General features: G+C 39.0%; 1 protein-coding gene across 1 annotated transcript; it reads left to right on the forward strand.

The window, feature by feature from the left end:
• The first annotated feature begins 46122 nt into the window (after positions 1–46122).
• On the forward strand, positions 46123–49960 carry LOC140819097 (uncharacterized). The gene is made up of 6 exons (XM_073179107.1): positions 46123–47091; positions 47208–47379; positions 47422–47561; positions 47747–48198; positions 48694–48919; positions 49112–49960. Exons 1-6 carry the CDS (start codon positions 46123–46125, stop codon positions 49958–49960), a joined length of 2808 nt encoding a protein of 935 aa, XP_073035208.1.
• Positions 49961–72089: the final 22129 nt, after the last annotated feature.

Raw genomic sequence — 72089 nt, forward strand, 5'->3', positions numbered from 1 at the left:
TGAATACTTCTTATATGCTTTCGTATATGCTTTTATATGACTGCATGTTTACATTGTTTATACTGGGATATTCATATCTCACCGGAGTTATCCGGCTGTTGTCTTGTTTTGTATGTGTGCATGACAACAGGTGGGGCTGGATCAGGGTCAAGAAGAGGATGAGAGAAGATTAGATAGCGTGGAGATCCGGGCTTCGAAGCAACATAGGATTCAGCACTGATATGTAGTTGGACCTAGTTGAACTCTTGTAGATAGCACAAGATTTGTATGTTTATGTTTAATATGTAATTTGAGTAAATTACATGACGCTTCCGCTTTGTATTTAAAAAAAAAATTTAGACCCTGTTTTTATAATTGATTAATTGTCCCAATGATGATTAAGAACATGATTAGCATCCGGGTCCCCACAGAAGGTCTAGATTTAGTTAAATAATAAGTTAATTAAAAAATTAAATAATTTTATTTAATATTAATTAATGTGTATGCATATATTATTTGTGTTTGAGTGGATGTATTAATAAATTTATATACTATATATGTAGATATAAAGATGTGTGTATAAAATATAAATATATCATGCACTATCAAAAGTTGATAAATATAGAATATAATAAAAATATGAGAGTTTTATTTAATGAAAATTAAGAGTCCTAATGAGATTACGATTAAGAATCCTAATGACATACAACTTGTATAATTTTAATAAATATATTATCAAATGTTGATAACACAGAAGAGACATTAAAAGCACAACAAAAGTTCCTTCTCATTCCCCAACAAGTATTGGCCATAACAATTTTTTTTTTAAATAATTCCCTTGACACCAGCTTCCTAGCGCCATGCCCCGTTGCTGTCGCACTGACTCCGGATTTTTTAAATTCGGTGTCCTAGTTTCAATGCACAAATTGTTTGTTATTACTGGTAGAATCCAAACAAGGAACATAGCCTCCGATCGTGAACTTGATTTGACTATCAAATGTGGGGAGATCTGTTCGAAAGGAGATACATGAAGCCATCTCCGCTAATCCCAGACTGGTTTGGAGTCCAGCTTAATTAATATATGCGAATGTAAAAACATCTTCTCTGGTGATCCTGTTGCACATGGTTTGATCAATGAAGTTTATCTGCCTAGAGTGATTTGCATGTTATTATGTTAGTTCATTATTTTACCCAGTTTAGATCGAAAAATAGCACAATTAAATATATATATATATATATATATATATATATATATATATATATTTATATATATATATATATATGCACAATTATATATATATATATATACTCACCTTCGTTGGAGAATTAATGTTTTCCATAAATTCCTATATCTCATCATAACATGGGATATTATGTTTGACCATATGTGTCGCCTCACTTTTCAATCACTCTATATATTAATAATTCAAGATTTAATTTTTCACAAAAATGCCTATATTTCAACATATCATGTAGGGGTGGGTGTCGGGCCAGGTTCCTCGGATTCGGGTATTTCGGCTACCCCAAAAATTCGAGTAGCAAATTTATTACCGAACCAGAACTTAAATGTTACACTACCTGACATTTCGTGTACCTGAAAAATTCTGGGTCTCGTCGGGGTACCTGGAATTTAGCTTCAAAAATTATATCTTTTTTTTTAAATTTCCCTCAAACATTAAAAAAGACAATGTATTTTCATTTTATCTTACTGAACTCCAATATAAAAAATTTATTTTATTATATATTCAGTAAAACATCACAATGAAAAAATTATATTACATAATAATATGGTTAAAAAATATATAATTAAATAAATATTATGCACAAAATAGCATAACAATAATAAAAGTTGTTGGAAAACCATATATATGACACCATCACGTTTTATCCGACCGAGTCGGGTACCCAATGGCCGACTACAAAACGACCATCCCAACATGGGATTTTATGTGTATATATGCTTATACTAATTATGTAATGGCCAAGTTTTTGATTCTTTTAATCTGAGATTTTGATTATATTACTCTAAGATTATTGATTATGAACTGATGTGATTATAGCCGGGTCATTCCGAGACCAGATTGGGCAAAGCATGTGAATTGTAAAAGTTTTGGACAGAACTATTGGTGCCCGAGCGGTAGAAAGTGACCGCCCGAGCGCCAATGCTCAACAAAACATGCTTCGGACAGAAGATGTGGCGCCCGGGCGGCAGTTTATGACCGCCCGAGTGCCAATGATTAATCATGAGGTCAGAACACCCCGCGCCCGGGCGGTAAGTTTTAACCGCACGAGCGTCGAGCAAGCGCCCGGGCGGAAATTTATGACCGCCCGAGCGCCAACCGAGATGAATTAAAAATATGACACGTATATTACACATGCAAGCTGATATATATAAATGCATCCCTTCAGAAATTAAAAGGAGAAAGAAAGGAAAAAACGGAGAAAGGAACCGAGAAAGAGTGGAAGAAATCCTTACGCCTTTACACTTCGATCCGTCCGTCTGATTTTGAATCCGACTTCAGTACTGTGTTCCTGTCGATGCAGGCTTCAACTGGACATAAGTTTTATTGATTTTGCATATGTTTTGAAAATATGATGTGGTAGGAATTTGATATGATTCATGTATGGTGTTCTGGATATGTTAAACATCATAGAATCGAAGTCAGATTGAAATCAGACTGATTATGGGATTGTTATGATTTTCTGATTATATTGATTTGAAATCGGACAGATTTGGATTATGTATGAATTACAGATTGTATCGGATATGAGTAATGAATTGTAATTGATGTCTGTTGATTTGGTATTGACGGGGATACTTAGATTGTGCCGTGATACCGTTAATTTGAACTAAATCCAGATTAATCAGATTCAGTGTTGAATTGAGAATGAAATATTGATATTATGATTCTCGATATGTCATTTCAGATTTATAAAGACGGTCTTGAGTTCAGAACTGATATTGCTTCAGACCGAGACTACAAATGAAAGGTATAAGTCAATGTGGTATCGGGAAATCGACTCAAGTAGGATATACCTGAATTTCCCTAAATCACATACTTATTGTTGTTATATACATTGATTTGATTTTATATGCTGTTATATGGATTTATAGGAAGCATGTATTAGACGAGTATTAGACGAGGAATCTTGTGACAGACGTGCTTGATAATGGTGGGATCGCCACGAGCACATGGCACAATGTCACAAGATAGTGTATTGGCGATAGTGCCACAGTCTGTGACGGATAGGTGAAGACACTGGATGTTTGGTTATATCGGCGTGGATAGAATCGGAGTTTCTTCTATTACTGTTGGTCGATATAGGAATACCAACAACTGGAAACCGGGATCCCTAGAATAGGATTGAGTCTAGTCTGAGTCGTGGAGCCACGAGTATGATTGATAGTTTGATATTAACTATGTTTCAGATTTTGATATATATCTGATATCTGCTTCATTCTTTAGATTGATTATATGATTGCATGTTCGTTGATTTATACTGGGATTATATTCTCACTGGAATTATCCGGCTGTTGTCGTGTTTGCATGTGTGCATGATAACAGGTGGGACAGGATCAGGGTCGAGGAGATGACGAGAGATCATGATTAGAGTGGAGACCACGGACTTTGATGTTGCTATAGATAGGGTTCGGACACGTGATACCTAGTTGTTAAACCCTAGTTTGAATGATTGTATATATAGTACCAGATTTGTACTTTTATATTGATATGTATATGAAGTTGACTCCATTACGTTCTGCTTTTAAAAAAAAAGACTTTGTTTATTATAATTGATTATTTAGTCCCAATGATGATTAAGAACATGATTAGCGTCCTGGTCCCCACAACAGGTCGTATCAGAGCGATAGATCTTTCAGATTGAGATAGGAGCTAGTGAGCGGGGTAGAATGTGTTTCTTTCCTGCTTTTGATTGCTAGCATGATTTATTGCTTTAATACATGTTTACCTGAATTATCTGATTTTGATATGGTAATGTGTATTATTGAGTATGGATCAGAACCGATTCTTGATCAGAGGTAAGATTATCACAAAGAGGCTGAGACATATTTATCATGTGATTGCTAACCTTTTGATATTCAGATATGCCTCCGAGAAGAGGACCAGAGCAGGGTAGCACCTCGAATCCTCCAATGGACGTTACAGCCACTCCAATGGAGACACTATTGAAAAGATTTCAGTCATTTCATCCACCAACTTTGAAAGGAACGGAGACTTCCATGGATTCTGAAAATTGGCTGGATGATATTGAAATGCTGTTTGAGTCCTTGGAATATAATGATGAGCGGAAAGTGAAACTTACAGGACACCAGTTACACGACGTTGCAAAGAACTGGTGGATTATGAAGAAGAAGGCATTGGAACACCGAGGTACGACCATTACCTGGAATGTGTTTAGAACTTAATTCTATCAGAGGTTCTTTCCAGTGTCGTACAGGAAGGACAAGGGAGCTGAGTTTGCAAACTTGAGACAGGACCAGTTACATATTGAGGAATATGTGGCCAAGTTCTCTTCACTGTTGCGATTTTCTCCACATGTGGCTGAACATGATGAGGCCGTCGCTGATCAGTTCATAAATGGCCTAAATCCGGAAATATTTACGTTGGTAAACACTGGGAGACCGAACAATTTTACCGACGCTTTGAACAGAGCCAAGGGAGCTGAAACCGGTCTGATGAGACAGAGAGGAGCTTCGTTTATGCTTCCAGTACCGGGACCATAGCAACCACCTCCTCGATTCGAAGGTGGCAGCAGCAGTGGCGAAAAGAAGGATTTCTTGAAAGCTAGAGGGAATCAATTCAAGAAGTCAGGGAGCAGTTCTTCTAGCTCTGGGAGACCTCGACAGAGACAGAGTTATATTGGACCTTATTGCAATACTTGTGGAGGGAAGCATTCCACTGAGCAGTGCCGAGGAGTGTTTGGCAGCTGCCGTATCTGCAAACAACAGGGACATTTTGCCCGAGTATGTCCACAGAGAGGTGCCCAGGGATCCCAGGCAGCTGAGTCATCTGGATCAGCGGCTCAGACAGGTAGACAACCATCAGCTGTTTATTATTTCCAGCCAGCACCGTCTACACAGTCACAACAGAGGCCAGGAGGAAGCCAGACACTGAGCCAGCCTCCTAGACAGCAGGCCCGAGTTTTTGCTTTGACCGAGGAGCAGGAACAGGATGCACCTGATGATGTTGTGGCAGGTAACTGTTTTATTTTTGGTTATCCTGCATATGTATTGATAGATACTGGTGCATCACATACATTTATTTCTGAGAGGTTTGCATTGAGTCATACATTACCTATTGAATCGTAGTCTGCGGTAGTGTCTGTCTATACTCCGTTAGGGACAAGTTTGTTATCGGTGAAGTCTGTGAAATCTTGTATACTGCAGTACGATGGGCATGAGATTGAGTTAGACTGTATTGTGCTTGGGATATCTGATTTTGATTGTATTATCGGTATTTATATGTTAACCAAGTACAGAGCCACAGTCGATTGTTACCACAATTCGAGCCCATCATTGGCGGACTTTCCAGTGGTGTGTGAGTTTGCTGATGTCTTTCCCGATGAGATTCCTGGATTACCTCCGATTCGAGAGATAGACTTCAGCATTGAGTTGATGCCAGGAACAGTTCAGATTTCGAGGGCTCCGTACAGGATGGCACCGATGGAGTTGAAAGAACAGTTGGAGGATCTACTGGCCAAGGGTTACATCAGACCGAGTGTATCTCCTTTGGATGCTCCAGTACTGTTTGTGAGGAAGATTTATGGGTCGATGAGACTTTGTATCGACTAACGGCAACTGAACAAGGAAACGGTAAAGAATAAATATCCATTGTCTCGTATTGATGATTTATTTGACCAGTTGCAGGGTTCTTCGGTGTATTCCAAGATCGATCTGAGATCTGGATACCATCAGCTGAGAGTCAGGGATTTTGATATCTCAAAGACAGCGTTTAGAACCAGGTGTGGACACTATGAATTTATTGTCATGCCATTTGGTTTGACAAATGCACCGGCTGTATTTATGGGGTTGATGAACTGTGTCTTTCAAAGATATCTTGATGAGTTTGTTATCATATTCATTGATGATATATTGATTTATTCAAAGAATATGATGGAACATGCAGAGCATTTAAGAACTGTGTTGAAAATATTGAGAGCTGAGAAATTGTATGCCAAACTCTCAAAATACGAGTTTTGGCTGAGACACGTGGTATTTCTGGGTCACATTATATCCGGAGATGGTATTTCTGTTGATCCCAGTAAGGTTGAAGCCGTGATTTCTTGGCCGAGACTGATTTTTGTGCCAGAGATTCGCAGTTTTATGGGTTTGGCAAGATACTACCATCGATTTATCAAAGATTTCTCTAGTATTGCCAAGCCAATTACATAATTGACTCAGAAAAATGCACCGTTTGTTTGGTCTGAAGAATGTGAGACCAGTTTTCTTGAATTGAAGAAAAGACTAACCAGTGCTTCGGTGTTGACTATCCCGTCAGGTACTGGTGGATTTGTTGTTTATTGTAATGCATCTCACATCGGATTGAGTTGTGTTTTGATGTAGCAAGGGCACGTGATTGCTTATGCCTCGAGAAAGTTGAAACCCCATGAATCTCGTTATCCAATTCATGATCTTGAATTGGCAGCCATCGTCTTTGCGTTAAAAATATGGCGACACTACCTCTATGGTGAGAAATTCGAAATATGTTCTGATCACAAAAGCTTGAAATATCTGTTTTCACAGTCCGAACTGAATATGAGACAGCGAAGATGGCTGGATTTATTAAAAGATTTTGATTGTGAGATCAAGTACTATCCAGGAAAATCGAATGCAGCAGCTGATGCACTGAGTCGAAAGGTATGTTCTTTGTCCTTATCGACTATGGGTGTTTCCAATTTGATTGAAGATTGCTGTTTGTCTGGATTAGCTTTTGAAACAGATTGTCAGCCTTTGAGATTATGTGCTATCCGGGCTTAACCAGAGCTGATTTTGAAAATTAAAGCGGCTCAGAAAGTTGATCAGAATGTTCAGAACTCGATTACGATGGTCAGAGCAGGACATCGATCAGAGTATCAGGTACATGACAGTGTACTGTATGTGAATAATCGTCTAGTTGTGCCGAATGTTTCGGATTTGAGACAGCGGATACTAGCAGAAGCGCACAACAGTCGTTTTAGCATTCATCCTGGTGGCAGGAAAATGTACAATGATCTGAAGACACAATATTGGTGGAAACAGATGAAAACTGATATTGCAAAATTTGTTTCCAAGTGTCTAAATTGACAACAGGTAAAGGCAGAAAGGAAGAAACCTGAAGGACTGTTACAGAGTCTGTCCATTCCTGAATGGAAATGGGATCACATTTCCATGGATTTTGTGACACAGTTACCAAGATCCTCCCAAGGTTGTGATGCGATTTGGGTTGTGATTGATCGATTGACCAAATCTGCATGTTTCATTCCATAAAAATGACGTACAGATATGATCAGATGGCCGATATCTATGTCAAGAAAGTGGTTAGATTGCACGGAGTGCCTTGTCTCAGACCGTGATCCACGGTTTACTTCGCACTTCTGGCAGAGCCTGCAGGAAGCTCTCGGTATGAAGTTACATTTGAGTACCGCATATCATCCACAGACTGGCGGACAGTCAGAGCGTACGATCCAGACATTAGAAGATATGCTGAGAGCTGTAGTGCTTGATTTTAGCACTAATTGGCAAGATGCATTGCCACTTTTCGAGTTTTCGTACAACATCTATCAAACGAGTATTGAGATGGCTCCATTCGAAGCATTGTACGGAAAGAAGTGTCGATCCCCTCTTTATTTGGAAGATATCTCTGAAGTTCCGGAAACTGGGCCTGATATGATCAGAGATATGACGGAGAAAGTAAAGTTGATTCAAAATAAAATGAAGGCAGCGCAGGATCGACAGGCCAAATATGCCAACATCAGACGACGATCGTTGGTATTTGAGATTGGAGAACGAGTATTTTTAAAGATTTAACCTTTCCGAGGAGTTGTCAGATTTGGCGAGAAATGGAAATTGTCTTCCCGATACGTTGGTCCATATGAGATTCTCGAGAAGATAGGAGACCGTGCTTATCGACTAGCCCTACCGCCTTCATTATCGGGAATACATGATGTTTTTCATGTATCAATTTTGCGGAAATATCTCCCTGATGATTCTCACGTTATTCAGCCAGACGAGGCAGAACTTGATGAAAGTCTGAGTTATATCAAGAAACCGATTCAGATTATTGATCGTAAAGAAAAGAAACTCAGAACAAAGACCATTCCACTTTTGAAAGTCCAGTGGACTTGTCATGGTATTGAAGAAGATACTTGGGAGACTAAATCATATATGAGACAGGAATTCCCAGCACTATGTAACTGATGTAAGTTTTCTATTCAGTATTCTATGATATACATTTCCTTTCGATATGATTTAATTACCTGGGATTTCGGGGACGAAATCATATCTTAGGGGGGGGGGGGGGAATGTAATGGCCAAGATTTTGATTCTGTTAATCTGAGATTTTGATTATATTACTCTAAGATTATTGATTAAGAACTGATGTGATTATAGCTGGGCCATTCCGAGACCAGATTGGGCAAAGCATGTGAATTGTACAAGTTTTGGACAGAAATATTGGTGCCCGAGCGGTAGAAAGTGACCGCCCGAGCGCCAATGCTCAATAAAACATGCTTCGGACAGAAGATGTGGCGCCCGGGCGGCAGTTTATGACCGCCCGAGTGCCAATGATTAATCGTGAGGGCAGAACACCCCGCGCCTGGGCGGTAAGTTTTAACCTCCCGAGCGCCGAGCAAGCGCCCGGGCGGAAATATATGACCGCCCGAGCGCCGAGCAAGCGCCCGAGCGGAAATTTATGACCGCCCGAGCGCCAATCGAGATGAATTAAAAATATGACACGTATCTTACACATGCAATCTGATATATATAAATGCATCTCTTCAGAAATTGAAAGGAGAAAGAAAGGAAAAAACGGAGAAAGGAACCGAGAAAGAGTGGAAGAAATCCTTACGCCTTTACACTTCGATCCGTCCGTCTGATTTTGAATCCGACTTCAGTACTGTGTTCCTGTCGACGCAGGCTTTAACTGGACGTAAGTTTTAGTGAGTTTGGATATGTTTTGAAAATATGATGTGGTAGGAATTCGATATGATTCATATATGGTGTTCTGGATATGTTAAACATCATAGAATCGAAGTCAGATTGAAAAACAGACTGATTATGGGATTGCTATGATTTTCTAATTATATTGATTTGAAATCGGACAGATTTGGATTATGAATGAATTACAGATTGTATCGGATATGAGTTATGAATTGTAATTTATTTATGTTGATTTGGTATTGACGGGAATACTGAGATTGTGCCGTTATACCGTTAATTTGAATTAAATCCAGATTAATCAGATTCAGTGTTGAATTGAGAATGGAATGTTGATATTATGATTCTCGATATGTCGTTTCAGATTTACAGAGACATTCTTGAGTTCAGAACTGACATTGCTTCAGACCAAGACTACAAACGAAAGGTATTAGTCAATGTGGTATCGGGAAATCGACTCAAGTAGGATATACTTGAGTTTCCCTAAATCACATACTTATTGTTGTTATATGCATTGATTTGATTGTATATGCTGTTCAATGGATTTATAGGAAGCATGTATTAGACGAGTATTAGACGAGTAATCTTGTGACAGAAGTGCCTGATAGTGGTGGGATCGCCACAGGCACATTGCACAATGTCATAAGATAGTGTATTGGTGATAGTGCCACAGTCTGTGACGGATAGGTCAAGACACTGGATGTTTGTTTATATCGACGTGGATAGAATCGGAGTTTCTTCTATTACTGCTGGTCGATATAGGAATACCAACATCTGGAAACCGGGATCCCTAGACTAGGATTGAGTTTAGTCTGAGTCGTGGAGTCACGAGTATGATTGATAGTTTGATATTAATTATGTTTCAGATTTTGTTATATATCTGATATCTGCTTCATGCTTTAGATTGATTATATGATTGCATGTTCGTTGATTTATACTGGGATTATATTCTCACCGGAATTATCCGGCTGTTGTCGTGTTTGTATGTGTGCATGACAACAGGTGGGATAGGATCAGGGTCGAGGAGATGACGAGAGATCATGCTTAGAGTGGAGACCACGGACTTTGATGTTGCTATAGATAGGGTTCGGACACGTGATATGTAGCGCCCCAAACCTCGCCACGTAATCATGCAACAGGTGACGTCATATGCATAAAAATTTTCTTTTCGACGACGTAATAATATAATGCATATACGACAAAATAGTGCAATCACCACACTATCTACGTCAGTGTAACAGAAACAGTATAATAAATACACACATACAACTCAAATAACACAATAAGCTATACTGTCTCTATCGACTATCAACTACAGGACTGTTTGACTAGACACACCTAGTCCTTCACCACTATCCTGTCTCACGCATAATCCTGTAACCTGCCCAACAGAAACAGCCCTCAAAGGGTGAGCATATACAACAATCATCATCGTAATACATAACAGTTATATTAACAACATAAAATATAACTGAAATCATAATAGAAATACTCCCTTTGCCGTTTCTGGACAATCAGCCAACAACAACTTCAACAACATCACAATGCAACAACATCAACGATACATCGCACCCCAACACCGGCGACAGCAATATCGTCGAACGAACAACAACATCGACGATACGTCGCACCCCAACACCGGCGACAGCAATATCGTTGAAAAAACAACATCAACGTGACAACATCAACGAGACGTCTCCCAACAACGATAGTCAACAATAACAACAATAATAACCAACAACAAATATAATATCAAATCACCCAAATCCAGTGATTTATCGTCGTTCAACACAATAGTAATCATCAATACTAAACAATAACAACATATGCTCGTACGTCAACACGTACCTGATAATCGAGTATATATATAGTCTGGCTATTTCTTTGATCCTGAGGCTTGTGATGTATATAAATAATTCAACGAAAATATCAGATCATTGTCACCGTATCAACACGATAATAACAGCCTCAACATATAACATCAAATAGCCCGGCAACAATTAATTCAACAAAATATAAAACTCGATTATAAATTATTATCGCTAAACAATTTAATATTCTTGTGTATTTAATTCACAATACTACCATCAAATACACCCTAAATAATTAACTTCAAATAATAGGCTATTTTACACATCCGTCAAATTACGAAAACTTTATATCAACGTGTAGCCTATACTTCGCAGACTCCGAATATATAATCAGAATTAATAACAACTGACAAAAAACTCTCCAATCTCAACCCAACGATTAAAAATCCCTAATTATAACAAATTAGGAATAATTCAAAATAACACCACTATAATATTATCTACTTCGTTAAAATCATACACTACTCAACAATCTTCAATTTCAATATGATTTAGTAATTTATCAGATTTATTCCAAAAATCGACGAATTTCAAACATCACCAAAACTACAAAATTTATACCTCAAATCGAAGACCTCGTGTCAACGATCCCAGAACTGAAGTCGGTTCGTCGATTAGATAAACCGATAAATCGCACGATCGAAAAGAAAATCTGAAAACCCTTAATCTTTTTCTCTCTCCTCTCGGCTCTTTGTTGAAGATGAATTTCTGTACGTAAGTTTCTAATTTATCATCTTTGTTTATTATTATTTTTTTATATTATATTATATTATATTAATAATATAATATTGTAAGGCCCGAGATGTTATCATTGTTGTGAGACCCCGAAAATAAAATCGTATTGATGGCATTTTCGTAATTATGGATGGCATTTTCGTAATTATGGGATGGCAATGGCATTTTCGTAATTATTGGATGGCAATGGCATTTTCGTAAATATTGGCAATGGCATTTTCGTAATTTTTGAGAAAATTGGATGAAAGTTGAGAGGAAGACACGTGGAATGGCATGCATGTGATATATATTAAAGTGTTAATTGCTACCAACATTTCAGATAAATTAGCCGAGAACCGAGAGTAGCTTTTCAAGTTTTCTTCGTGTGCTCAATTTGTGGTTTTGAAAGAATTGTATATCAGAAATTAAATCCGGACACAGTACCGTGATCCTCTCGTTGACAGCTACAACTGGACGTAAGTTTTATTGATTTCTGGTATCATTTGAAAATGTGATATTGTAGAAATTTGATGTAATTCATATATGATGTTCTGGACATGTTAGACATCATAGAAGCGAAGTCAGATCAGAAAACAGACTGATTATGGAATTGTTATGAATTGTTAGGGTATATTGAGTTATACCGGACATATTTAAATCATGATTGGATTACGAATTGTATTGGATATGGGTTATGGATTGTAACTGTTATCTGGTGATGTTGTATTGACGGGGATATTGAAATTGTACCGGTATACCGTTGATTTTGAATTAAATCCAGATTGATCAGATTGTTATGGAATTGACTAGTATATTGATATGAGATTATTGATATTGTCAGTACCAGACAGATTGTGAGTTCAGGACTTTGACTGAGCCAGAAACCGACGAAAGAAAGGTATAAGTCAATGTGGTATTGGGAGATGGACTTGAGTCGGTTTAGACTTGGGTTTCCCTAAATCACATACTTTACTTTATTGCATTGATATTTGCATTGATTGATTGATATACTTGTTTTCTTGAGTTATAGATTACAGGTATTAGAAGAGTAATCTTATGACAGAAGTGCCGTTAGTGGTGGGATCACCACGGGCACATTGCACAATGTCATAAGATTGTGTATTGGCGGATGTGCCAAAGACTGTCACTGGATGTTTGGCTATCGATGTGGATAGGATGGTGGCTTTTTCTATTACTGTTAATCAGTATTGTATCGATGTGGATAGATTAGTAGCTCTTCTATTACTGTTAATCGATGTCATATCGATGTGGATAGAATTAGAGTTGCTTCTATTACTGTTAATCGGTACTATATTGATGTGGATAGAATAATAGCTTCCTCTATTACTGGTAATCGATACCGTATCGATGTGAATAGAACTGGAGTCTTTTCTATTACTGTTGATCGATACCATATCGGCGTGGATAGAACAGGAGTCTTTTCTATTACTGCTAGTCGATATACGCATGCCAACTTCTGGAATCGGGATCCCTAGACTAGGATTGAGTCTAGTCTGAATGATGTAGCTACGAGTATTGTCGACAGTTTGATATTGATTATGTTTCAGACTTTGTTACATATATCTGTTACCTGATTACATGCTTTATATTGTTTGTATGATTGCATGTTTCGTTGATTTATACTGGGAGTATATTCTCACCGGTTTATCCGGCTGTTGTCTTGTCTGTATGTGTACTTGACAACAGGTGGGACAGGATCAGGGTCCAGGAGATGAAGAGAGAGATCGTGATTAGAGTGGTGGCACCGGACTTGGACTAGAGATAGGGTTGAACACTTGATAGTAGTTGTCAAACCCTAGTTTGAATAAATGTTTGTGATACAGGACTTGTATTTTATATACTGATATGTATGTATGGTTTGATTTCACTACGTTCCGCATTTTAAAAAAAAGAAAAATTTTTAGACCCTGTTTTATAATTGATTGATTAGTCCCAAAGATGATTAAGAACTTGATTAGCGTCCGGGTCTCCACAACAGGTGGTATCAGAGCGATAGATCCCTTAGACTGAGATAGAAGCTAGTGAGCGGGGTAGATTGATTTTCTTTCCTGCTTTTGATTGCTAGCATGATTCCTGTTTTAATATATGCTACCTGAATTATCTGATATTGTTATGGTATTGTATATTATTGGAATGGATCAGCTGTAAGATGAACCGAGGAGGATTGAAACTGGTAAGTGGTATTTGGAATTACTAACCTCTTCGATTATCAGATATGCCTCCGAGAAGGATACCAGAACAGGGAAGTACATCGAATCCTCCTATGGATGTGACCCCTACTCCAATGGAGAAATTGCTGAAAAGATTTCAGTCAATCCATCCACCGACTTTGAAAGGAACGGAGAATTCTGTGGAATGTGAAAGTTGGTTGGACGATATTGAATCGTTGTTCGAATCTTTGGAATATACTGAGGAAAAGAGGGTGAAACTGATCGGACACCAGATGCATGACGTTGCTAAACACTGGTGGAACACGACAAAACGGGCTTTGGAATTACGAGGTACGGCCATTACCTGGAATGTGTTTAAGACTGAATTTTATCTACGGTTCTTTCCAGTTTCATATAGGAAGGACAAGGGAGCCGAGTTTGCAAACTTGAGACAGGGCCAGTTAAACATTGAGGATTATGTGGCTAAGTTCTCCACTCTGCTCCGATTTGCCCCTCATGTGGCTGGAGTGATGAGGCCGTTGCAGACCAGTTTATAAATGGTCTAAATCCTGAAATCTTTACCCTGGTGAATATCGGAAGGCCAAACAATTTCACTGATGCCTTGAACCGAGCTAAGGGAGCCGAAGCCGGATTGATAAGACAGAAAGAGGCTTCGTTTGTGCCTTCAGTACCGAGTTCACAGATGCCTCCACCATTCCCTCGATTTGAAAGTGGTAGTGGAAGTGGGAAGAAAGACTTCCTGAAGGCTAAGGGGAAGAAATTCAAGAAAGCTGGGAGTAGCTCCTCTAGTTCGAGTGGCTCTAGACAGACTGGTCAGGGTCAGAGTTATACCGGACCCTACTGTAGCACTTGTGGAGGGAAGCATTCCACTGAACAGTGCAGAGGAGTGTTCGGCAACTGCCGCATCTGTAAACAGCATGGACACTTTGCTCGAGTGTGTCCACAGAGAGGTGCACAGGGATCACAGGCAGCTGAGTCATCTGGATCAGTTGCTCAGACAGGGAGACGACCCTCTGCCGTTCATTCCTTTCAGCCAGCACCGTCTACTCTGTCACAGCAGAGGCCAGGAGGGGGCCAGACAGCGAGCCAGCCTCCTAGACAGCAGGCCCGATTGTTTGCTTTGACTGAGGAGCAAGCTCAGGATGCACCTGATGATGTCGTGGCAGGTAACTGTTTTATTTCTGGTTATCCTGCATATGTACTGATTGACACTGGCGCATCACATACTTTTATTTCTGAGAGATTTGCATTGAGTCATGCGTTACCTATTGAGTCATTGTCTGCGGTAGTGTCTGTCTCTTCTCCGTTAGGGACAGGGTTGATGTCAGTGAAAACTGTTAAATCTTGTATACTGCAGTACGATGGGCATACGATTGAGTTAGACTGTATTGTGCTTGGAATATCTGACTTTGATTGTATTATGGGTATTGATACATTAACCAAGTACAGAGCTACAGTTGATTGTTTCCACAAGATTGTACGATTCAGACCTGAAATGGCGGAGGAGTGGAAGTTTTATGGCAAGGGTTCTCGTTCTAGAATTCCTTTGATATCTGCAATGAATATGACTCGATTATTGCAGAAAAGAGCGGATGGATTCCTGGTATATTCAGTTGATTTACTGAAATCGAGCCCATCATTGGCGGACTTGCCGGTGGTGCGTGAGTTTGCTGATGTCTTTCCAGATGAGATTCCTGGATTGCCTCCGATTCGAGAGATAGACTTCAGCATTGAGTTAATGCCAGGAACAGTTCCGATTTCGAGAGCTCCTTACAGGATGGCACCGATCGAGTTGAAAGAGTTGAAAGAACAGTTGGAGGATTTACTAGCCAAGGGATATATCAGACCGAGTGTATCTCCTTGGGGTGCTCCAATACTGTTCGTGAGAAAGAAGGACGGGTCGATGAGACTTTGTATCGACTACCGGCAACTGAATAAGGCAACGGTAAAGAATAAATATCCATTGCCTCGTATTGACGATTTGTTTGATCAATTGCAAGGTTCATCTGTGTATTCCAAGATTGATCTGAGATCTGGATACCATCAATTGAGAGTCAGGGATTCTGATATCTCAAAGACAGCATTCAGAACCAGCTATGGACACTATGAGTTTATTGCCATGCCTTTTGGTTTGACGAATGCACCGGCGGTATTTATGGGATTGATGAACCGCGTTTTTCAGAAATATTTGGATGATTTTGTTATCATATTCATTGACGATATATTGATTTATTCAAAGAATATGATTGAACATGCTAATCATCTGAGGATTGTGTTGCAAACTTTGAGGACGGAGAAACTGTATGCTAAACTGTCGAAATGCGAGTTCTGGTTGAAACAGGTGGTATTTTTGGGACATATTATATCCGGAGACGGGATATCAGTTGATCCCAGTAAGGTTGAGGCAGTGATTTCTTGGCCGAGACCGACATCTGTACCAGAAATACGCAGCTTTATGGGTTTGGCAGGATATTATCGCCGTTTTATTAAAGATTTCTCGAGCATTGCCAAACCGATTACACAGTTGACTCAGAAAAATGCTCCATTTGTTTGGTCTGAGGAATGTGAGACCAGTTTCCTCGAATTGAAAAAGAGATTGACCAGTGCGCCTGTGTTGACGATTCCTTCAGGCACTGGTGGATTTGTCGTCTATTGTGATGCATCTCACCGAGGATTAGGTTGTATTTTGATGCAGCGGGGGCATGTGATTGCTTATGCCTCGAGACAGCTGAAATCCCACGAATCTCGTTATCCAATTCATGATCTTGAATTGGCAGCCATAGTCTTTGCATTGAAGATATTGCGACATTATCTGTACGGTGAGAAATTTGAGATTTATTCTGATCACAAAAGCTTGAAATATCTGTTTTCACAATCAGAGTTGAATATGAGACAGCGGAGATGGCTAGATTTATTGAAAGACTTTGATTGTGAGATTAAATACTATCCGGGAAAGTCAAATGCAGCAGCTGATGCACTAAGTCGAAGGGTATATGCACTATCCTTGTCGACTATTGGTGTTTCGAATTTGATTGAAGACTGCTGTTTATCTGGATTAGTATTTGAGACAGATCGGAGACCAATAAGATTATATACTATTCAAGCTGAACCAGAGCTGATTTTGAGAATTAAAGCAGCTCAGAAAGGTTATCAGAATATACAGAAGTCGATTGCTATGGTCAGAGCTGGACATCAATCGGAATATCAGGTGAAAAATGACATTTTGTATGTGAATAATCGTCTGGTTGTGCCAAATGTTTCGGATTTGAGACAGCGAATACTGACAGAAGCGCACAACAGTCGTTTTAGCGTTCATCCTGGTGGCAGAAAATTGTACAATGATTTAAAGGCACAGTATTGGTGGAAACAAATGAAGTCTGATGTGACTAAATTTGTAGCCAAGTGTCTGAATTGCCAACAGGTGAAGGCTGAAAGAAAGAAACCAGGAGGATTGCTACAGAGTTTGTCCATTCCTGAATGGAAATGGGATCACATTTCCATGGATTTTGTGACACAGTTACCGAGATCCTCCCGAGGTTATGATGCGATTTGGGTCGTGATTGATCGATTGACCAAATCTGCATGTTTTATTCCATACAAGATGACATATAGATATGATCAGATGGCCGATATCTATGTCAAGGAAGTGGTTAGATTGCACGGAGTGCCGAAGTCGATTGTTTCAGATCGTGATCCTCGGTTTACTTCGCACTTCTGGCAGAGTTTGCAGCAAGCTCTCGGTACAAAATTGCATTTGAGTACCGCATATCATCCACAGACTGACGGACAGTTAGAACGGACGATTCAGACATTGGAAGATATGCTGAGAGCTGTGGTACTTGATTTTAGCACTGGATGGCAAGATGCATTGCCTCTTTGTGAATTCTCGTACAACAACAGCTATCAGACGAGTATTGAGATGGCCCCATTTGAGGCGTTGTACGGAAAGAAATGCAGATCCCCTCTGTATTGGGATGATATCTCTGAAGTTCCTGAGATTGGACCTGACATGATCAGAGATATGATTGAAAAGGTAAAGCTGATTCAGAAGAAAATGAAGGCAGCTCAGGACAGACAAGCCAAATATGCCAACCTCAGACGACGACCGTTGGTATTTGAGGCTGGAGACCGAGTATTTTTGAAAATTTCACCTTTCAGAGGAGTTGTTAGATTTGGCAAGAAAGGAAAATTGTCTCCACGATACGTTGGTCCGTATGAAATTCTTGAAAAGATAGGAGATCGTGTCTATCGATTAGCATTGCCGCCTTCATTGTCTGAGATACATGATGTTTTTCATGTATCGATGCTGCGGAAGTATCTCCCTGATGATTCTCACGTTATTCAGCCAGACGAGACTGAGCTGGATGAGACATTGAGTTATGTCGAGAAACCGATCCGGATTATCGATCGTAAAGAAAAACAGCTCAGAACGAAAACTATTCCATTAGTGAAAGTTCAATGGACTCGTCATGGTGTTGAAGAAGCCACTTGGGAGACTGAATCTGATATGAGACAGGAATTCCCAGCACTATTTCACTGATATAAATTTCTTATACAGTTTTGTATATACACTCCTTATGGATATGATTGATTACATGTGATTTCGAGGACGAAATCATGTCTTAGAGGGGGAGAATTGTAAGGCCCGAGATGTTATCATTGTTGTGAGACCCCGAAAATAAAATCGTATTGATGGCATTTTCGTAATTATGGATGGAATTTTCGTAATTATGGGATGGTAATGGCATTTTCGTAATTATTGGATGGCAATGGCATTTTCGTAAATATTGGCAATGGCATTTTCGTAATTTTTTAGAAAATTGGATGAAAGTTGAGAGGAAGACACGTGGAATGGCATGCATGTGATATATATTAAAGTGTTAATTGCTACCACCATTTCAGATAAATTAGCCGAGAACCGAGAGTAGCTTTTCAAGTTTTCTTCGTGTGCTCAATTTGTGGTTTTGAAAGAATTGTATATCAGAAATTAAATCCGGACACAGTACCGTGATCCTCTCGTTGACAGCTACAACTGGACGTAAGTTTTATTGATTTCTGGTATCATTTGAAAATGTGATGTTGTAGAAATTTGATGTAATTCATATATGATGTTCTGGACATGTTAGACATCATAGAAGCGAAGTCATATCAGAAAACGGACTGATTATGGAATTGTTATGAATTGTTAGGGTATATTGCGTTATACCGGACAGATTTAAATCATGATTGGATTACGAATTGTATTGGATATGGGTTATGGATTGTAACTGTTATCTGGTGATGTTGTATTGACGGGGATATTGAAATTGTACCGGTATACCGTTGATTTTGAATTAAATCCAGATTGATCAGATTGTTATGGAATTGACTAGTATATTGATATGAGATTATTGATATTGTCAGTACCAGACAGATTGTGAGTTCAGGACTTTGACTGAGCCAGAAACCGACGAAAGAAAGGTATAAGTCAATGTGGTATTGGGAGATGGACTTGAGTCGGTTTAGACTTGGGTTTCCCTAAATCACATACTTTACTTTATTGCATTGATATTTGCATTGATTGATTGATATACTTGTTTTCTTGAGTTATAGATTACAGGTATTAGAAGAGTAATCTTATGACAGAAGTGCCGTTAGTGGTGGGATCACCACGGGCACATTGCACGATGTCATAAGATTGTGTATTGGCGGATGTGCCAAAGACTGTCACTGGATGTTTGGATATCGATGTGGATAGGATGGTGGCTTTTTCTATTACTGTTAATCAGTATTGTATCGATGTGGATAGATTAGTAGCTCTTCTATTACTGTTAATCGATGTCATATCGATGTGGATAGAATTAGAGTTGCTTCTATTACTGTTAATCGGTACTATATTGATGTGGATAGAATAATAGCTTCCTCTATTACTGGTAATCGATACCGTATCGATGTGAATAGAACTGGAGTCTTTTCTATTACTGTTGATCGATACCATATCGGCGTGGATAGAACTGGAGTATTTTCTATTACTGCTAGTCGATATACGCATGCCAACTTCTGGAATCGGGATCCCTAGACTAGGATTGAGTCTAGTCTGAATGATGTAGCTACGAGTATTGTCGACAGTTTGATATTGATTATGTTTCAGACTTTGTTACATATATCTGTTACCTGATTACATGCTTTATATTGTTTGTATGATTGCATGTTTCGTTGATTTATACTGGGAGTATATTCTCACCGGTTTTTCCGACTGTTGTCTTGTCTGTATGTGTACTTGACAACAGGTGGGACAAGATCAGGGTCCAGGAGATGAAGAGAGAGATCGTGATTAGAGTGGTGGCACCGGACTTGGACTAGAGATAGGGTTGAACACTTGATAGTAGTTGTCAAACCCTAGTTTGAATAAATGTTTGTGATACAGGACTTGTATTTTATATACTGATATGTATGTATGGTTTGATTTCACTACGTTCCGCATTTTAAAAAAAAGAAAAATTTTTAGACCCTGTTTTATAATTGATTGATTAGTCCCAAAGATGATTAAGAACTTGATTAGCGTCCGGGTCCCCACAAATATAATATATAATATTTAACATTTTAACTCCGGTATATCCATTTGGACCAGCCAAACGATCAAATTGTCCAAAACCCAAAACATGGAACTTCTATATCTTTCAGTGTTCTACGTTATATCCAAATTTCAAATCATTTGGACTTCATATGACCAAGATATCTCATATTTCTATCGTTAAAAAATCATTAATTATTTAGTAATCTCACATTACTAAATCCATAACTTGTGATATTTACTTCAGGCATTACATGATACCTAGTTGTTAAACCCTAGTTTGAATGATTGTATATATAGTACCATATTTGTACTTTTATACTGATATGTATATGAAGTTGACTCCATTACGTTCCGCATTAAAAAAAAAAGATCATGTTTATTATAATTGATTAATTAGTCCCAATGATGATTAAGAACATGATTAGCGTCCGGGTCCCCACAAATTAATTGTAGAAATAATGTTTCCCATAAATGCATATATTCCATCATATCATGGGATTTTATGTTTGACCAAATGTGTGTCCTCACTTTCAACCACTCGATTTTAGGTACGACTCATTAATAGGGTTTCTTGGGTGTAAATTTTTTTTTATCGTTAACAGGTAAAATAACTTTATATACGTGTAATTAGTTAGGGAAACGATAAATATTATTTTGAATTAGAAAATTAATCTCTATGAACTTTCCTCTTAGAACCATTGTCCTCGTTAAAAAATAATTGGTAGCTAAAATAAATTAATAGAACCGAACAACCTAGATATGATTCGTATGGCGTCTTAAAACATGTCACGTAATCATACAATATATGACGTAATATGAATAAAAAAATTATTTCCATAACATGAGCAGGTAGATTTTGCTTGATCACTGAAGTTAACGACACTACAACAAAAAGGCATACGACGACGGATTTTATCCGTAGTCGTAGCCTTTTAAAACTGTTGTAACTGAGGGTATCGTTGAAATTCCCTTCAACAACAACGGTTTGTATCTGTTGTGGTAGGTAGAATTTGCGACGGTTTTTGAAAACGCCGCTAATTTTATTAGCGACAGTTTTGAATAAAAACGTCGCTACACTTAGCGACGGTTAAAAATCAAGACCGTCGCTACTTTTAGCGACGGTCTTTAATCAAGATTTCCGTCGCTAATTTGTTTCGAAAAATAAAAAATCGAAACTAAAATCGTGTAAGAGAGAAAAATTTAAGTGTTGTGAAGTAGTAAAATCGTGTAAGAGAGAAAAATTTTAAGTATTATGAAGTACTGAGAAAGTTTTTAAGTGTTGTGTGAAATGATAAATTTATGTAAGAGAGAAAAATTTGAAGTGTTATGAAGTAGTGAGAAAATTTTTAAGTGTTGTGTGAAGTGATAAAATCGTGCAAGAGAGAAAACATTTAAGTGTTGTGAATTAGTAAAATCGTGTAAGAGAAATTTTTTTTAAGTGTTATGAAGTAGTGAGAAATATTTTGAATGTTGTGTGAAGTGATAAAATCGTGCAAGAAAAAAAAATTAAGTGTTGTGAAGTAGTAAAAGCGTGTAAGAGAGAAAAATTTTAAGTGTTATGAAGTAGTAAGAAAAATTTTAAGTGTTGTGTGAAGTGATAAAATCGTGTAAGAGAGAAAAATTTTAAGTGTTGTAGAGGAAAATGGACCACAAATAGAACCAAGCTATAGATCCAATTTATAGACATTCAAATCTTTATAAAGAAATAATTAGTAAACATTAAAAAATCAATTGGTACGTAGGAGTTTTTATAATTAGTTTTTTTTTACTATTTTTTTATTATTAAATAAGCCTTTAGATAATATTTTAATCTTGGAATGTGGATCCAAGCATCATTGAATTAAATCAAATTAATATTTATGTTCTAAACTGAACCTTATTATTTGTTACCATGTCTGAAATTTTGAGATATAGACAAAAATCCTTAAATTTAACTAAAACTTTTTGTTTTTTTCTGTTGGTTTAATTAAAATATCGCCCTAGTTTTTAAGTATATATATATTTTGCGTGTTGTATTTGGTGTACTTAATTTGATAATATGTCAAATAATGAGATTCTTTTCTCGATTCTTTTAAAACAATCAATTTTTGGATAAAACGAGTCAATAATGGACAAATTCTCTATGAATTTGGTGTGTATTTTTTTTAAAGTAGGTCTCTCAATCATGTAACTATTTTGGATTTTTTGTGTAACAATTTCATCAATTTATTTATTTATTTTCAGCTATAACATTTATTATTGTTCATTTTAAGAAAAATGAATCATGTGACCCATTCTCATATAAATTGGAACCATAAAAATCATTGATTTAAAATGTAATTAGTTAAACTTATTGATAATATTTTAATCATGGAATGTTGATCCAAAGAATCATTAAAATAATTAAAATTTAAAGTTTAATTAAACTCTTCACTGAATGAGAGTTTTGAATATGTATTTAATATTTAAACAATTGTAGATTATTTATGCGTAACGTAATTTGATAATAAGTCGTCAAACGATAAGATCTTCAATTCTGTGAAACATCAATGATCACTAAGCGTTTTGGACTAAAAAATTCTTTCGATCTGTGATACCAAATTCTTAGAATTTTTGGATACTATTTTTGGCATAAAAGGATTAAAAAATCATCGTATTAATTCAATTTATTTTTGCGTCTACCTTACTATTAACTTAAGCTGACAATAGGATCAATTTAATCTAAATATGTAGAAATAATAGGGCTCTTAATGATAAAGCAGTTGCCTAGCGAGCAAACATGTAGTTTTGGTTTTAATGACTCTATTGTAAAAATAATTTTTATTATAATAATATTTTACGGTTTTATCCAAAGAATGAGTATAATTAGAGTAAGCCCAAATAAGAATAAATGTAATTTTGAATCACATGGAGATGTAAACGCACAACTAGTTGTATCCCTAAACTATTGAGAGTCGTACAAGTATCGATTTATATGTTCTCGTACGTTGAGATAGTCAAAGTTCAAGAAATTGAATTTGACGAATGTAGTTTGATAGAAATCAAACAGAATACTTATAAAGAAGTTTATAAGTTAATTTTATAAGATGTAAAAAAGGGAAGTTAGCTTAAATGTTAATTGAGGAAAAAGAGTATAGCTATTTGTTTTTCTGAAGGCGTATCAAAACATGCAGTTGTCGAATATGAAATGTGAAAATTTTGATATTCAAAATTTTATTTTTAATTATAGAACAAGATTTGTATCCTTGATACAATGGCGATGTCGGATCATCGATCGTAGTTATAATGAATTCACAATTATTTATTTAGTTAAATCGGAATTTATTAATTAAATATTAGTACTAGTAGTATTTGCTATTAATATGTACAAAATTCTCATAATAAATTATAGAAGGTCTAGATTTAGTTAAATAATAAGTTAATTAAAAAATTAAATAATTTTATTTAATATTAATTAATGTGTATGCATATATTATTTGTGTTTGAGTGGATGTATTAATAAATTTATATACTATATATGTAGATATAAAGATGTGTGTATAAAATATAAATATATCATGCACTATCAAAAGTTGATAAATATAGAATATAATAAAAATATGAGAGTTTTATTTAATGAAAATTAAGAGTCCTAATGAGATTACGATTAAGAATCCTAATGACATACAACTTGTATAACTTTAATAAATATATTATCAAATGTTGATAACACAGAAGAGACATTAAAAGCACAACAAAAGTTCCTTCTCTTTCCCCAACAAGTATTGGCAATAATAAATTTTTTTTAAAAAAAATTCCCTTGACACCAGCTTCCTAGCGCCACGCCCCGTTGCTGTCGTACTGACTCTGGATTTTTTAAATTCGGTGTCCTAGTTTCAATGAACAAATTGTTTGTGATTACTAGTATAATCCAAACAAGGAACATAGCCTCCGATCGTGGACTTGATTTGACTATCAAATGTGGGAGATCTGTTCGAAAAGAGATACACGAAGAGCCATATACAGTAATCCCAGACTGGTTTGGAGTCCAGCATAATTAATATATGCGAAGGTAAAAATTCAAAAACAGCCTACGAATGTTTTAATACATACGACACTCAAGGAAAATTTCGCGCATTGAAATTAAAATTTTTAAACTTACCCTGCACCTTGGGTGCAAGAAAATGGTTCCCCAACACTTAAAGGGTGTCCGAATCGGTGAAGTAAGTAAATATTCGTCAGTGGTCATTAGTTCTATCCACCGTACCAACATCTTCTCTGGTGATCCTGTTGCACATGGTTTGATCAATGAAGTTTATCTGACTAGAGTGATTTGCATGTTATTATGTTCTCACCTTCGTTGGAGAATTAATGTTTTCCATAAATTCCTATATTTCTTCATAACGTGGGATTTTATGTTTGACCATATGTGTCGCCTCACTTTTCAATCACTCTATATATTAATAATTCAAGATTTAATTTTTCCCAAAAATGCCTATATTTCAACATATCATGTAGGGGTGGTTGTCGGGCCGGGTTCCTCGGATTCGGGTATTTCGGCTACCCCAAAAATTCGAGTAGCAAATTTATAACCGAACCGGAACTTAAATGTTACACTACCTGACATTTCGTGTACCTGAAAAATTTTGGGTCTCGTCGGGGTACATGGAAATTAGCTTCAAAAATTGTGTCTTTTTTTTTTTAAATTTCCCTCAAACATTAAAAAAGACAATGTATTTTCCTTTTATCTTACCGAACTCCAATATAAAAAATTTATTTTATTATATATTCAGTAAAACATCTGTGGGGATCCGGATGCTAATCAAGTTCTTAATCATAAATGGGACTAATTAATCAATTAAAAACAGGGTCTAAAATTTTTTTAAAATGCGGAACGTAGTGACATACAACATATATACATATCAGTATATAAAATACAAATCCTGTATTTCAACATTTATTCAAGCTAGGGTTTAAAACTAAAGTCAAGTGTTTAACCCTACATCTAGTCCAAGTCTGGTGCCACCACTCTAATCACGATCTAGCTCTTCATCTCCTCGACCCTGGACCTGTCCCACCGTTGTCAAGTACACATACAGACAAGACAACAGCCGGATAACTCCGGTGAGAATAAATCCCAGTATAAATCAACGAAACATGCAATCATATAAACAAATATAAAGCATGTAATCAGGTAACAGAATATGTAACAAATCTGAAACATAATCAATATCATGCCGTCGACAATATTCGTAGATCTACAATTCAGACTAGACTCAATCCTAGTCTAGGGATCCCGGTTTCCAGATGTGGTATTCCTATATCGAATTCCGTAAAGGATGGAACCATAATATCTATTACTCGATATAACCAGTGCCCTGGTATTCCTATATCGAATTCCGTAATAGAAGAATTCCAATACCCTGTACTCGATATAACCAAATATGGTGTTCCTATATCGAATTCCGTAATAGATTCCATTACTCGATATAACCAAACATCCAGTGCCCTGACCTAACCGTCAAGGACTGTAGCTCTATCGCTACCATCCTATCTTGTGACATCGTGCAATGTGCCGTGGCGATACCACCACTATCCGGCACGGTGTGTCACAAGACAGTTCGACCAATACCTGTTGTCTAGATATCAAGAGAACAAGTATATTAATCAAATCAATGCAAATATCAATGCACTAAAGTAAAGTATGTGATTTAGGGAAACCCAAGTCCATACCGACTCAAGTCCATCTCCCAATACCACATTGACTTATACCTTTCTTTCCAGTCTCGGTTTCCTGCTCAGTCGAAGTCTTGAATTCACAGTCTGTCTGGTAATGACAATATCAATAATCTTATGTCAATATACCACTCGAATCACTAACAATCTGATAAATCTTGATTTAATTCAAAATCAACGGCATAACGGTACAATATCCATATTCCCGTCAATACCATATCACCAGATAACAGTTACAATCCATAACTCATATCCAATACAATCTATAATCAATCCATAATCCAAATCTGTCCGGTATCAACTGATTATAATCAGAAAATCATAACAATTCCATAATCAGTCTATTTCTTAATCTGACTTCGATTCTACGATGTCTAACATATCAAGAACACCATATATGAATTCCATTCAATTCTGACAATAGCATAATTTCAAAGCATGTCAAAACGTAGCAAAACTTACGTCAAGTTGTAGCCTACGTCGCTAGGAACTCAATACCGAAGTCGGAATCAAAATCAGATGGACGGATTGAAATATAAAGGCGTAAGGATTTCGCAAACCTCCCCTGAGCTTTCCTATTCTTTTCCTACTAATTTCGAAGGAAAGAACGGTTTATATATATCCTTGCATGCATGCTAAGAGGTGGCTCATTTTCCGCGCAACACGCAACACCGCGGGTGCGGTCGTTGCTGCGCCGTGGGTGCGGTCCTGCACCGCGGGTGCGGTCTTGGTTCGCACCAAAAATCCCTACTTTCATTTTAAATACTCTTCTCGGTATCCCGATTTGTCCATTCATAATCACATGACATTATAAATCAATCAATCATCAATTACAGTGATTAATTTCCGGGCATTACATTCCTCCCCCCCTAAGATACGATTTCGTCCTCGAAATCACGAGCAATCTATCATATCAATAAGGAGTATATACAGAAACTGTATAAGAAATTTACATTAATGGAACAATGCTGGGAATTCTTGTCTCATATCAGATTCAGTCTCCCAAGTGGCTTCTTCAACGCCATGACGAGTCCATTGAACTTTTACCAGGGGAATCATTTTCGTTCTGAGCTGTTTTTCTTTACGATCAATAATCCTGATCGGTTTCTCGACATAACTCAATGTCTTATCCAGCTCGGTCTCGTCTGGTTGAATCACGTGAGAATCATCCGGGAGATATTTCCGCAGCATTGATACATGAAAGACATCATGTATCCCAGACAATGAAGGCGGTAATGCAAGTCGATAGGCACGATCTCCTATCTTTTCAAGAATCTCATATGGACCTACATATCTTGGAGACAATTTCCCTTTCTTGCCAAATCTGACAACACCTCTGAAAGGAGAAATCTTCAAGAATACTCGGTCTCCAGCCTCAAATACCAACGGTCTACGTCGAAGGTTGGCATATTTGGCTTGTCTGTCCTGAGCTGCCTTCATTTTCTTCTGAATCAATTTAACTTTCTCGGTCATATCTCTGATCATATCCGGTCCAATCTCAGGAACTTCAGAGGTATCATCCCAATATAATGGGGATCTGCATTTATTTCCGTACAACGCTTCAAATGGTGCCATCTCAATACTCGTTTGATAGCTATTGTTGTACGAAAATTCACAAAGTGGCAATGCTTCTTGCCAATTAGTGCTAAAATCCAGCACTATAGCTCTCAGCATATCTTCCAATGTCTGGATCGTACGCTCTGACTGTCCGTCAGTCTGTGGATGATATGCAGTACTCAAATGTAATTTCGTACCAAGAGCTTGCTGCAAACTCTGCCAGAAGTGCGAAGTAAATCGAGGATCTCGGTCTGAAACAATCGACTTTGGCATTCCGTGCAGTCTCACCACTTCTCGGACATAAATATCCGCCATCTGGTCATATCTATTCGTCATTTTGTATGGAATAAAACATGCGGATTTGGTCAATCGATCAATCACCACCCAAATCGCCTCACAACCTCGGGAGGATCTCCGCAACTGTGTCACAAAATCCATGGAAATGTGATCCCATTTCCATTCAGGAATGGACAGACTCTGTAACAATCCTCCTGGTTTCTTTCTTTCAGCCTTCACCTGTTGGCAATTCAGACACTTGTCTACAAATTCAGTCACATCAGATTTCATTTGTTTCCACCAATACTGTGTCTTTAAATCATTATACATTTTCCTGCCACCAGGATGAATGCTAAAACGACTGTTGTGCGCTTCTGTCAGTATTCGCTGTCTCAATTCTGAAACATTTGGCACAACAATACGATTATTCACATACAAGACATTGTCACAAACCTGATATTCCGATTGATGTCCAGTTCTGACCATCGCAATCGAATTCTGTACATTCTGATCAACTTTCTGAGCTGTTTTAATTTTCAACAGTAGCTCTGGTTCAGCTCGAATCACACACAATCTCAAAGGCTGATAATCTGTTTCAAATATTAATCCAGACAAACAGCAGTCTTCAATCAAATTCGATACACCAATCGTCGATAAGGATAGTGCACATACCTTTCGACTCAGTGCATCTGCTGCTGCATTGGACTTCCCTGGATAATACTTGATTTCACAATCGAAGTCTTTCAATAAATCCAGCCACCTCCGCTGTCTCATATTCAACTCTGATTGTGAAAACAGATATTTCAAGCTTTTGTGATCAGAATATATTTCAAATTTTTCACCGTACAAGTAATGTCGGCATATTTTCAATGCAAAGACTATGGCTGCCAATTCAAGATCATGAATTGGGTAACGAGATTCATGGGGTTTCAGCTGTCCTGAGGCATAAGCAATCACATGCCCCCGCTGCATCAAAACACAACCCAATCCTCGGTGAGATGCATCACAATAGACCACAAATCCACCAGTGCCTGAAGGAATCGTCAACACAGGCGCACTGGTCAGTCTCTTTTTCAACTCAAGAAAACTGGATTCACAGTCTTCTGTCCACACAAATGGAGCATTCTTCTGGGTCAATTGTGTAATCGGTTTGGCAATACTCGAAAAATCTTTAATAAATCGGCGATAATATCCTGCCAAACCCATAAAGCTGCGTATCTCTGGTACAGATGTCGGTCTCGACCACGAAATCACTGCCTCAACCTTACTGGGATCAATTGATATCCCGTCTCCGGATATGATATGTCCCAGAAATACTACCTGTTTCAACCAGAACTCGCATTTCGACAATTTAGCATACAGTTTCTCTGCCCTCAAAATGCTCAACACAGTCCTCAAATGATTATCATGCTCAATCATATTCTTTGAATAAATCAATATATCATCAATGAATATGATCACAAAATCATCTAAGTATTTCTGAAAGACGCGGTTCATCAATCCCATAAATACCGCTGGTGCATTCGTCAAACCAAATGGCATGACAATAAACTCATAGTGTTCATATCTGGTTCTGAATGCTGTCTTTGAGATATCAGAGTCCCTGACTCTCAATTGATGGTATCCAGATCTCAAGTCAATCTTGGAATACACAGATGAACCTTGCAATTGATCAAACAAATCGTCAATCCGTGGCAACGGATATTTATTCTTTATTGTTGCTTTGTTCAATTGCCTGTAGTCGATACAAAATCTCATCGAACCATCCTTCTTTCTCACGAACAGTACTGGAGCACCCTAAGGAGATACACTCGGTCTGATATATCCCTTGGCCAGTAAATCCTCCAACTGTTCTTTCAGTTCCTTCAACTCGATCGGTGCCATTCGGTAAGGAGCTCTCGAAATCGGAACTGTTCCTGGCATTAACTCAATGCTGAAGTCTATCTCTCGAATCGGAGGCAATCCAGGAATCTCGTCTGGAAAGACATCAGCAAATTCGCACACCACTGGCAAATCCGCCAATGATGGGCTCGACTTCAGTAAATCAACTGAATATACCAGGAATCCCTCCGCTCCCTTCTGCAATAATCGAGTCATATTCATTGCAGATATCAAAGGAATTCTAGCTCTAGAACATTTACCATAAAATTTCCACTCCTCAGCCATCTCAGGTCTGAATCGAACTATCTTGTGGAAACAATCGACTGTAGCTCGGTACTTGGCCAACATATCGATACCGATAATGCAATCAAAATCAGATAAACCAAGCACAATACAGTCTAGCTCAATCGTATGTCCATCGTACTGCAGTATACAAGGTTTCACAGATTTCACTGATATCAAACCTGTTCCTAACGGGGAAGACACAGACACTACTGCAGACAATGACTCAATGCAAACCTCTCAGAAATAAAAGTATGCGATGCACCAGTATCAATCAATACATATGCAGGATAACCAGAAATAAAACAGTTACCTGCAACTACATTGTCAGGGGCATCCTGTGCCTGCTCCTCAGTCAAAGCAAACAATCGGGCCTGCTGTCTAAGAGGCTGGCTCGCGGTCTGGCCCCCTCCTGGCCTCTGCTGTGACAGAGTAGACGGTACTGGCTGAAAAGTATGCACGGCAGACGGTCGTCGACCTGCCTGAGCCACTGATCCAGATGACTCAGCTGCCTGCGATCCCTGGGCACCTCGCTGTGGACACACTCGAGCAAAGTGTCCCTGCTGTCTACAGATACGACAGCTACCAACCACTCCTCGGCACTGATCTGTGGAATGCCTCCCTCCACAAGTACCACAGTACGGTCCAGTATAACCCTGGCCCTGACCGGTCTGTCTAGAGCCACTCGAACTGGACGAGGTAGTCCCTGATTTCTTGAATTGCTTCCCTCTAGCCTTCAAGAAATCCTTCTTCCCGCTACCGCTGCTGCCACCTTCAAATCTAGGAGGTGGTTGTGGTCCCGGTACTGGAAGCACAAACGAAGCCTCTCCCTGCCTCATCAGGCCTGCCTCGGCTCCCTTGGCTCTGTTCAGGGCATCGGTGAAATTGTTTGGCCTTCCAGTATTCACCAAAGTAAAAATTTCAGGATTTAGGCCATTTATAAACTGATCAGCAACGGCCTCATCATGTTCAGCTACGTGGGGAGCAAATCGGAGCAGTGTCGAAAACTTAGCCACATAATCCTCAATGTTTAACTGGCCTTGTTTCAGGTTTGCAAACTCGGCTCCCTTATCCTTCCTATAAGATACTGGAAAGAATCGTAGATAAAATTCAGTCTTAAACACATTCCAGATAATGGCCGTACCTCGTTGTTCCAATGCCCTTCTAGTCGTAATCCACCAGTGTTTAGCAACGTCATGCAACTGGTGTATTATCAGTTTCACCATCTTTTCCTCAGTATACTTCAAAGATTCAAACAGTGATTCAATGTCGTCCAACCAACTTTCACATTCCACGGAGTTCTCCGTTCCTTTCAAAGTCTGTGGATGAAATGACTGAAACCTTTTCAGCAATTTATCCATTGCTGTAGGTGTCACACCATGGGAGGATTCGAGGTACTCCCCTGTTCTGGCATTCTTCTCGGAGGCATATCTGAAATCAAAAGGATTAGCAACCCCAATCCCAAAATTCTATTTCAGTCCTCCTCCGATCATCTTACTGCTGATCCAGAATCGGTTCTGATTCAATCTCAATAATACATGTTTTCAAATCAAGTCAGATAAACAGATAAACGTGCATTATGAAGCAGTAAATCATGCTAGCAATCAAAAGCAGGAAAGAAAACACATTCTACCCCGCTCGCTAGCTCCTATCTCAATCTCAAGGATCTATCGCTCTTATACCACCTGTTGTGGGGACCCGGACGCTAATCAAGTTCTTAATCATAAATGGGACTAATTAATCAATTAAAAACAGGGTCTAAAATTTTTTTAAAATGCGGAACGTAGTGACATACAACATATATACATATCAGTATATAAAATACAAATCCTGTATTTCAACATTTATTCAAGCTAGGGTTTAAAACTAAAGTCAAGTGTTTAACCCTACATCTAGTCCAAGTCCGGTGCCACCACTCTAATCACGATCTAGCTCTTCATCTCCTCGACCCTGGACCTGTCCCACCTGTTGTCAAGTACACATACAGACAAGACAACAGCCGGATAACTCCGGTGAGAATAAATCCCAGTATAAATCAACGAAACATGCAATCATATAAACAAATATAAAGCATGTAATCAGGTAACAGAATATGTAACAAATCTGAAACATAATCAATATCATGCTGTCGACAATATTCGTAGATCTACAATTCAGACTAGACTCAATCCTAGTCTAGGGATCCCGGTTTCCAGATGTGGTATTCCTATATCGAATTCCGTAAAGGATGGAACCATAATCTCTATTACTCGATATAACCAGCGCCCTGGTATTCCTATATCGAATTCCGTAATAGAAGAATTCCAATACCCTGTACTCGATATAACCAAATATGGTGTTCCTATATCGAATTCCGTAATAGATTCCATTACTCGATATAACCAAACATCCAGTGTCCTGACCTAACCGTCAAGGACTGTAGCTCTATCGCTACCATCCTATCTTGTGACATCGTGCAATGTGCCGTGGCGATACCACCACTATCCGGCACGGTGTGTCACAAGACAGTTCGACCAATACCTGTTGTCTAGATATCAAGAGAACAAGTATATTAATCAAATCAATGCAAATATCAATGCACTAAAGTAAAGTATGTGAAGAACCTAAAGGGGGGGTGAATAGGTTCTTTTAGGCCCTTTAGCGTTTTTAAAACGAGTTTGCAAAAATTGCAAGCGGAAGACTTGAGGGACAATCACAAATAAAATGAATGCGTAAAGTAAGTGCGTAAAATAAATGCGTAGTAAAGTAAATGCGTAAAGTAAAGAGGGATAGAGATGTTTATGGAAGTTCGACGAAGAATCGTCTACGTCTCCCCTTCTCGATGAGGATCGAGGTATCACTATATCGACTTGGCTTTAGGAGCTCCAAGCTAGCTTTTACAACCACGCCTCGATGCGTCTACTTGGCCTTGAGGGCTCCAAGGATAGCCACGAACTTTACAACCCACTCGGGAGTATTACTTTCACTCTTTTTCTACAACTCTTTTGATATTACAACTCTTTTAATCAACGCACACAAGAGAGAGTAGAAAGCTTTGTAAGAGACAAGAGAGAGTGGAGTGGATGATTGAAAATGCATCCTCAAAGGCCTATTGATACTAGTCTTGGACGCCAAGGTTCGGATCTTCTGTTTATGCTTCGGAACGTCCGATGTGATTGAAATCAATTTGCGTAATTCTGGGATGACTTCGGATCGTCCGTTCTTGACTTCGTAGGGTCCGAACATGTGCTTCGGAGGGACCGATCAAACTTCGTATCTTCCGAACAGTTCTTTCAGACAGTGTGTGAACAGCTTTGGAAGGTCCGAACTCAAGTTCGTACCGTCCGAACATTCCCGCGTTTCCAGAGATTTGAAATCTTCAACACTTCGTAGCGTCCGATCATGTCCTTCGTAGCGTCCGAAATCTTACTCAATCAATCAGTTAGATCAATTTGTCTCCGCATTCAAGTGATTTGATTGCTTGTGTTCGGAACGTCCGATCACGTCTTCGGACCGTCCGAACTGGCTCCTCGCAGCTTCCGAACAGCTTCCACTTTGCTTCTGATCGGCACCTTTTCGGAACGTCCGAACCAACTTCGGATCTTCCGAACTTAACTTTGTTCTTAGTTTCCTGCATGCCTCAATATAAAACATTAGTACATTTTTAAGCCAAGTTTTGGTATCATCAAAACAAAAACTTTGGGATATGTTACAGCATTAAAAACATTAATCTCATCCTCGAGATTTGTATGCGTTTAAGGCGTAACAATCTCCCCCTTTTTGATGATCACAAAACTTGGTTAAAAATTGAGAAACAATAATCAACATAATCTAAATTATTATTAAATAAATCCCCCTTAATCAAATAACAAGTCTAAGAGGTTGAATTAAGGCGAATTTATTTAATAACCATTTAATAGCAATTTTAACCAAATAAATTCTCCCCCTTTTTGTGATAAGCAAAAAGACATAAGCATAAAGAGAGACAAATAAACAGGTAAAATATCCACTAATAAATGCAAGTCTTTTATACAATGATGCATAAAGATAAAATAAACAAAACTAACAAAAACATAATCTAAGAATCCGCATCCCGCGACTCTCTATGTCTCCTCATCTCAGCCTCGATGGAATCAAGACGCGAGGAAGTCTCAGTATGATGACGCTCTAAGGTAGACTCCAAAAGGGAGAAACGAGTGTCGAAACGAGTCTCCAATCGCTCGAGATACTCGAAAATCCGATCGTAGGGTCCAGAGGGAGCAGGCGGAGTGAAGCCATGAGGAAGGTCATCCATGGTCATCAAAGGAGTGCTGATAGGGTCGGGAACACGCTGATGGGATGTAGAGGGAATATCAACCGAAGGGGTAGGAGTGGTACCCGTAGTAGGGGGACCAGCGGGAAATCCTCTCGTCTGAACGTGAGGAGGAAGGAGACCGAAGGGAACATGAAAGTGTTCGGTCGGACGATAGGACGCAAAGATGCGATCCTTGTCGATGACCCAAGAGGATAAGACGGGATTCCAAGAGAGTCCCATCTTAACAACAGTATCATGGTCGATAGTCTCGCGGGGAGAAATAGATAAGGATTCTTCATCTACAAAGTCAATGTCAAAATGAGCGAGAATCCGGTTTATGAAGCGGCCAAACGGAAAAGAGACGCGAGTAGAAGAAGCCGCGTACTCCATGGCGTACATAAGAAAACGGGGAAGGTTAAAAGGACGCTGGGAGACTAAATAATAGAGAATGTACAGATCGAGATATTTGCAAGTGGAGAGGTCTCCACTGCGAGGAACAATAGAAGAAGTGATGAGCTTCAGAACAAGCTGAAGCTGAGGAGGAAGGTCCTTCGCATGAGGACGGTCATCGGCAGGAGTAGGCGGACGACCGAAGATGGTGGTCAAGGCAGTGACTCGATCAAAAGTGGGGTCATTCTCAGTCCAAGACTGAGAAAAGAACTCACTCGGTCCGTCTCGAGGAAGATCGAACCAAGTGGAGAGGTCGGCGGTAGAAAAAGAAATGAACCGATCCTGAACAATGGTAACAACACGAGTGTCATCACCACCAAGAACTAGGGAAAAGTTCGCATAGAACTGATGTATGAGAGAGGGGTAGATGAGATCGGGTACGGAAGGTAGAAAGAAGTTTCCCCAACGTTGAGACTCAATAAGAGTAATCAACGTAAAGAAATTTGCACGAAGATAATCGGTGTGAAGGGTACGACCAGGCAGAATGTTACGGGTTTCGAATTCAGGTGGGGTAGGACGAGGATTGGGTGGTTGGGTAAGATCATGATGAAAGGCACCGTGACGAGGGCGAACATTTCGGCCAGCTGCGTTACGGCGCGGAGGCATAGTGAGTAGTGAGTGTTTTGTGTGGGGAAAGAAAGAGAGGAGTGAATGAGCAAGTAAATCAGAGGATCCGAACGCCTATTTATAGGCCATGTTCGGACGGTCCGAACATGAGTTCGGAAGGTCCGGAATTTGAACGGAACGGTTATCTGGCAGTCAGTTCGGACGATCCGATTAACAATCGGACAATCCGATCATAGAACGGAGGCTACGAAGTGTAAACGGAGGGTCCGAAGTCTGACAATCAGGCAGGGAAGGCGCGAACATTTAATGACATCGGAAGAAGGTTCGGACGATCCGATATGTGTTCGGATGGTCCGAAGAGGGAATCGGAGGTTCTGGAACCTATGGTCAGGTTCGGACGATCCGAACACGTTCGGTGGATCCGAGGTGAAACGGAGCATCCGAATAGGAGCGGTGATTCCGAAGTAGCCAAGATGAGGAACACCTAAAATTTAAAATATTTAGCACATAAATGAATGTTGAGCCATAATTATGGATAAATACAATTAATTTGTATTATCCGACATTATAATGCTCACATTAATAATACTCCCCCTCAATTTAACAAATATGTACGAGAGTATTCGACTAGTGTTTACAACTCAATCATGCCAAGTTCACCACGCAAACGAGTAAAAGTAGATTCATCTAGTGGTTTTGTAAAAATATCAGCAATTTGATTCTTGGTGTCAACATAGTGAAGTTCAACATCATTTTGCTCAATGTGATCACGAATGAAATGATGTCAAATGTCAATATGTTTAGTACGAGAATGTTGAACTGGATTCTTTGTTAGACATATGGTGCTTGTATTATCACAAAAGATTGGAATTTTTGAAAAAGTAACACCATAGTCGAGTAATTGATACTTCATCCAAAGAATTTGTGCACAACAACTACCGGCAGCCATATACTCGGCCTCGGTCGTTGAAAGTGCAACACAGTTTTGCTTTTTAGAAAACCATGACACCAAGCAATTTCCCAAAAAGAAACAAGTTCCACTAGTGCTCTTTCTATCCACCTTATATCCTCCAAAGTCGGCATCACAGTAAGCTTTTAAATCGAAAAATGAGTTCTTAGAATACCATAATCCGAGATTTGGAGTATTTGAAAGATATTTGAAAATGCGTTTTAAGGCGAATAAGTGTGATTCCTTTGGACATGATTGAAATCGTGCACACAAGCAAACACTAAACATAATGTCAGGTCTACTAGCAGTCGCATAGAGTAGGGAGCCAATCATGCTACGAAATAACTTTTGGTCAACAGGTTTACCTCCCTCATCTTTGTCGAGTCTGACTGTCGTGCTCATAGGTGTGGATGAGGCTTTGGAAGACTCCATCCCAAACTTTTTTAGCATATCCTTGATGTACTTCCCTTGGTTGACAAAGAAACCATCCTTGCATTGCTTGATTTGGAGACCAAGGAAGTAGTTGAGCTCGCCCATCATGCTCATCTCAAAGTGATCCTGCATAAGCTTGGAAAAATCTCTACACAAGTGTTCATTAGTAGCACCAAAAATAATATCATCTACATATATTTGTACTATCAGCAAATCATTATTTTTAGTCAAGGTAAATAAGGTAATATCAACTTTACCCCTACAAAAACCATTAGACAACAAAAAGGTAGATAATTTCTCATACCAAGCTCTAGGAGCTTGTTTCAAACCATACAAAGCCTTATCAAGTTTATACACATAATCAGATAAGTGCACATCTTCAAAACCAACAGGTTGCTCAACATACACTTCTTCTTTCAAATCACCATTAAGAAAAGCACTTTTAACATCCATTTGAAACAATTTAAAGTCTCTAGAGCAAGCAAAAGCAAGTAGCATGCGAATGGATTCTAGTCTAGCAACAGGGGCATAAGTCTCATCATAATCAATTCCCTCTTCTTGACTATATCCTTTAGCTACTAGCCTAGCTTTATTTCTAGTGATTGTACCATGCTCATCTAACTTGTTCCTAAATACCCATTTAGTTCCTATGACAGGTCTATCAGTGGGTCTAGGTACAAGATTCCAAACTTTATTCCTTCTAAATTCATTTAGTTCATCTTGCATAGCAATAATCCAAGAATCATCAAGTAAAGCTTCTTCTATGTTCTTAGGCTCTATGTGAGAAAGAAAAGCAAGATAATTGCACATATTAGAAGAGCGAGTAGATACTCCCTTCGATGGGCTACCAATGATGAGGTCCATGGGATGATCCTTGTGTGTAGTCCACTCCTTCGGAAGAGGTGCGTCCTCTTGATCTTTAGGAACATCATCTAGGCTTGTGGACTCCAACTTTTCGCCAAGGATATCTATATCATCATCATCAGAAACAACAGTTCTAGGCAAGCAAGGGTTAGTTTCATCAAATATGACATGAATAGATTCTTCAACTAGTAAAGTACGTTTATTAAAGACTCTATATGCTTTGCTAGAAGTAGAGTAACCAAGAAAGATACCTTTGTCCGATTTAGCATCGAACTTACCCAGGTTGTCCTTACCATTGTTGTGGATGAAGCATTTTGATCCAAAAGCGCGGAAGTAAGAAATGTTAGGCTTTCTCCCTCTCCATAGTTCGTATGGAGTTTTCTTGAGAATTGGCCTTATTGATACGCGATTGATGATGTAACAAGCAGAACTCATTGCTTCAGCCCAAAAATATTTTGGTAGAGAATGCTCACATAGCATGGTCCTTGCAATCTCTACTAGGGTCCTATTCTTCCTCTCAACGACACCGTTTTGTTGAGGAGTTCTAGGACAAGAAAAGTTGTGACCAATGCCTTTGCTTTGACAAAAAATTGAAAAATTTTCATTTTGAAATTCCGTTCCGTGGTCACTACGGATTTGTTTGATCAAAAGATTTTTCTCATTTTCAACCTTTTTGACAAAAATTTTGAAATGATCAAAGGCATCATTTTGGTGGGCTAAAAACAATGTCCAAGTAAAACGTGAAAAATCATCTACAATGACAAAAGCATAAGATTTTACTCCTAGACTAGTTGTCCTCGAGGGACCACATAAATCTAGGTGAAGTAATTCAAGGGGCATAGAAGTGGATACAAAATTTTTATTTTTAAAAGATTCCTTTGTGTGTTTACCAAGTTGACAAGCATCACAAAAAGAATCTAATTTTAAATTCAGCTTTGGCATTCCGGAAACTAGGTCAAGTTTTAAAAGTTTTTCTATGGTGCTCATCCCAACATGACCAAGTCGTCTATGCCAAAGAATGTTGTCATCAACATTTAATGTTACAAGGCTTTTTATTTTTGAAAAAGATGAAATCTTTAAATCGACCTTGTAAACATTTTCACTTCTATAACCTTTGAAACTAATGGTTTTGTCAGTTGTGAGTGATACAGTGCAATCGTGTGGTGTGAATTTGACTTCATAACCCCTATCGCACAATTGACTAATGCTTAGGAGGTTATGTTTAAGCCCTTTCACAAGAAGTACATCATCAATAATAGTAGAGTTAGATATACCGATTGAGCCGATGCCTTCTATGATCCCTTTGCTGTTGTCTCCGAAGGTCACCGATCCCTTTTCTTTTGGTCGAATGGATTGTAGCAGCTTCTTTTCTCCCGTCATGTGTCGAGAGCATCCACTGTCAAGATACCAAGTGCTCGATGACTTGTCTCCCCTTTGTCCCTACAAGGTTGAGATACAGTTTGATAGTTGGTACCCGTTTCTTTGGGTCCTTTGAGGTTAGTAGTAGTTGAGGATTTGGGGATCCATTTCCAATAACTATTCTTGTTGTGTTGGTGTCTAAGTTTCTTGCATTTAGGTCTTATGTGGCCTATTTTACAACAGTAAGTGCATGTTGGTGGTGTTCTTGGTTTTGCCTTTGCGATAAGACTGGCGAAGTTGACTGATTTCTTTTCATATCCTAGACCTCCTTTGTCGAAGTTACACCTTTGCATGCTCAAGAGGTTTTCTAGTTTACCGCTACTCACATTGAACTTGTTGAAGGCTTTCTCTAAGTCTCTTAGGTTTGTCTTGAGCTTAGTGTTGTCATGCATCCTAGCTTCTAGTTCAGTTTTAAGTTGCTTATTCTCATTTCTAAGTGACTTAGCCTTATTGTACATACTAGTGTAAGCGGAGAGTAATTCATCGTAAGAGGGTACCTCGTCGTCATCCGAGTCGGTCAGATGATCTTCCTTCGCCATGAAGCATAGGGTAGACTCTTCTTCGTTGTCGCTGTCGCTCCACGTGGCTAGAAGGGCCTTTTTCTTGTCTTTGCCGGCCTTCTTCTTGGAGGGACACTCGTTTGCATAGTGACCCTTTTGTTGACAGTTGTAGCAGGTCACTTCCTTCTCAAACTTTTTGTCTTTCTTGTTGAAGTTGGAACTCCGCATGAATCTTTTGAACTTTCTAGTGAGGAGTGCCATTTCTTCATCGTCGCTATCTTCAAGTTGACTGGTCAAGGCGATCCCTTTCGCCTTTACTTTATCGTCATCTTTCTTTGACTCCTTCCGGGTAGATACTTCAAGTTCATGGGTCTTTAGGGTCCCATGAAGTTGATCAAGGTCGTAGGATGCCGCATCTCCCTTGTTGGATTCAATGATAGCCGTGCGCTTTCCATCCCATTCCGCCGGTAATGCTCGTAGGGCTCTCCTCCACACTTGTTTAGTTGGGTAGTTCTCACCAAGTTGGGCAAGCTCATTGATGATTTGGGTGAGCCGCCGGAACATGGTGTCGATATCCTCCTTGGGTTCCATCTCAAAGGTCTCGTACTTGAGTTGGAGAAGGTCTATCTTCGTTTCTTTGACTTGATTGGTTCCCTCGTGGCAAATCTCCAATTTGTCCCAAATCTCTTTGGCGGAGGTACAAGCCGAGATTCGGTTGTATTCATTCATATCTAGAGAACAATGAAGAATATTCATAGCTTTAGCATTTTGAGAGATAAGTTTCATATCGTCCTTGGTGAAGTCATCCATTCCCTTAGGAATTTCCTTATTATCCACCGTTTTCATGGGGATATAGGGACCTTTCACCGTTATTTTCCAAAGGTCGTAATCGACGGATTGGATGTATAGAGATATTCTATTTTTCCAATATCCGTAATTAGTACCATTGAAAAGAGGGGGACGATTTGTGGATTGTCCTTGGGCATACTCGCTTGCTAGATTGGCCATTAAAAAGATTTTGAAAAATCTGGCTCTGATACCACTTGAAGAACCTAAAGGGGGGGTGAATAGGTTCTTTTAGGCCCTTTAGCGTTTTTAAAACGAGTTTGCAAAAATTGCAAGCGGAAGACTTGAGGGACAATCACAAATAAAATGAATGCGTAAAGTAAGTGCGTAAAATAAATGCGTAGTAAAGTAAATGCGTAAAGTAAAGAGGGATAGAGATGTTTATGGAAGTTCGACGAAGAATCGTCTACGTCTCCCCTTCTCGATGAGGATCGAGGTATCACTATATCGACTTGGCTTTAGGAGCTCCAAGCTAGCTTTTACAACCACGCCTCGATGCGTCTACTTGGCCTTGAGGGCTCCAAGGATAGCCACGAACTTTACAACCCACTCGGGAGTATTACTTTCACTCTTTTTCTACAACTCTTTTGATATTACAACTCTTTTAATCAACGCACACAAGAGAGAGTAGAAAGCTTTGTAAGAGACAAGAGAGAGTGGAGTGGATGATTGAAAATGCATCCTCAAAGGCCTATTTATACTAGTCTTGGACGCCAAGGTTCGGATCTTCTGTTTATGCTTCGGAACGTCCGATGTGATTGAAATCAATTTGCGTAATTCTGAGATGACTTCGGATCGTCCGTTCTTGACTTCGTAGGGTCCGAACATGTGCTTCGGAGGGACCGATCAAACTTCGTATCTTCCGAACAGTTCTTTCAGACAGTGTGTGAACAGCTTCGGAAGGTCCGAACTCAAGTTCGTACCGTCCGAACATTCCCGCGTTTCCAGAGATTTGAAATCTTCAACACTTCGTAGCGTCCGATCATGTCCTTCGTAGCGTCCGAAATCTTACTCAATCAATCAGTCAGATCAATTTGTCTCCGCATTCAAGTGATTTGATTGCTTGTGTTCGGAACGTCCGATCACGTCTTCGGACCGTCCGAACTGGCTCCTCGCAGCTTCCGAACAGCTTCCACTTTGCTTCTGATCGGCACCTTTTCGGAACGTCCGAACCAACTTCGGATCTTCCGAACTTAACTTTGTTCTTAGTTTCCTGCATGCCTCAATATAAAACATTAGTACATTTTTAAGCCAAGTTTTGGTATCATCAAAACAAAAACTTTGGGATATGTTACAGCATTAAAAACATTAATCTCATCCTCGAGATTTGTATGCGTTTAAGGCGTAACAGTATGTGATTTAGGGAAACCCAAGTCCATACCGACTCAAGGCCATCTCCCAATACCACATTGACTTATACCTTTCTTTCCAGTCTCGGTTTCCTGCTCAGTCGAAGTCTTGAATTCACAGTCTGTCTGGTAATGACAATATCAATAATCTTATGTCAATATACCACTCGAATCACTAACAATCTGATAAATCTTGATTTAATTCAAAATCAACGGCATAACGGTACAATCTCCATATTCCCGTCAATACCATATCACCAGATAACAGTTACAATCCATAACTCATATCCAATACAATCTATAATCAATCCATAATCCAAATCTGTCCGGTATCAACTGATTATAATCAGAAAATCATAACAATTCCATAATCAGTCTATTTCTTAATCTGACTTCGATTCTACGATGTCTAACATATCAAGAACACCATATATGAATTCCATTCAATTCTGACAATAGCATAATTTCAAAGCATGTCAAAACGTAGCAAAACTTACGTCAAGTTGTAGCCTACGTCGCTAGGAACTCAATACCGAAGTCGGAATCAAAATCAGATGGACGGATTGAAATATAAAGGCGTAAGGATTTCGCAAACCTCCCCTGAGCTTTCCTATTCTTTTCCTACTAATTTCGAAGGAAAGAACGGTTTATATATATCCTTGCATGCATGCTAAGAGGTGGCTCATTTTCCGCGCAACACGCAACACCGCGGGTGCGGTCGTTGCTGCGCCGTGGGTGCGGTCCTGCACCGCGGGTGCGGTCTCGTAAACACCGCGGGTGCGGTCACCCCACGGCAATCCTATCCATTTTTCATCATCTACACCGCGGGTGCTGTGTCGTAGGGACCGCGGGTGCGGTCTTGGTTCGCACCAAAAATCCCTACTTTCATTTTAAATACTCTTCTCGGTATCCCGATTGGTCCATTCATAATCACATGACATTATAAATCAATCAATCATCAATTACAGTGATTAATTTCCGGGCATTACAACATCACAAAGAAAAAATTATATTACATAATAATATGGTTAAAAAATATATAATTAAATAAATATTATGCACAAAATAGCATAACAATAATAAAAAGTTGTTGGAAAACCATGAATCTAAATAAAATATATTGCAATCAAAACAAAATTAATCCAACGCAACAAAAAATCAATCACTTTTAAACAATAATAAGTTTTTAAAAAACCATCAATTTAAATAAAACACATTCAAATCAAAGGTAAAACCACCCACTGAATATATATATATATATATATATATATATATATATATATATATATATATGACACCATCACGTTTTATCCGATCGAGTTGGGTACCCAATGGCCGACTACAAAACGCCCATCCCAACATGGGATTTTATGTGTATATATGCATATACTAATTAATTGGAGAAATAATGTTTCCCATAAATGAATATATTCCATCATATCAAGGGATTTTATGTTTGACCAAATGTGTGTCCTCACTTTCAACCACTCGATTTTAGGTACGACTCATTAATAGGATTTCTTGGGTGTAAAATTTTTTTATCGTTAAGAGGTAAAATAACTTTATATACGTGTAATTAGTTAGGGAAACGATAAATATTATTTTGATTCAGAAAAATTAATCTCTATGAACTTTCCTCTTAGAACCATTGTCCTCGTTAAAAAATAATTGGTAGCTAAAATAAATTAATGGAACCGAACAACCTAGAAATGATTCGTATGGCGTCTTAAAACATGTCATGTAATCATACAATATATGACGTAATATGAATAAAAAAATTATTTCCATAACATGAGCGGGTAGATTTTGCTTGATCACTGAAGTCAACGACACTACAACAAAAACGGCATACCGTTGATCCGTTGTCGTAACCTTTTAAAACTGTTGTAACTGAGGGCATTGTTGAAAGTTCGTTCAACGACAACGGTTTGTATCTGTTGTGGTAGGTAGAATTTGCAACAGTTTTTGAAAACCGTCGATACACTTAGCGACGGTTAGAAATCAAGCTTTAATTCGAAAAGATCAGTTTTAATTGTGAGTGTTTATTCAAACCTCTCCCCCTTCTAAACACTCTTGATACGTTAATCGATCCTATCAAGTGGTATCAGAGCAGTTGAATCTTGTTCTTGAATACTTTTGATCTATAAACTTGCTGGCATGACTTCATTCAACAAAATTCCTATGTTCTACAGAGAAGAATTTGATGATTGGAAAATCAGAATGCAGGCTCATATGGCTGCACAAGATGATGACATGTGGTATGTCATAACTGATGGACCTGTGAGAGCCCAGCCCAAATTTTCCCTAAAGCCCAGCCCATTTAAGTGAGTTTTTTTTTTAAAAAAAAAAGAAAAAGAAATGAAAAGAAGAATCGTGAATCTCCTCCGACCGAAAGCTGCGTTTCCTTTCATTTTCAATTTCGAAATTTCTTACACCGATTGTGGCCGTTCCGATTGTCAAAAAATTAAAATAAATACAAATTCGGAATCCTCTCGACAAGGGCTACGCATTGATATCCATTTTTCTGAGAAAATCGCGAGCCCCAAAAATCCCGTCGGAGAACCGTCATTGTTTTCGCCGGAAAAGTTGAAAGAAATCTCGGGTTATGCTGGGTGAAGCTTGAATATGAAGTTTTGAGTAATATTCGAAATTTCAGAGGTATAATTCAAATGTTAGGGTTTTGAATTTTGGGTATTTTAATTAATTTGAGTTCCAACAATTAATATATGTTGTATTATTGATTGTAGGTACAAGAATTGAGCCGATTAGAGGTATCTACCAGAGTTTCGGAATTTAATTGGATTTTCGAATTTTAGTGTTCAATAATCAGGTGTTTTGATGCTATAGAATTGTCGTATATGAATTTAGAAATACTAAAGCCTAAATTATGGATTTTTGGGAATTTTAGGCTAAATTGTCAAATAATAGAAAAATAAATGGAATTTGATATGAAATGTATTATTTGCCACATGATTGGATTCTGCGAGAAATCCTTAATATATTTCAGTGGTAAATTAGTAATCAGTTGACGTACGTATGAACCGTTTTCTTATGACGTCTATAGCGATGTGGAATGATGTTAAGTATTTTGTAATGAGTTGTGGCGTGCTTTATGTGCCTCTGTGAATACGTGATTGCATTCATGCATTTATTTGAGTTGATACATAGCATTTCGAGCCTTGACTCCGTTTATCGCTATCATTGCTGATCTGTTGAGATGTTGCGTCATCTATGGATGCGAGTGATAGGATAAATCACTCCTGACATCTTATCGATGGAACGAGTGATAGGATTAGCACTCTCCTGATGACTGCTCGAGGACTGATCGAGTCGCTACCGGACCCTCGATGCTACGTGCATGGATGAGCGGTGACATGATATTATGTTGCTACATTCCTGACACGGGTGGCCACTGTTCTTGTTGTTGATTCGTTTCATTTGGACTCCGTTTTGGTATCCGTTATTTCATTGTTACTGACACGCATTGCATTGCAATTCATTGAATTTTACTTGATTTTATTTCACGTCAGTTATAATTGTCATAATTTTACTGGTTCGTCGTACTGGGGCCTGACCCCTCTTTTTTGTTTATGTTGTGGTTGTTTTTGATGCCATAGCAGATTATCCAGGAGGATTTGACGCGTCTGGTGGAGCGTCAGGTAGCGGTGCCCAGTAGTTGGATTGTTGTTGCGAGTTCCCAGATATTATGTCATTAAGTCATACTTTTGCCAGGGAATGCCCTGTGTAGCTGTACTGTTATTTTTACGATGTTTTGCAGATAGTTTTGTGATCGAGCCTTGCCGGCTCTGCATGTGTTTATTCCTGGCCAGTGCGGCTATATGTTATGAATTGATGTTGTGACTTTATTTCGAGTATATAAATTTTATTTGTGATGTTTTGATTTTTGGGATGTCCTATTTACGAATAGGTAATGCCGAAGTTTCTGTAGGCCCAAAATGGAAAATTTTTAATCGCTTTCGCTGTTTACATTAATAAATCCCGCTGTTTGGTAATTAAATATTAATCAGGAGCACGGGCCCCCACAGCTGGTATCAGAGCGTAACTGGGATATGCTCGAATTAGAGTCTAGGGCACTTGAGTCTAGACACAAATAAAATGATTGCGTATGTGTTTGACTATTTTCTCTTGTTTGAACTATGTGCGGTGATTTATTTGAATTAGCCTGAGTTAGCATGGTTGATTAGATTTTGAACTTTGTTTAATAACTAGCTACGAGACTAAGTTTCAGCTTTCCTTGGGTTCTTTTGTGCTTATTAAGTTATTTTGCCTTGGTTTTAAATCCTTGTGTCTTATAGAATGGCACCTGGAGGAAGAGGCAAAAAGGGAAAAGAAGTTGTCCAGGAGTCAGAAGCCCAGAATGTCCGAGGACTTGAAGATATTGTCAGGGGTAGACGTGGTCGTCCTGCAGCCCAAGTTGCTAGAAACGTGGAGGAAGAAGTGAATCAGGAAGTCGAGCAGTTGACTCAGAAAGTTGGTGGGATGCAATTAATAATTTCTCAATTTCAAGAATTACGTCCTCCCAAATTCTTTGGCATTGAAAATGGCGAAAAAGCATCCGGATGGTTGAAAATCATAAACCATCCATTTAATTTTCTCGAATATATCGAAAGTGTCAGACTAAAGCTGGAAATCTATCAGTTAAAAGATCGAGAACAACTCTGGTGGGAAGCTGCAGAGGAAGCACTGAAAGCATATGGACAAATCATTACTTGGGAAGTATTCCGTACTCAATTTACCCAAGAATATGCACCTCCTTCTTATTATTATGGCAAGGAAGAAGAGTTCAACCAATTGGTGCAGGGAAATAAAACGGTTGTTGAATATGCTTCTCAATTTTCTGCTCTTATGCCATATGTGCCACTTGTTGCAAGAAATGATCAGTCCAAACTTTCTCGTTTCCTGCATGGGCTACAAGGGACTATTCATACTTTGGTGATGACTGGATCGCCTAATACATATGTTCAAGCTGTAGAAATGGCGAAGAAGATAGAGGCTAGTTTGCTCAGAGGAGAATCACGGCCAGTTCCAGTTCCAGCATCTACTTCTCAAGGATCTGGAAGTCATATGCAGTTGCCAGAGGGTTTATCTCCTTATCAGCCTCAACAGTCATCCCAGCAACCGAAGCAACAACGATTCAGAGCAAGAGGTAAACAATTTAAGAAGAGATCTCGGTCCAGCTCCTCCAGTTCAGGAAGTACTAGAGGGAGCAGTGTTGTTGGGTCTTCGAATGCTGTGTACTGTGATGCTGTGGTGGAAGACATTTTAGTTCACAGTTTATAGGAGTCCAGGGGTCTTGCTATATATGTGGTCAAGTTGGGCATTTTGCTAAAGTGTGCCCCAATGCCCAAAGACAGCAATTTCAGCCATAACAGTCTGGACAGGTTCCCCAAGGACCAGCTTTCAGGCCGTATGCTCCTGCACAGTCATTTCAGCAGTCTGGCTATCCACCACCTAGAGGTCCTCCTCAGCAGCAATTTCCGGTGCCGCAGCAGGCTCGAGTACATGCATTAACTCAGGACCAGGCTCAGGATGCACCAGGCGGAGTGATTGCAGGTATTTGCTATGTTTTCGATTATCTTGCACGTATATTGATAGACACTGGAGCATCTCATTCATTTTTAACTGCTGCATTTGTTGATGAGCATGAGATTGCTACCATTCAGTTGTTGGATACTGTGTCTATGGCTACTCCTGCCGGTGTATACTTGATGTCTCGTGAGATAGTCATAAATTGTGTGATTAGATTGGAGGATAATATTATGATAACTAATCTAATCAAGTTAGCCATGTATGATTTCGATTGTATCCTCGGTATGGTATATTGACGAATTATCGAGCTACTGTGGACTGTTTCCATGGAATTGTCAGATTTAGACTGTATTATGGCAGAAAATGGAATTTTTATGGTTATGATTCACAGTCTCGAATTCCATTAGTATCTGCAATGGAAATGTTCAGGTTGTTGTCAATCGGCAACGAAGGATTTTTTATCTATGCTCTTGATGCAACACGGGAAGAACGATTGAAAGTTTCTGATATTCCTATTGTTAAGGATTTTCCTGATGTATTTCCTGATGAGATTCGGGGTTTTCCGCCTCAAATGGAAATAGATCTTAGCATTAAATTGATGCCAGGGACAAATCCTATATCTAGAGCACCATATCGTTTAGCTCCGACAGAGTTGAAAGAACTCAAAGAACAGCTTCAGGATTTACTGGAGAAAGGCTATATCAGACCAAGTATGTCGCCTTGGGGAGCTCCAGTATTGTTCGTAAAGAAGAAAGACGGAACGATGAGAATGTGCGTCGATTATCGGCAGTTGAACCGAGATACTGTGAAGAATAAGTATCCTCTGCCGCGTATTGACGACTTGTTTGATCAGTTGCAGGGTACTTCTGTGTATTCCAAGATTGATCTTCGTTCCGGCTATCACCAGCTCAGAGTCCGAGAGGAAGATGTTCCTAAGACAGCGTTTCGGACACGTTATGGACACTACGAATTCCTAGTCGTGCCGTTTGGTTTGACTAATGCTCCAGCGGTGTTTATGGATTTAATGAATCGTGTATTCCGGGAATTCATAGATAATTTCGTTATCGTTTTTATTGATGATATCTTGATTTATTCCAAGTCAAAGAAAGAGCACGAAAAACATTTGACACTAGTTCTCCAAACACTCGGAGAAGCGCAGTTGTATGCCAAGTTTTCTAAGTGTGAGTTCTGGTTGGACAGAGTTTTATTTTTAGGCCATGTTATATCTGCACAAGGAGTATCTGTTGATCCTAGTAAAGTTGAAGCTGTTATCAATTAGCCTAAACCAACCAATTTGTCTGAGATTCGAAGCTTTTTGGGATTAGCTGGGTATTATAGGCGTTTCATTGAGGGATTTTCTCTAATAGCTAGGCCTATGACCCAGTTGACACAGAAAGATCGACGTTTTGTGTGGACTGCAGAATGTGAGTCTAGTTTTCGGACTTTGAAAGAAAAGTTCACCACATCTCCGGTGCTAGCTTTGCCTTCAGGCTCAGGTGGACTTGTTGTCTGTACAGATGCTTCTCTAAATGGACTGGGTTGTTTTTTGATGCAAAATGGGCGAGTGATTGCATATGCATCTCGTCAGTTGAAGCCACATGAGACTCGATATCCAGTTCATGATTTGGAGTTAGCTGCCATTGTGTTTGCATTGAAGATATGGCGTCATTATCTGTACGGAGAACAATTTGTGATTTATTCTGATCACAAGAGTCTGAAGTATCTTTTCACACAGTCCGACTTGAATATGAGACAGCGTCGATGGTTGGAATTGCTTAAGGACTTTGATTGTGAGATTCAGTACCAGCCAGGACGAATGAATCAAGTTGCAGATGCTCTAAGTAGAAAGGTTCAGCCTAAAATGTTGACATCTTTGACTATTTCAAAAGTTCATGAGCATTTGGGAACTTCAGGATGGACTAATCAGTCTAAGGGCGACTACTTTATAGTTTCATCTATTCAAGTTGAACCACAAATTGTTTCTAAAATTAAAGCATCACAGAGAACTGATCCGCATGTTCATAAATTGAAAGAATTGACTCAGACAGGTCAATCAGACAAGTTCAGTGTTACTTCAGATGGATGTCTACGCTATAATGGTAGACTTGTGGTTCCGAATTTGATAGACTTAAAAGAAGCTATACTTCGAGAAGCTCATTGTAGTCGACACAGTGTTCATCCTGGAATCAGAAAGATGTATCATATTTTGAAATCTCATTACTGGTGGGAAGGTATGAAGAAAGAGATTTATGACTTTGTTGCTAGATGTTTGACGTGCCAACAGGTTAAAGCTGAGAGAATGAGACCTGGTGGTATGTTACATAGTCTTGAAGTGCCACAGTGGAATTGGGAGCACATTGCTATGGATTTTGTGACGCACCTACCTCGTTCTAATCGTGGTTGTGATGCGATTTGGGTGATTGTGGATAGATTATCTAAATCAGCCCATTTTATTCCTTATGATCGTACCTGTACTTATAAGAAAATGACAAAAATTTACATCGATCATGTAGTGAGATTGCATGGTGTGCCTGTAACCATAGTATCGGATCGTGATCCCAGGTTTGCTTCAAAGTTTTGGGGTAGTTTGCAATCAGCATTGTAAAGGCCCTCTAAAAACTCCTTGCTTGAAAATTTGCGGAAAATTAAAAATTTTCTTTTCAAAAGAACTTAAATAGCCTCATTCATAAAATCAACAGTTAAATCACGTTCAATGTTTAAAAATGAAGGAGCGGAAGAAAATAAAGTTTGCCAACAATTTCAATTTAAAATTATCCACGACTGATAAAAATTGTTTGCGGAATAAAATAACAACTGCTGCACTGAGGTCCTCGGGTGCCACTACTGCCGACCCAAGCTGGATCACTGGTCCCCGCCCTCGGCCCTGGCCTCATCGGTACCTACAACAATCAAGTCTAGTGAGCCTAAAGACTCAGCATGCATATATCGCAGGTAACAAGTAAAATATGCATGGGATAAAAATATCATGTCATGAGGCATGCTGAAAATAATCTGTACTGATCAATTATGATACGTGCATAACTGAACTGAAAATCACAGTAAAAATGTTTGCTCCTTGGAGCCCTGTACTGAATTAACTGGTAAAATTTTCTGTTGAGATTATGTTTTACGCCTGTGTGGCCACTGCACTAAGCAGAAACTGATCGGTAACTGGCTACCGGGGAGGCTGAAACTGAACTGAGCTGGCCGATCACTGGCGACCGGGTGGTACCATACTGAACTGATCGGTCACTGGCGACCGTATAAAATAACACTCCCACATAGTGAATGAACCACAAGCCATATCGCATAAATCTCAAAAATATCATTTTTTGTTTTCATGCACGTAATATAATTTAACTGGCATAATGAAAAATCCTGTAATTTACCAACTAGATTGGATTGGATCGTCCCCAGCTCTCTGCAACCTAACTGTGCTATGAAAAATATGCAAATGCTAAAACTTGCCCAACTATGAAATTTACGTACAAAAGATGCGACTATGACGCCTAATGACTTCGTATTTAATCATGACTCTGAACCAAACCCGAACCAACACCGAACCGTCATTTAGTCATGATTAAAATACGCTAAAAATACTGAAATAATGCTCCTAAAATGATTAGGGTCGAAATCTAGGTGAAATGGAGGCCAAAACACGAAACGCTCTTTCGAGAGTCAATTTGGCACATCGCACCGTAAATTCTCGTACGACCTCAAAAATGATCCGAATGACGAACGGTCAAAAACATGACCTTCCTAACTCAATGAGGCACTGTCCAGTCCAAGGCCATGGGCTAAAAGCCAACCGAGAACTCAAACGATGCCTCTGAACAGCAGCATACTTGTTGTCAAAAATACAGCAGCTGCGCACTTGTTCGTCTTGTGTTGGTTTCGAGTCTATCGGCCATTGGGGCGTGAACCACCGACCAGAGACCCTTACCAACGTCCTAAGGAATGATTTGCACCATGGCTAAGGGCTTTTGGCCAGCCACAATTCGAACCATACCAGAAACAAAACCGAAACTCCAACCGAGAATGCTTTTGTATGCGTGTGTAGTGTGTTACTTCGATGGATGTCTCGTGTCGTTCCAGTGGCCATTTGATTGACCATGGCATGATCTAGAAATCTAGGGGCAAGGTGTAAACCGTGGCTAAGGGCCCTAGGCCAACCAAGATTCACATCAAACCCCACAATTTCGAAACTCATATGCTGTCAAAAGAAGGGAAACCGAGAGGGGGAGGGACTGTTCGTGTTGTTTATTTAAAAAAACCGATGAGCCATGGATCAAGCCACCAAAAGGGCGACTTAGTCACGTCTTAGACATGCTAAGGGAGTGATCCAACCATGGCTAAGAGCCCTTGGGGCAGCCAAGATCAGATCAAACCCTCAAGACAAGAAACTGAATTTTCGAACACCATTTCCTGCACCTATGGGACTTGCTGTCATTTCGGTTTTTCCAGCAAGCATGGGACTGAAAAAAACGTTCTAAAATGGCCCTAACATGTCCTAGTACATGTCCATAATCAGCTTTGAGCCCCTGGAACGATCCATCCCTGAAATCGAAACAAAACATACCAATCGTGAAGCATGGAAGTCGATAAAATCTGTGCAGAATTTTCTTTCTTGTTTTGCTGAAAATTTCGGTTTTTGAAATGATAAAATATGATCATGTACTGAAAAATACTTGCTAATATGACTTGATTGAGGTTTGGAAAAAGTATATACATGCCTTGGATTCGTTTGAAATAGAAACGAAAAGAAACAACGACGACGCGACGCGGAGGAGTGAAGCGCTTCTCTTGTTTGCTCACTAGCTCTCGATTTTCTCTCTATTATTTCCAGCTATGCCTCATGATTTTTACCTATGAAATGCTTCTGAATTCGGTGGTGAGGGAGTGTAAGGGATTGGTTATGAAGGTGGGGAGAAGGGTGCACAAAATAAGGATCATATCAAGACCAAGTCTCCTAAGTTTTGAATTTTGAATTATGGTTTGATATCAAATGAGTTGGGGGATGTTTCTAGAGGGTGATGGCCGATTTCTTCCCTTGTTTTCTAGTATAGGATATGCCCATTAATTAATTAAATTGTGCTCCCAAAAATCATAGAATTATCCTACAATTTACATGCAAAGAAAAGGTCAAAGTTGATGAGTTGGCAAAGGATAGGCTAGGCAAGGGGGAGGTGGCCGAAACATGCATGATAAATGGTAGGGGGAAATTGATTATCTAGTAATTTAATAACCCTTAAAAGCCTTACTAATCCTTTAATTAATTTAGTGAGCTAACCCCTTAATTAAATAACTTAAATGAGTTCATTTCATAATCACCTCAAATAATTAAATTAAATCCTCAAACCTCTCTTTTTAACTTAAATGGACTTACTTGCTAGCTAAATTAACTCCCTGAAATATTTCTCGAATCTTAAATTCTATCTCAAAACTCCAACTCCAGTCCGGCCTCGCTGAAATAACTGAAATGCTAAAAATCAAACTACTGAACTGAAATAATAAAATAATTAACTTCAAATAAATGCATTTAAAATAATTATGCAATGAAGTCAATTAAATTTAAAATCTAGAATTATGCATGGCTTAAACGTAGACTGATTTACGGGTTCTACAAGCATTGGGTTCAAAGTTGGCGATGAGTACTGCATATCACCCACAGACATATGGTCAGTCAGAGAGGACCATTCAGACACTCGAGGATATGTTGCGAGCAGTTGTGATGGATTTTAGTGGTGGTTGGCAGGAATCATTGTCACTTGTTGAATTCTCTTACAATAATAGTTTCCAAGCAACCATCGGAATGGAACCATTTGAAGCCTTGTATAGTTTCCAAGCAACCATCGGAGTAAGTTGCAACGGCTCAAAGTTCAGCACATGCGAAGGATTTGCCATGTACTTTCTCAGCATCGAGACGTGAAAGACATTGTGTACTCCGGCCAGATTCGGCGGAAGAGCCACACGATACGCTAGCGTCCCAACTCTGTCGAGGATCTCAAACGGTCCAATGAATCTCGGACTGAGCTTCCCTTTCTTCCCAAATCTCATGACACCCTTCATAGGTGCCACTTTCACAAAGGCATGATCGCCCACTGCAAACTCTAAGTCTCTCCTCCGCTGATCGGCATAACTCTTCTGTCGGCTCTGAGCAGTCCTCATCCTATCACGGATCTTGACTACTACCTTTGCTGCCTGCTGAACAATCTCTGGACCCAACTCTACTCTCTCTCCTACTTCATCCCAATGAACAGGAGATCGACACTTGCGTCCATACAGCGCTTCATACGGAGCCATACCAATAGAAGACTGGAAGCTGTTGTTATAAGTGAACTCAACCAATGGCAAGTTCGTCTCCCAAATCCCTGAGAAATCGATGACGCAAGCGCGAAGAAGATCCTCCAAAATCTGAATAACTCGCTCCGACTGTCCATCTGTCTGCGGATGGAAAGCTGTGCTAAACAACAACTTCGTACCCAAAGTCGAATGCAAACTCTTCCAAAATGAGGAAGTGAATCTGGAATCTCTGTCGGATACGATCGAAACTGGAACACCATGAAGTCGGACTATCTCCCGGTTATACAGCTCTGCATACTGAATCATGGTGAATGTCGTCTTAATAGCCAAGAAGTGCGCTGATTTGGTAAGACGATCTACAATCACCCAAATGGCATTCAATCCTCTGGATGACCTCGGCAATGGGTATTTGTTCTTTACTGTAACCCTGTTCAACTCCCGATAGTCAATGCAAAGCCTCATCGAGCCATCTTTCTTCTTCACAAATAAGACCGGCGCGCCCCATGGTGAAAAGCTCGGGCGAATGAACTCCTTGTCGAGAAGTTCCTGAATCTGCTTCTTAAGCTCTGCCATCTCTGTCGGTGCTAGTCGGTACGGCGCTTTGGATATCGGAGCCGTACCTGGCATAAGCTCGATGGAAAACTCCACCTCTCTCTCGGGTGGTATGCCAGAGACGTCTTCGGGAAAAACGTCTAAGAAATCTCTGACAATCGGAACATCTGAGGCTGACTGGCTGGGTTCCTCGGGGATAGATAAAAAGGTCGCTAGAAATGCCCGACACCCTCTATGCATGAGCTTCCTAGCCTGAATATATGGAATAATGCGCGGTAACGAAAAGTACCTGTCCGACTCAAATAAGAACTGCTCCATTCCAGGCGGTCGGACAAGAACAGATCTCCGCTGGAAGTCTATCAACACTCTGCTCTTCAGTAGCCAGTCCATCCCTAGGATGATGTCAAATTCCGGCAACGGTAGCACAATCAGATCCGCATATACAAGCTTACCGTGCAGCTCAAGGTCTATATCTCGGATAACATTGGTGGATGCCATCTCCTCGCCTGACGGCAACACTACTGAAAAGGCTATGTCTAGCCCAATGGTCTTGATCTTCAGAAAGTTTGCGAAGATCTCCGAAATGAACGAGTGAGTGGCCCCTGAATCTTTCAAGGCCTTGGTAGCTTTGCCGGCTATGAAAATTCTCCGTGAAAGTTCGGAACACTTAGCAGAACCCAAAGATCACAAGAGCTAAGCTTATAGACATGCAAAGGTCAAAGTTCTTCTAACTAAGTCCCGAAAATAATACTAAGTAGAGCATGCAATCCTATCGCGGTTCTATGTTCAAATCTTACTCCCGATTCCCAAAACACGGAAATTCAATAATAACTTAAAGCTTAAAGGTACCTGTCAATAACATGGTCTCAGGGTTGGTTTCTGCGGCATGGAGAGCAAAAACTCTACCCTGAGTAGGCAGATTTCTCTGAGGGCACTGCAGCAACATGTGGTCTGTACTGCCACACTTAAAACACTTTCCTGAGCCAGCCATACATGCTCCAGGATGGCGACGGGAGCACCTGGGACAGACTGGGTGCTCCTGAGTCCTCGGGGCTGGGCGTCCCCGCTGCTGCTGCTGCTGCTGGCCTCGGTTCTTGGGCGGTCCATGAAAAGGCCTCTTGTTCTGCTGCTGATGCTGATGAGGAGGAGGGCGGTGTGGTACTTGGACGGGGCGCTTGCCCTGGCGATCCCTCTCGATGTCCCGCAGATCCTGCTCTACGGCTAGGGCCTTGGAGACGGCAATCTCATAAGTAGCAGGGTCAGACACCCTAACATCCCGGCGCAAGATCGGCCGTAAACCCACTAGTAAGTGCATCAATTTGGCTCTGGAATCATTCGCTATCAGGGGCACAAAGTGACAGCCCCTCTCGAACTTACGGATGAACTCCGTAACCGTCATATCTCCTTGCCTCAGACTCATAAACTCGGTGGTCAGCCTGGTGCGAACCTCCTCAGCAAAATACTTGGAGTAGAAAACCTCCGTAAAGCGGGTCCAAGAAAGTGTAGCCAAAGTCAAGGCTACCGAAGCTCCTTCCCACCATAAGCGGGCGTCTCCAGTGAACAGATAGGTGGCGCATCTGACTCTGTCGGCATCTCCCAGCTCCATAAACTCGAAGATGACCTCGAGGGATTTGCCATGGGGTCAGATGTCCCAGAGAATTCCTTCGGGCGCATCTTCATGAATCTCTCATAAACAGCCTCTGGCCCTGTCGACCTAGTCACCACAGCATTGTTCCCCGCAAACTGTGCGAAGAACTGTGTCATCCCAGCTAGCATCTGGGCACTCATGTCAGGTGGGGGCGGTGGTGGAGGTGGAGGAGGAGGAGGAGGTGTCTGCCTTTATTGTCTCTGATCGTCATCGTCCTCGCGACGGTGCTCGCCGTTACCTCTCGCGCGTCCTACTTGACGTCTAGGGGGCATACTGTTCCAACATAACCCATACGTAACTAACATGCATAATTCCATAATTTATTTTAAATGAACACTGAAATACTGAAAATCTGGTCGAAATTATTTCATGGAAGATTGCTGTCAAAATAATTCATGCTTTAAATAAAATGCTGAAATGTAAAACTTACAGACCAAAGGCGTGGCTTCGTGAGCTTCTCGTGGTCAGTAGTAGTGTAACCCTATACAGAACCACCGCTCTGATACCAATTGTAAAGGCCTTCTAAAAACTCCTTGCTTGAAAATTTGCGGAAAATTAAAAATTTTCTTTTTAAAAGAACTTAAATAGCCTCATTCATAAAATCAACTGTTAAATCACGTTCAATGTTTAAAAATGAAGCAGCGGAAGAAAATAAAATTTGCCAACAATTTCAATTTAAAATTATCCACGACTGATAAAAATTGTTTGCGGAATAAAATAACAACTGCTGCACTGAGGTCCTCGGGTGCCACTACTGCCGACCCAAGCTGGTTCACCGGTCCCCGCCCTTGGCCCTGGCCTCATCGGTACTGTAATGCCCGGAAATTAATCCTAGTAATCTGTAATTATTGATTTATAATTTGATATGATTATGAAAGGATTAATCGGGACACGAAATGAGATTTCACATGGATTGTGTACGTTTTGGGCAGAAACGTTGGCGCCCGAGCGGTAGAAAATGACCGCCCGAGCGCCAATGTTTAATAAGGAAATGTTCGGGCAGAATGTGTGGCGCCCGGGCGGTAGTTTTTGACCGCCCGAGCGCCAAGGCTTGACAAACTGAGCACTTGGACAGAGTGTTCGGCGCCCGAGCGGTAGTTTTTAACCGCTCGAGCGCCGCCCGAAATGAACGAAATTCTGGAGAAGACACGTACGAATTACATGCAAGGTATATATATATATAACAAAGCTTCGTCCTCTTTTATTAATTCCAAAGAAAGCGTCGAGAAAAGTCTCTGTAGAGTTGTGAAAAATCCTTACGCCTTTTCTGAGAAATCCGTCCGTCTGATTTTGAATCCGACTTCGGTACTGAGTTCCTAGCAAAGTAGGCTACAACTTGACGTAAGTTTTGCTACGTTTTGACATGCTTTGAAATTATGCTATTGTCAGAATTGAATGGAACTCATATATGATGTTCTTGATATGTTAGACATCGTAGAATCGAAGTCAGATTAAGAAATAGACTGATTATGAAATTGTTATGAATTTTTAGGGTATATTGAGTCATACCAGACAGATTTAAATTGTGATTGGATTACGGATTGTATTGGATATGAGTTATAGATTGTAACTGTTATCTGGTGAATTGGTATTGACGGGGATATTAAAATTGTACCGTTATACCGTTGATGTTGAATTAAATCCAGATTGATCAGATTGTTATGGAATTGACTAGTATATTGATAGGAGATTATTGATATTGTCAGTACCAGACAGATTGTGAGTTCAGGACTTTGACTGAGCCAGAAACCGACGAAAGAAAGGTATAAGTCAATGTGGTATTGGGAGATGGACTTGAGTCGGTTTAGACTTGGGTTTCCCTAAATCACATACTTTACGTTATTGCATTGATATTTGAATTGATTAATTGATATACTTGTTTTCTTGAGTTATAGATTACAAGTATTAGAAGAGTAATCTTATGACAGAAGTGCCGTTAGTGGTGGGAGCACCACAGGCACATTGCACGATGTCATAAGATTGTGTATTGGCGGTTGTGCCAAAGACTGTCACTGGATGTTTGGCTATCGATGTGGATAGGATGGTGGCTTTTTCTATTACTGTTAATCAGTATTGTATCGATGTGGATAGATTAGTAGCTCTTCTATTATTGTTAATCGATGTCATATCGATGTGGATAGAATTAGAGTTGCTTCTATTACTGTTAATCGGTACTATATTGATGTGGATAGAATTATAGCTTCCTCTATTACTGATAATCGATATCATATCGATGTGAATAGGACTGGAATCTTTTCTATTACTGTTGATCGATACCGTATCGGCGTGGATAGAACTGGAGTCTTTTCTATTACTGTTAGTCGATACATGCATGCCAACTTCTGGAACCGGGATCCCTAGACTAGGATTGAGTCTAGTCTGAATGATGTAGCTACGAGTATTGTCGACAGTTTGATATTGATTATGTTTCAGACTTTGTTACATATATCTGTTACCTGATTACATGCTTTATATTGTTTATATGATTGCATGTTTCGTTGATTTATACTGGGAGTATATTCTCACCGGTTTATCCGGCTGTTGTCTTGTCTATATGTGTACTTGAAAACAGGTGGGACAGGATCAGGGTCCAGGAAATGAAGAGAGAGATCGTGATTAGAGTGGTGGCACCGGACTTGGACTAGAGATAGGGTTGAACACTTGATAGTAGTTGTCAAACCCTAGTTTGAATAAATGTTTGTGATACAGGACTTGTATTTTATATACTGATATGTATATTAGTTTGATTTCACTACGTTCCGCATTTTAAAAAGAAAATTTTTTAGACCATGTTTTATAATTGATTAATTAGTCCCAATGACGATTATGATTATGATTAGCGTCCGGGTCCCCACAGGTACCTACAACAATCAAGTCTAGTGAGCCTAAAGACTCAGCGTGCTTATATCGCAGGTAACGAGTAAAATCTGAAGTAAAATATGCATGGGATAAAAATATCATGTCATGAGGCATGCTGAAAATAATTTGTACTGATCAATTATGATACGTGCATAACTGAACTGAAAATCACAGTAAAAATGTTTGCTCCTTGGAGCCCTGTACTGAATTAACTGGTAAAATTTTCTGTTGAGATTATTTTTTACGCCTGTGGCCACTGCACTAAGCTGAAACTAATCGGTAACTGGCTACCGGGGAGGCTGAAACTGAACTGAGCTGGCCGATCACTGGCGACCGGGTGGTACCATACTGAACTGATCGGTCACTGGCGACCGTATAAAATAACACTCCCACATAGTGAATGAACCACAAGCCATATCGCATAAATCTCAAAAATATCATTTTCTGTTTTCATGCACGTAATATAATTTAACTGGCATAATGAAAAATCCTGTAATTTACCAACTGGATTGGATTGGATCGTCCCCAGGCTCGCTGCAACCTAACTGTGCTATGAAAAATATGCAAATGCTAAAACTTGCCCAACTATGAAATTTACGTACAAAAGATGCGACTATGACGCCTAATGGCTTCGTATTTAATCATGACTCTGAACCAAACCCGAACCAACACCGAACCGTCATTTAGTCATGATTAAAATACGCTAAAAATACTGAAATAATGCTCCTAAAATGATTAGGGTCGAAATCTAGGTGAAATGGAGGCCAAAACACGAAACGCTCTTTCGAGAGTCAATTTGGCACATCGCACCGTAAATTCTCGTACGACCTCAAAAATGATCCGAATGACAAACGGTCGAAAACATGACCTTCTTAACTCAATGAGGCACTGTCCAGTCCAAGGCCATGGGCTAAAAGCCAACCGAGAACTCAAACAACGCCTCTGAACAGCAGCATACTTGTTGTCAAAAATACAGCAGCTGCGCACTTGTTCGTCTTGTGTTGGTTTCGAGTCTATCGGCCATTGGGGCGTGAACCACCGACCAGAGACCCTTACCAACGTCCTAAGGAATGATTTGCACCATGGCTAAGGGCTTTTGGCCAGCCACAATTCGAACCATACCAGAAACAAAACCGAAACTCCAACCGAGAATGCTTTTGTATGCGTGTGTAGTGTGTTACTTCGATGGATGTCTCGTGTCGTTCCAGTGGCCATTTGATTGACCATGGCACGATCTAGACATCTAGGGGCAAGGTGTAAACCGTGGCTAAGGGCCCTAGGCCAACCAAGATTCACATCAAACCCCACAATTTCGAAACTCATATGCTGTCAAAAGAAGGGAAACCGAGAGGGGGAGGGGCTGTTTGTGTTGTTTATTTAAAAAAACCGATGAGCCATGGACCAAGCCACCAAAAGGGCGACTTAGTCACGTCTTAGACATGCTAGGGGAGTGATCCAACCATGGCTAAGAGCCCTTGGGGCAGCCAAGATCAGATCAAACCCTCAAGACAAGAAACTGAATTTTCGAACACCATTTCCTGCACCTATGGGACTCGCTGTCATTTCGGTTTTTCCAGCAAGCATGGGACTGAAAAAAACGTTCTAACATGGCCCTAACATGTCCTAGTACATGTCCATAATCAGATTTGAGCCCCTGGAACGATCCATCCCTGAAATCGAAACAAAACATACCAATAGTGAAGCATGGAAGTCGATAAAATCTGTGCAGGATTTTCTTTCTTGTTTTGCTGAAAATTTCGGTTTTTGAAATGATAAAATCTGATCATGTACTGAAAAATACTTGCTAATATGACTTGATTGAGGTTTAGAAAAAGTATATACATGCCTTGGATTCGTTTGAAATAGAAACGAAAAGAAACAACGACGACGCGACGCGGAGGAGTGAAGCGCTTCTCTTGTTTGCTCACTAGTTCTCGATTTTCTCTCTATTATTTCCAGCTATGCCTCACGATTTTTACCTATGAAATGCTTCTGAATTCGGTGGTGAGGTAGTGTAAGGGAGTGGTTATGAAGGTTGGGAGAAGGGTGCACAAAATAAGGATCATATCAAGACCAAGTCTCCTAAGTTTTGAATTTTGAATTATGGTTTGATATCAAATGATTTGGGGGATGTTTCTAGAGGGTGATGGCCGATTTCTTCCCTTGTTTTCTAGTCTAGGATATGCCCATTAATTAATTAAATTGTGCTCCCAAAAATCATAGAATTATCCTACAATTTACATGCAAAGAAAAGGTCAAAGTTGATGAGTTGGCAAAGGATAGGCTAGGCAAGGGGGAGGTGGCCGAAACATGCATGATAAATGGTAGGGGGAAATTGATTATCTAGTAATTAATAACCCTTAAAAGCCTTACTAATCCTTTAATTAATTTAGTGAGCTAACCCCTTAATTAAATAACTTAAATGAGTTCATTTCATAATCACCTCAAATAATTAAATTAAATCCTCAAACCTCCCTTTTTAACTTAAATGGACTTACTTGCTAGCTAAATTAACTCCCGGAAATATTTCTCGAATCTTAAATTCTATCTCAAAACTCCAACTCCAGTCCGGCCTCGCTGAAATAACTGAAATGCTAAAAATCAAACTACTGAACTGAAATAATAAAATAATTAACTTCAAATAAATGCATTTAAAATAATTATGCAATGAAGTCAATTAAATTTAAAATCTAGAATTATGCATGGCTTAAACGTAGACTGATTTACGGGTTCTACAAGCATTGGGTTCAAAGTTGGCGATGAGTACTGCATATCACCCACAGACATATGGTCAGTCAGAGAGGACCATTCAGACACTCGAGGATATGTTGCGAGCAGTCGTGATGGATTTTAGTGGTGGTTGGCAGGAATCATTGTCACTTGTTGAATTCTCTTACAATAATAGTTTCCAAGCAACCATCGGAATGGAACCATTTGAAGCCTTGTATAGTAGAAAGTGTAGATCTCCGATATGCTGGGAAGATGTAGGAGAAAGACAGATGTCAATACCAGAATTTATACAAGAAATGAAAGAGAAGGTTGAAATGATCAAGAAAAGAATGAAAGCAGCGCAGGATCGTCAAGCCAGCTATGCTAATAAAAGGCGTAGACATTTAGAATTTCAGGTTGGCGATCAGGTTTTCTTGAAAGTATCACCGTTTCGTGGTACTATGAGATTTGGGCGCAAAGGGAAGCTAGCTCCGCGTTATATTGGTCCATATGCGATTGTTGAGAGGATTGGCACGTTGGCTTATCGTTTGGACTTGCCGCAGAGTTTGTCTGTGATACATTATGTGTTTCATGTATCTATGTTACGAAAGTACGAGCCATATCCTTCTCATGTCTTGAGGACTGATGAGGTGGAGTTGGATAGTTCCCTTAGCTATGTTGAGCATCCAGTGAAAATTCTTGATCGTAAAGAAAAGCAACTCAGGAATAAAACGATTCCATTGGTTATGGTGCAATGGAGTAGACATGGGAGAGAAGAAGCTACATGGGAATTAGAGACTAAGATGCGTCAGGAATGGCCTCACTTGTTTGAAAATGTAATAAATTATTCCATATATTCTGATTTCTCAATGTACTATCAGTGGTAAATGTTTATAAACCACTTTTGTATAAATATTGTGTATGCTAGATTTCGAGGACGAAATCTTTTATTAGTAGGGGAGAATGTGAGAGCCTAGCCCAAAGTTTCCCTAAAGCCCAGCCCATTTAAATAAGTTTTTTTAAAAAAAAAGAAAAAGAAATGAAAAGAAGAATCGTGAATCTCCTCCGACCGAAAGCTGCGTTTCCTTTCATTTTCAATTCGAAATTTCTTACACCGATTGTGGCCGTTCCGATTGTCAAAAAATTAAAGTAAATACATATTCGGAATCCTCTCAACAAGGGCTACGCATTGATATCCATTTTGCTGAGAAAATCGTGAGCCCCGAAAATCCCGTCGGAGAACCGTCGTTGTTTTCGCCGGAAAAGTTGAAAGAAATCTCGGGTTATGCTGGGCGAAGTTTGAATATGAAGTTTTGAGTAATATTCGAAATTTCAGAGGTATAATTCAAATGTTAGGGTTTTGAATTTTGGGTATTTTAATTCAATTGAGTTCCAACAATTAATATATGTTGTATTATTGATTGTAGGTACAAGAATTGAGCCGATTAGAGGTATCTACCAGAGTTTCGGAATTTAATTGGATTTTCGAATTTTAGTGTTCAATAATCAGGTGTTTCGATGCTATAGAATTGTCGTATATGAATTTAGAAATATTAAAGCCTAAATTATGGATTTTTGGGAATTTTAGGCTAAATTGTCAAATAATAGAAAAATAAATGGAATTTGATATGAAATGTATTATTTGCCACAGGATTGGATTCTGCGAGAAATCCTTAATATATTTCTGTGGTAAATTAGTTATCAGTTGAGGTACGTATGAACCGTTTTCTTATGACGTCTATAGCGATGTGGAATGACGTTAAGTATTTTGTAATGAGTTGTGGCGTGCTTTATGTGCCTCTGTGAATACGTGATTGCATTCATGCATTTATTTGAGTTGATACATAGCATTTCGAGCCTTGACTCCGTTGATTGCTATCATTGCTGATCTGTTGAGATGATCTATGGATGGGAGTGATAGGATAGATCACTCCTGACATCTTATCGATGGAACGAGTGATAGGATTAGCACTCTCCTGATGACTGCTCGAGGACTGACCAGGTCGCTACCAGACCCTCGATGCTACGTGCATGGATGACCGGTGACATGATATTACGTTGCTGTATTCCTGGCACGGGTGGCCACTGTTCTTTTTGCTGATGCGTTTCATTTGGACTCCGTTTTGGTATCCGTTATTTCATTGTTACTGACACGCATTGCATTGCATTTCATTGCATTTTACTTGATTTTATTTCACTTCAGTTATAATTGTCATAATTTTACTGGTTCGTCGTACTGGGGCCTGACCCCTCTTTTCTGTTTATGATGTGGTTGTTTTTGATGCCATAGCAGATTATCCAGGAGGATTTGACGCGTCTGGTGGAGCGTCAGGTAGCGGTGCCCATTAGTTGGATTGTTGTTGCGAGTTCCCAGATATTATGTCATTAAGTCATACTTTTGCCAGGGAATGCCCTGTGTAGCTGTACTGTTATTTTTACGATGTTTTGCAGATAGTTGTGTGATCGAGCCTTGCCGGCTCTGCATGTGTTTAGTCCTGGCCAGTGCGGCTATAGGTTATGAATTGATGTTGTGACTTTATTTCGAGTATAAAAATTTTATTTGTGATGTTTTGATTTTTGGGATGTCCTATTTACGAATAGGTCATGCCGAAATTTCTGTAGGCCCAAAATAGAAAATTTTTAATCGCTTTCGTTGTTTACATTAATAAATCCTGCTGTTTGGTAATTAAATATTCATCAGGAGCACGGGCCCCCACAGACCCATGAAGATTCTAAAAACAAATAAAGCAGATGCCATTATAGAAGGAGCACCGCAAAGAATAGAAAAGCCCAAGGATGTATGGACAACTGAAGATAAAAGAAAAGAAAATCTTGATAATGTGGCCAAAGACATTCTGTACAAAACGGTGGATAAAGTAACTTTCAGCAAAATAAAGATGTGTAAAACAGACAAAGAGATTTGGGAAAAGCTGATCCAGCTATGTGAAGGAAATGATCAAACCAAAGAAAATAAACTTTCTGTTGTTGTGCAAAAGTTTGATAACATCAAAATGAAAGCAGGAGAATTGATGCACGAGTATGATGAAAGAGTGAGTAGTATGAGCTAAATGCACTGGGAAAAGTGTATACCAACAAAGAAATTGCACTAATGGTAATGAGAGGTCTTCCCAAAGAATGAGATGTCAAGACCATGGCAATGAGGGAGTCCAAATATCTTAACCAAATCGAACTTCATGATCTGTTTGCTGATTTAAAGGCCTATGAATTTGAGCTGCAGAACAGAGAAGGAGAACCATCTATTTCTGCAGCCACAACTGCTCTAGCTGCTCTCAGAACTGAACCAATCAGTTCAGTCAAAAAATCTGCTGATCAGTTGAGTAATGATGCTATGTCATTGTTCATCAAAAAATTTGGAAGATTCATGGGAAAGAATCAAGGGAACTTCCAGAAGCCATACCAAAGGAACAATTCCAAAGATGGACCAAATGCCTGCTATAACTGTGGCAAATCAGGTCACTTTATTGCTGATTGTCCTAAACCCAAGAAGGACAATCAAGGCTCAACTGATAGAAGACAGAAATCATATGAACATAAAAGAAGACCCAAGGAAGATAAGAAAATCTTCAGAAAGAAACATGAGGTACTCTTAGCTGAAGAAAACAAATCTAAATGGGCAGAAACTGACAGTGAAGAGTCGGAACCAGAAAGCTCATTCAGTTCGAGTGATGATGAGGAAGTAAAGTGCTTAATGGGCCAACAGGTATTTGATTTCAGTTCAACTGATTTTACACGAGAAGAACTCATTCTTACACTACATGACATGGTAAATGAGTATCAAAAGCTTGCATCATCATTTGAAAAACTCAAAGCAAAGCAAACTGATCCCACAGACAATAAAACCAAAACTGATGAATCAGTTGATGGATTGAGTCTAAAAAGGGAAATTGCTGAGCTAAAAGAAGTAAGAAACAAAAATCAGTCATTAATACAGAAGTTGATGTTTGAAAACACAAAACGGACTGAGCTTATTCAGTCTTGGAACAAATCATCTATTGCATTGACTGATATACAGAACTCCCAAAAATCAGTAACTGATAAAATTGGTTTGGGGTTCTGTAACCAAGATGAAATGTCAACTAATGATACTCAACCAAAACTGAATATGGACAAAGGGAAATACATTCACTTTGTCAAATCAGTTATGGTACAAGAACAATCAGAGCCAAGTAAACTGGTTGAAAAGCCAACTGAAAGTATGGACAAGGGCAAAAGATATGGTATTGGTTATAGTCCAAAAGTGGTAACTGATTCATGCAGTCAGTCACAAAAAGCTTTTACAAAAACTATTCGAATGGCTATTCCAATTACTATAACTGTAAGCCAGTTCAGAAGAGATATAGACTGAACAAATAGTTGAATAAAGCTAAAACTTATATTGTATCATCCGTACATTACAAAAGCACACAAAAGCCGAGAAAAACCATTTGGAATACAGCTACTGGAAAGTCTGTTAGACTAATCGAAGTATGGGTTCCTAAGGGACTAATCAGTTCATGACCCAAATAGATATGGGTACCAAATTATATTATGTGTGTGACTGCAGGTAACAGGTACAAACAAGAACTCAATATGGTATTTGTACAGTGGATGTTCGCGACATATGACAGGAGATGCAACTGTGCTATCTCAACTGATCAAATACAGTGTTCCAAATATCAGTTTCGGGGACAATTCCAAAGGTAGAACTGTGGGTAAGATTAAGCTTATCCATGGTAATTTTACTTTTATAGATGTTCTATTAGTAGAAAACCTGAAGTATAACTTGATCAACATCAGTCAGTTATACGACAGTGGATTCTCAGTACATTTTGACAAAAACTCATGTTCAGTCAAAACTTCAACTGATGAAATCATACTAACTGGAAAACGTTGTGGAAACACATATAAAGTCAATTGGAATGATCAAACTTATGCACCAGTTTGTTTTATTGCTTCCAAACTATCTAAAAACTGGTTATGGCATAAGAGACTAAACCATTTAAACTTTAAAACTATTGCCTATCTGAGTAAACACGAACTTGTAACTGGTTTGCCCAAAATAGACTTTTCAAAAGAAAAACTTTGCTCAGCATGTCAGTATGGTAAACAAGTACGATCTTCTTTTAAAAACAAGGGTTGCAAATCTTCATCCCGATGTTTAGAATTGATGCACATGGATCTCTTTGGTCTTATACCAGTCATGAGTTTAGGGGGAATGAAATACACCTTGGTAGTCGTAGATGATTTTTCAAGATTTACTTGGGTTATTTTTCTCAAATCTAAAGACCATACTGCTCCACAACTGATAAAGCTCTTCAAAAGACTTTTAAATTAAAAATCAGTTGGAATTGATCGAATCAGATCAGATCAAGGAACTTAATTCATCAATCAAACTCTTTCAAATTTTCTAGAGAATGCTGGAATTAAGCATGAGCTCTCAGCAGCTAGAACTCCTCAGCAAAATGGTGTAGCTGAGAGAAGAAATCGGACCCTTAAAGAAGCTGCTAGAACAATGCTTGTTGATTCTGGTATTTCTCAAAGGTTTTGGGCAGAGGCAGTAAACACTGCGTGTTATACTCAGAACAGATCAATGATTAATAAAAATCATATGAAAACACCATATGAGATCTGGCATGGAAGAAAAAGTATAATTACTTATTTCAAAATATTCAGCTGCAGATGTTTTATCCTTGATAATGGTAAAAATTATTTAAAAGCGTTTGATGCTAAATCTGCAGAGGGAATATTTCTTGGATACTCATCAATTAGTATAGCTTACAGAGTCTTCAACAAGAAAAACTTAAATGTATAAGAATCAGCTCATGTTGATTTCGATGAAACTGAACTAACTGATAAGCCAACTGATCAAGTTTAGCTAGTTGATCGATTTACAAATATCAGTTTGGAAGATGGTGACAAAAATGAATGTCATAAAAATAAAAACATATCTCAAACACCTGAACCAGAAGTACTAGATCAATCAGATACACATGAAGTCGTCAGTGATGTTCAGTTGACAGAGCATAATGATAACACTCAAATACCAGTTGACGAAGCACCAACTGAGACTGAAAATTGTGTTCAGTTACCAACTGAAGGAATTGCTGATACAACAAATACTGAGTACAGATGGAAAAAATCACATCCACCTGAACTGGTAATAGGAAATCCATCAGATCCAGTAAGAACTCAAAATCAAATGCTAAACTTATTTATCCATTCATCTTTTGTTTCACAACTGGAACCAAAGAAAACTGATGAAGCTCTTGCTGATCCTAACTTGGTAAATGCAATGCAAGAAGAGCTAAATCAGTTTACTCATAACAATGTCTGGAACTTAGTTCCAAGACCAATTTCAAAAACTGTCATAGGTACAAAATGGGTTTTCAGGAAAAAACTGAACGAAGATGGTTCAGTTGGATGCAAGAAAGCAAGATTAGTAGCACAAGGATACAGACAAGAAGAAGGAATTTATTATGATGAGACATATGCTCCAGTTGCAATACTAGAAGCAATGAGAATGTTTCTTGCTTATGCATCATACAAGAATTTCAAGGTCTTTCAGATAGACGTAAAAAGTGCATTCCTAAATGGCCAGTTGCAAGAAGAAGTATATGTTGAACAACCCCCAGGTTTTGTAAATCACAACTTTCCTGATCATGTATATCATTTGAACAAAGCATTATATGGTCTTAAACAAGCTCCCAGAGCTTGGTACGAAACACTTTCAAAATTCCTAACTGATCATGATTTTTCTGTTGGATCAGTTGATAAGACCTTGTTCAAATTTACTAAAAATGATCATATTTTATTAGTTCAAATTTACGTTGATGATATCATATTTGGGTCAATTAACCCCAAATTATGCGAGAAATTTGCTAAGTTGATGCCGGAAAAGTTTGAAATGAGCATGATGGGTGAACTGACATTCTTTCTCGGACTGCAAGTGAAGCAACTGGAGACTAGCATATTCATCAGTCAGACTAAATATACAAAGGAGCTGCTGAAAAAATTTGGCATGGAATCATGTTCAGCTGTAAATACTCCTATGAGCTCATCAGTAAATTTGGACACTGATCAAGGGGGAATATCAGTTGAGGCGACATTATATCGAGGTTTAATTGGGTCATTGTTATACCTAACTGCCAGTCGTCCTGATATTGTATTTTTTGTGTGTATGTGTGCTAGATTTCAAGCAAATCCTAAGCAATCACATTTCTCAGCTTCTAAAAGAATTTTGAGATATCTTAAAGGCACACAAAATGTTGGATTATGGTATTCTAAAGACTCTACTTTCAATTTAGTTGGATATTCAGATGCAGATTATGCAGGATGTAAGCTTGATTGCAAAAGTACAAGTGGATCTTGTCAGTTTATAGGAGACATGCTGATCTCTTGGTTCAGCAAGAAGCAGACATGGATAGCTACATCAACAACTGAAGAAGAATACCTTGCTGCTGGTAGTTGCTGTGCACAACTGATCTGGATCCAGCAACAACTGAGAGATTATGGAGTAATTACAAATAATTTTCCCATATTTTGTGACAATATAAGTACAATTGCCATCACCTATAATCAATTTCTTCACTCAAGGACAAAGCATATAGATGTTCAGACACCACTTCATCAGAGATCATGCTTTGAAGAAGGACATTAGAATGGAGTATATTTCAACTGAACAACAAGCAGCTGACATCTTCACCAAACCATTACCCGAGACTAAGTTTTCCTACTTTCGCAATATTCTTGGTTTAATTGTTTTATCTTAAAATTATTACTAATGTTGCTTTACTAATAGAATTATTTGCAGAAAATAAGAACACAACAAATTAAAAATAATACTTTATTAAGAATACCACCGATCCCAGTTTACAGAAGAAATCATAGAACCAACTGAATCGAGCCATTCTCTAACCCAATCATTCATCTCATAAATTCGGATTCTAGAAAATGAGCTAGTTTTAGAAATCTTATCAACCACATGCCACTCCTTCCATAACATTGCTTCCAACAGACATTTGTCCTCAATCAAATCTGTAACATGCCTAACTTCAAAACGTTCAAGGTATTTTCTGGTTGTTGCTGCTTGAGCACGAATAGGAACTACACCACTTCTACTCACCCTCTACAACTCATGAATCTTAAACCATGTTGACATCACCTTTTTCAAAACATATTCTTCCATCTTTCTCTTCATCTCTTCTAAATGAAGACTCAATTGTTCAGTAACATGAATGTGCGTACTGCTGCATGCATCAGAGTTACTTGAATCCGACATACTAAATTGTTATTGTTTAACATTCTATCATCTTATTAATAGACAGATGAAACTTAAATGTTGAGGAAACTGAAGAGACTCAAGTCAACCGAAACGTTTTTCTCATTTACCGAGGCTTCTTAACTATCAGTTGTTCATTATCAAGGGTTAATTGAGATTCAGTACCTTTTATAAAAAGATTTTGGTTTTAGTACATGGTGAGAGAAACTTTGTTTCAAAATGCCAAAATTGCCCTTCTTTCCTATTTAAGTTTAATTGATTTTAATTGATCACGCGCTCCCGAGAATGGTATCAGAGCTTAGGTTGATTTATTTCAAACACAAATTTTATTATTACTAGTAACTAATTGTATGAGAAGGAGAATTTTAGAAAAATTATGAATCCGAACTTTGGTTCGAGGAAAATAATTTACAAGGAAGATTCCAATATTTTGGAATATAAACAAGTGCATCTAACTATTGTTAGATCTCAGAAGACCATAGGGAAGCATACACCCCCTCAGGTAAAATATCAGGTAAAATTATGATTCAGAATAATAAGTTTCTGGAGATAGTTCCAGATTCCTCTAAGCTCTCTTCAGATCTTAGAGAAATTCAGAAGACAGTACAAAATTATGGCAATATGCTATATTTCGTACCGCAACGAGTTGAGAAAATCCTAGAGAAACAAGAAGAAATTCTTGTGACCCTAAAGGATATTCAAATAAGAATTCAGAAACTGGAACAACAACCAAGTTCTAGTAGAAGAACTTCAGGAGGTTGGTTACCACCATCTTTTGGTACTGAACCTTTGTTGCATCAACAAGGGAAGGCCAGAGTGGTGCCAAAACCTTTGACTGAAGAAGAAAAGATGATCAATCTAATCAAGTCTGTCTCAGAAAAGAAATTCATCTGATGACAACTTTAGAAAGGATTGGTTTAGAGGATCTACAAGAGCTTGCGGAATCTTTCGCAAATCTCAAAGTAGTAGATCTAAGGATGAACACAACAGTAGGTGAAACACCACCTGCCATAACCTGGTCATCCTCTCAAGAACCACCCAGGGAAAGTGTGGGATCTCAGAATGTAAACATGAGAGAATCTCAATCCGATTTCCATATTGGTGGAGGATCACACCCAGCAGGGACAAGGGCAAGGAGAAATCAAATTCCTTTGCACCAAACACCCTATGGGAAAACTGTTTTAGATCCTATACATCCTTACGGGGTTATGCTTAACCTTGATGTATTAGACTTCAAAAACAGAGAAGATCTCATAGACGATTGGACATCTGCTATGAGAATTGCAGCAGGAACACTCGATCTCAACAAAGAAGGATTCATTAAACTTTTAGAAATGAGTCTTATGGGATCAGTAAAGATTGCTTGGGACATGACTTCATTGGATATGAAGGAGTCAGTCCTAACTGGTGAATCTCTTAGTTAGATCGCTGGGAAAATGGCTACCCTATTTAAAGCTCATTTTATAGGGGTAGACTATTTTAACAGTCAAGATACAGAGAAGAAGAAGAAATACACTCAAGCTCTGTATTGTCTTGAATTACATGACATATGTTTGGTGGATGAATACATCATGTTATTCACTAAATATAGATGGAATTCAGGAGTCGAAGAAGATATAGCTATGCAGCTTTTCTTCGCGAAAATGCCAAGCCCTTGGAGAGAAATGCTCATAAGGGAATATGTACCTGGTAATCCAGATACGTTGGCAAGAAGAGCCTCTTTCCTTAAAGGAAAGTTGGCAGAATGGTGTCACATGGCAGCATTACAAAAGAACTACAAACGACTAAGGGGTATCAACAAAAGAACTCCTTTGTGTTGTAAGGAAAATGATCTTCCAACAATTATTGGAAGTAAACCACAGAAGCATAAGAGGAAAAGTTTTAGGACTCATCCTTATGCACGAAGTGGAAGAAGTTCTTGGAAACCAAGAACTGTATGGTCTAGACAGAAAGCCAGATCTTATAAATCTGGACAAAGAAGCGGACCATCAAGAAATAGGATATCATCCCAAGCATCGAGTACATCTCGAAGTACAGGAAGAACACCTACGAAGAAAACTTTCAGAAGAGCTCATACTCGAGCCAATGAAACTTTCAAGGATTGCAATTGCTGGACATGTGGAGCAAGAGGTCATATCTCGACCAACTGTCCAGAAAATGAGAAAAGAGGTATTAAACGTTTCGATCCTACCCCGGATATTGAAGAAGCAGTTTACTACCAATATCTTATTCAAGTATACCGATTTGAGGACATCGCCTCAGATGAAAGTATATATGAAGAAGAAGAAGTCTTAAGTCAGGAAGAATCGAATGGAACAGAATCAGAATCTGACTGAAGACGAGGTGTTTCGACACGAAACACATGAAAATTTGTCTGGATTTTTC

The sequence above is a fragment of the Primulina eburnea genome, chromosome 18 (genome assembly GCF_022965805.1).
Source record: "Primulina eburnea isolate SZY01 chromosome 18, ASM2296580v1, whole genome shotgun sequence".
Classification (NCBI taxonomy): domain Eukaryota; kingdom Viridiplantae; phylum Streptophyta; class Magnoliopsida; order Lamiales; family Gesneriaceae; genus Primulina; species Primulina eburnea.

Coding starts and splice junctions, on each gene's coding strand:
- LOC140819097 (XM_073179107.1), top strand. CDS start 46,123: ATGGCACCTGGAGGAAGAGGCAAAAAGGGAAAAGAAGTTGTCCAGGAG. Junction 47,380..47,421: donor ACCAGGCGGAGTGATTGCAG/GTATTTGCTATG, acceptor GTATATTGATAG/ACACTGGAGCATCTCATTCA. Junction 48,920..49,111: donor TTTTGATGCAAAATGGGCGA/GTGATTGCATAT, acceptor AATATGAGACAG/CGTCGATGGTTGGAATTGCT.